At 30.1% G+C, this 68,064-nt stretch overlaps 4 protein-coding genes and 2 pseudogenes across 4 annotated transcripts; 2 read left to right on the top strand and 4 right to left on the bottom strand.

The window, feature by feature from the left end:
• The first annotated feature begins 14,133 nt into the window (after nt 1–14,133).
• LOC149880465 (uncharacterized) lies at nt 14,134–16,540 on the top strand (annotated as a pseudogene).
• Nucleotides 16,541–25,448: 8,908 nt separating this feature from the next.
• Nucleotides 25,449–28,475, bottom strand: LOC149880464 (uncharacterized). Its single transcript, XM_090070059.1, has 3 exons — nt 27,949–28,475; nt 27,387–27,686; nt 25,449–25,454 (listed from the first exon to the last, which is right to left on the bottom strand). Exons 1-3 carry the CDS (start codon nt 28,411–28,413, stop codon nt 25,449–25,451), a joined length of 771 nt encoding a protein of 256 aa, XP_089926185.1. The 5' UTR covers nt 28,414–28,475.
• A 3,761-nt stretch (nt 28,476–32,236) lies between these two features.
• Nucleotides 32,237–33,853, bottom strand: LOC149880463 (uncharacterized). Its single transcript, XM_090070057.1, has 3 exons — nt 33,826–33,853; nt 33,500–33,754; nt 32,237–32,955 (listed from the first exon to the last, which is right to left on the bottom strand). The coding sequence occupies exons 1-3, from the start codon at nt 33,851–33,853 to the stop codon at nt 32,237–32,239; spliced, it is 1,002 nt and encodes a 333-aa protein (XP_089926183.1).
• A 5,515-nt stretch (nt 33,854–39,368) lies between these two features.
• Nucleotides 39,369–47,879, top strand: LOC149880462 (uncharacterized). Its single transcript, XM_090070462.1, has 5 exons — nt 39,369–39,468; nt 39,972–40,824; nt 43,689–43,978; nt 46,378–46,450; nt 47,549–47,879. Exons 2-5 carry the CDS (start codon nt 40,773–40,775, stop codon nt 47,638–47,640), a joined length of 507 nt encoding a protein of 168 aa, XP_089926588.1. The 5' UTR covers nt 39,369–39,468; nt 39,972–40,772; the 3' UTR covers nt 47,641–47,879.
• Nucleotides 47,880–54,242: 6,363 nt separating this feature from the next.
• On the bottom strand, nt 54,243–55,752 carry LOC149880461 (uncharacterized; the record flags this gene model as incomplete). The annotated part of the gene is given in 2 exon segments (XM_090070056.1): nt 54,243–55,050; nt 55,052–55,752. Coding segments are annotated over 2 exon segments (1,509 nt in total), but the record flags the coding sequence as incomplete, so codon positions are not given.
• Nucleotides 55,753–55,758: 6 nt separating this feature from the next.
• On the bottom strand, nt 55,759–56,596 carry LOC145194043 (uncharacterized; annotated as a pseudogene).
• Between the last annotated feature and the right edge of the window lie 11,468 nt (nt 56,597–68,064).

Genomic DNA, 68,064 nt, shown 5'->3' with positions numbered 1-68,064 from the left:
GAAAATATATGAAGTTTTGGTATCAAAAGTTAACTTTTTAAACACACTAGTTGTCTTATAAGACAACTAAGCTTAGTCATCACAGAATGACTAAGCTTAGTCATCACAGAAGTAAAACACTAGCAAGTATAGGAGTTTTACCTAAGGACTTTAATCTAACAATGACTACAAATAAACATTTAAGGTTTGTAGATATACTGATTAGGAGACTGTTTTCATGAGCTTCTTAGCAAGAAATAAAGTGGAAGAATTCTAAACTAAGTTTTATAAAATCGTTTTTGAGAAATTCTTTGTCTTCTTCTATGTCCATGATGTTAATTGCCTCTTCAGATAGTTGCTGGCCAAGAATGTTAAACTTGGTTTTAGAGTTCTCTTCGACAATTTAGCGAGGTGAGACTTTGTTCAAGGTGCTTACTAGTTTTTTCACTCAAGTATTTGAAAGGCCAGTGTTGAGTTGCACATGAACCAAGTCTGAAGCTTTGAGGCAAGAGAAGGGTATTGATAATCTAAGCGACTTTGATGATACCGCAATATTAGAAAAGGAATGTTTGAATTTTAGAGAAAAATTCTTTTTCATCAAATTTATTAAATACATTGAAAGTGAATAAGTTCAAATCTAATTCTATAAACCAATAAATTTTTCACATTTTCCCAGCTTTTTCTTGCCGTAAAAGTATTGTGCAAAAGAAATAGTTTATCGAAAAATATTAATAGTTGTCAAAATCTGTTTTCATTGTTTCAATAATATTTCATTAACATTTTGGATCTAATAATTGCATATTGTACGCTTTAAATTAAAACTTGCAATTGGCATTGCTTTCTAATTCATTATATGGTGTTTCAAAACTTTTAGAATATAAAAGCTAATACCTGGCAAAATTTGTAGCTTCTGGAGAAGTGGAGAAGTTGTCCCGGTTGAGTTTTGAAAAAGTGGGTGAGCTTGATTTCCTTTGATTCTGGCGACTTTGCAAATCAGACACTCACAAATACTAGATGCCCTTGTCAAGACTGTTGGTGAAATTGACATAACTCATAAAAGTCATAAAGCTTTGAAAGAGTTGTTTTTTCGCCATTAGCACACCTCTCTATTGACTTACTAAATGCATCACAGAGTCCTAAGGGACTGTAGAGCCATCAAAGTTCAAGTTGACTTCTAAAATTTTATTTCCTCTTACTTTTTGAAAATCAGTCAAATTAGCAAGTGGCCTTTTTCATGCGCAGAAAACAAACACTTCTCCTGTTGCCCTCATGTGACATTACATGGTCAGGCATTTTAAAGAACAGGTCAACAGTTTTTCAATCTTGCAAATGACATAACTTTTTAAGTGATTTTCGTTTCTGAAATTTTAAATTACGGCTTTTACGCGCAAACTACCAAAAAAAAAACAATTGTGCACTTGAAACCAAAATCTGAGGTGGGCTATCGTAGAATAAATATTTTTTACACTTTCAATGCCATAAACCCTGCAACTAAAAAACTCTTATATGGCTAAGTTTTCTGGTTCCTTTGAATTATTTTTTTAAAATGTCTTCAGCTTTCTCTCCTTCTGCTGCCCCATATGATAAATCTAACACTGCATAGTTTTCCTTTAAACAATGATTTTTAAATGCATTTTTCTTCTGCGGACGCAAAACTTGATTTTAAAAATTTCATTTTTGTAATGCCCAAGGTATGCACTTTCATGTCTCTAAAGGTTTTCTTTAGGAGAGGACTTCCTCTCAAATGTTTTTAATGGAGAGGGGTGATATAACCAGTAATTGTGAACTCACACATGTAAGGTGATAAGTGTAAGGTGTAAAACAGAAATTTATAATGATCAACCTTCATGTAAGTTTCTTTGTCTTTAATAACACAGAAATATTTAGAAATAAAAATGTCATAAAATATCTGCAGCAAACTCTAACATCTTTTCCTGAGGTTCAGTGCAATTTTTAATAACAGCTTTGTCTTTAATAACACAGAAATATTTAGAAATAAAAATGCAGTTTACATAGAAAAAAAAAATCGTAGTATAACATTATCAGAACTTTTTGCAAAAGATTTATAGAAATGTTTCTATTTAATTTTCACAAAAACTAATATTAAAAAGTTTAACAAAAAGAAAACGCGTCTGCTTTCAATATGAAGTAGCAAGATAACAACCATTTAATAAGTGGTTGCTTATTATGATAAACGCCTTCATTATTTTTATCTAGTGAAGATGCGGTACAAATTTTATAATTACTATTTTCAAGGAGTTATCCGACACCTATCCCACTGTCCTATAAATAACAGTAGCAATATTATATATATTAATTTTTGATAGTTCTTATTCCGAATATTAGTAAACAAATGAAGTTTGCCAAAATTTCTCAAATATATTTTTGTTTTTACCGTTAAAGCGGTTAAATTTGAAATCCAACAACAAAAAAAAAAAAATCAAAACTACAAAAAAAAAAAAAAAAAATTTTTGTCCCTGTCTGCATTTGTGTGGTTCCCTTGTCGGCTACTGTATCCAAGGATAAAAGTCTTGAATGGATTCATCTTGGTGCAGATCTCTCCTATTTTGCAATATATTTTTTGTAAAAGGAATTAGTGTACCACAGTGACCTTGCCGTCAAATGAGCAATAGTTCCCGGAAAGGAAAGAGCAGTCCATAAGGCAATCACTAGCGGACTCTAAACCCTAAATAACTGAAATAAGAAATAACGATTTCCTACAATTTTTTATTAAATTCAAACATAGAGCCGGTTTCCGAAACCGTTATTGAGTTATTTTGGCCTTAAAATATAAGTAAAACTATTAGAAAATGGTCTTAAAAGAGAAACACACTACTCTTGTTATATTAATCTAAATAACTAAAAATGTATTAAATCTTCAGAAGCTATGAATAATTAAAGTTAATTTAACAAAATATCTTATAAAAAACAATAACAATTTGAAGTTGTGTAATAACAGGGAAGAAATATCGTTGCATTATTATGAAGAGGTTTGTTTTATTGTCAAATTATCCCCACTCCTACCTTTAAAAAAATGATTTTAAGTTAATGTTTAAAGCAAAAAAAAAAAAAGCAGCACTTTGGAGAAAGGATCCAGCGTCACCAGTAAATAGATGTTAATGACTTACCAATGAACACACGGTATCAAGGGTTAATAAAAAAAAAAACATTTATTATATAATCTATTTCACTATATATTATATTAAATTGCACAAACAAAAGGACTAAATAAAACACAAACAAACATGCTTTAAACGCTGAAGTAATGCAAATAGTAAAAAAAAAAATACTTCAGAAATTTTACAAATAAACCCATGTTTCTAATTGAAGTTCCTCATTCTCTGAGCTCTATAACCAACAAGAGATTCAAATGAACTCTTTTGACAGGCTCGGGCTCAAAAACGATGTCTCAGCACTCTGGATTTCAACTTGTTACATGCTTGAAAAAATTCTGTACTTGAAGTCTGTAATTGCTACCACACTGCTCAATCGTCCTTTCAGTGGCATTATGCAGGGCTGGAACCTGCATGAAAGGTAGTAAACATCTTAGCAATATTCGTAGAAGCCACCAAATTACTCAGTGGAAAGGATGCTTGCATCAGTGCATGTATTCCGATATGACAACTGTCATGAAGTCATTTCACGTTCCCTTGGATGACTAAGAAAATTAGGCATGAAAAATGCTTTGAAGAATGCATTTGAAGCACGTTTTTTGGTTTAGAAACCATAGATCATTTTGAAATAGTAACATTTCTTGATCCCAGATTCAAACAGCACTTCTTTAGGTCGCAAGAAGCTTTTCAAGTTGCTAAAAAACAAGTTTTTTCGGAAATTTACAGTTTGTATTTGAGCCAGTTATCAGTTTGTCAGCTGTCATAATTTCATCTTCATGTTGCTCAATTTTTATTTTACTGAATCTTATTATTTACACTTTTGCTTTTATAGCTCGTTTTTAGCTTTGAGTTCCAATTAGGATGTCTTTTTTATTTATTGAGTAAAGGAACATATAATTGTTTTTTTTAGTTTCATTCGAAAGTTTAAAAAGTTTAAAAACAGAACTGTAAACAAATAATTGCAAGATATCAAACTGATTCGAATTGATCCCTCTCTGTGAAGATCCGAATCAATCTATTACTTAATTTTTAGGTCCATTCCCATCATTAATATTAATATGGTGAAATATTTTAAAAAAGAAAAAAAAAAAAAAAAGGACTTAGCTGCAAAAACGTTCGAATGCAATTCGAATTTGGTTTTTCAACTTACTTTGTTTTAAAATAAAATTCCTGTTCAAAATTCATTTTTTGTGACAAAAATTTTTAATTTGAACAGAAAGAACGATTTATACCAGGCTCCATATATGTTAAAAATTTAGGCTTTTTGACGATATTTTTTCATATTTTTGCCGCACCTTTAAAACTTCATTAATATTATAAAAGAAAAAAACTTTTAAACCATTAAAAAGCAAATTCAAAGAACTTTTTACTGAACTTTAAATTTCACTGTGAGGGAAAATATTAAATGAAAATCCGTGTAAATTGTTCTGACCCAGTTCTCTTGGATCATACTTTGACCAAAAACTTTTTTACTTTGGACGTAAATTTCTCAAGAATGATCCTCAATTTCTGATACTATAACATATCCAGTTTGAATGTGTTGGGTTTTGAAACTCTTGAATAGAAACCAAACGAAAAAAATTTTTTTTCAAACTTTGTCAACCCTGCGTACCACTGTAAAAAGATAGCCTGTCCCTCTCGCGTCTACAGCTAAATCCACAACTGTTCTCCGCCCATCATTGAATGACGTGGAAAGACGTGGAATGACATGGAATAACATGGAATGACATGGAATGACATGGAATGACATGGAATGACATGGAATGACATGGAATGACATGGAATGACATGGAATGACATGGAATGACATGGAATGACATGGAATGACATGGAATGACATGGAATGACATGGAATGACATGGAATGACATGGAATGACATGGAATGACATGGAATGACATGGAATGACATGGAATGACATGGAATGACATGGAATGACATGGAATGACATGGAATGACATGGAATGACATGGAATGACATGGAATGACATGGAATGACATGGAATGACATGGAATGACATGGAATGACATGGAATGACATGGAATGACATGGAATGACATGGAATGACATGGAATGACATGGAATGACATGGAATGACATGGAATGACATGGAATGACATGGAATGACATGGAATGACATGGAATGACATGGAATGACATGGAATGACATGGAATGACATGGAATGACATGGAATGACATGGTATGACATGGAATGACATGGAATGACATGGAATGACATGGAATGACATGGAATGACATGGAATGACATGGAATGACATGGAATGACATGGAATGACATGGAATGACATGGAATGACATGGAATGACATGGAATGACATGGAATGACATGGAATGACATGGAATGACATGGAATGACATGGAATGACATGGAATGACATGGAATGACATGGAATGACATGGAATGACATGGAATGACATGGAATGACATGGAATGACATGGAATGACATGGAATGACATGGAATGACATGGAATGACATGGAATGACATGGAATGACATGGAATGACATGGAATGACATGGAATGACATGGAATGACATGGAATGACATGGAATGACATGGAATGATATGGAATGACATGGAATGACATGAAAGACGTGGTATTCTAAGAGTTTTACTTTAACAGGTAATAGATTTTAGTAGATAAATTTACCTTTACTACATTTTACTTTTTTCTAATATTTTCATAAGCAGGTTCTTTTTCCCGGAAGCAACAAGGTTTGGTTTCCCTTCAAACTATGCTGACCTTGATATGCTGCATTTATCATTTCAATAATATGTAAGTAGCACGCAATAAATTTTGAAAAAAAAAGGAATTTTCGTTCTTCATTTGTCTACTAATTCAACCAGGAGAGTAATTTTAGATAATTGATAAAGTTGATAAGAGATCTAAGATTATTGGGGAGTTAATTATATTACCAAACTCTTCAACATTAACTGTAATAGTCCCAAATTTAATATATTTATTAAAGGGCATAGGGTCCCAAATATGTAGGTATAGTTTCCACGTAAATGATCAGTATAGGCGTGGATGCATAGAAAAAGCAGCTTGCTTTTAGCGTTTTTAATTAGCTAAAGTGTCCGATATATAAAAAAAATATTAAATTATATACAACACTTGCAGCATTTTGCGGATATTGTTAAAATATACATCCAATTTATGAAAACACAAAAAGAATAATAATTGTCTGTTTTGGCGATTATTTTGACTTTTTTTTTAACTTTCTCTTTTTTAATGACTTCTGCAATTAGATTTTTTTACATTTAAATTCTCATTTTCAAATTCTTTCAGCAATTTCGTTGAGACTCCTTCTTCATAACTGTCTTTAGTTTTTCCATCTGTTTTTGCGTTAATGGTTTTTCTATGAATATTTTTAAATAAACCAATTTCTTATTTCAATTACTTAAAAAAACAAACCAAGTTTGCATTGAAAACCAATCCAATACTACAAATAAGAAATTGTTATTAGCAGCATTTTGATGGTGATTTCCAAGCTTAGTAAAAATTTCCAGGTTGACAACTAGCCAACATCGTCTCTCCAACAAAGTAGGCTAGATTGTGCTCACGATATAATCAGCTAAAACATGGAGCTTGTAACCGGGATCCTTTAAAAAGCAAATTAATGGAGTGGTTTTAATCTTTTTAAATTTTTGATTTTATATTTAAGATCAAAATTTCATAAAATCCGAAAAGTACTGCTGTAGCAAGCAATCCTTTCTTATATCGCCAATATTCAAGTTATATTAAAACGTTTTTAAATGGAAATTATTATGAAAATTATTTAATAAAATAAGGTAATGGTAACTCAACCTGTTTGGTGGAGGAGGAAACTATTAATGTTGCAAGTAAAATTTTTAAGGTTGCAAGGGTAACAAAAGTTGCAGGCAAACACGCAACCAATTTGAAATATCATTATGATAAAGATTATGAAGATTTAAAATAGTACTTTGATAAAGATGACAAAGATTCAAAGTATCTCTGTTGTAAAGTTGACAAAAATTTAAAATTTGGTTCTTTGGAACTTTGGTTCTCACTTCATAAATACTACTTCCACACTGCAAAAAATCTTTAAACAGGAATTTCAAAGGAATGCAAAATTTTCAGAGTTTTCCTTTAAAAGATTATTGAACTCTTGTACGCATCAAAATAATAGAGAATCGTTTAATACTATGAGAAAAGCTACCTCACACACCAATCCAAAAATGGTCCCAACCTAAATTTTGAGGACCAAAAAAACGACCAATGTGGCATTAATCTGCAAGGTCTCAGATATCACCAGATACAAAAATTAAAATCTAATCTCTATAGGCAAAGGAGAAAAACACAGTTAAAGTTATATAGCATTTTGCGCTGCTGATCGCATTTGGAGCACCGTTGTAAATCTATTTTATTGGTTTTTATCACTTTTGGGGTTTTAAAAATATGAAAACATTTTAAAAATTATCAAAAGCTCTTTACATATATGTGTTGGCTATAACGTACAGGGACCTAAAGTATGGGGTTAGGCAACTAAAGCCTATTTAAAAATAGACAACGGATGCTTTACTTTTTTATTCTAACCTTATTATTGACTATGGAAGTTTCAAATTTTAGCAGATGAAACCTTGTATCTTTCAGGCAAAATAATAGAAGCAAGATAACTTTTATCTGTGCTTTTAAAGATATAGTTCTTAAAGTAGGAATCTCGCCTTTGAAAAAACGGCCAAAATATAGGAGATTGTTGTGGTTTTTATGCTTTTTAAAGATTCAAAGTTACACCAAATAACTAATTTAGTAACAATATCATATGACTAGTGGGTATGGGATTCTATGGCTGTAAGACTTCACAATACATTTTGTGTGTGTATTAATATTAGTATCAATTTTTTTTATATAAATCAAATATGTGTAACTTTGCTGTGCTTTTATCTTTATATTGAAGTATCTCCTAAAATCTTTTAGTGCTTGGACCAAGTTTGTTCTACTATTTTAAAATGTGAAAACGAATGTTTCTTGTTTTCCGGGAAAAGCCATAACATCAAAGTAACTACATTCAAGCAGTCAACAGTCTAAACAACTAAAAAGATTTTTTAACAACACAACCTTATACTGAAGTTATTTTTCAAAGATCAGTTTTCTTACCACTGAAATACCATATAAAAGAAATACTCATTAAGGTTGTCGGCAATCTGTATGCTTCTTTTGTTTATTAAAATGTAACAGACATATCACTGATTTCATCAACAGAAGAATACTAGGTATTTTTTCTGGAAACTCCATTGATTTTAAGGATGATGGAGTTTTATCGGACATATGCAATTCCTGCAGAGCAATTGCACAAAAGCAAGTTCCCAAGCTACTTGAATATAACAAATTGATTATTTGACCACATACCAGGGGATTTGATTCTTAGTTGTTTAATTTGCTAGTTTGGCCAACTAAAAGTACATTTTACAAAGCTCACTTTTTCAACCGATCAAGCTTTAAATGAATAATCAAGAAGCCTTAATGAACTATTCTCAAACTGTCTCAGTGAAGTCAAAAGAGGAATAACATTTGATTATTCACTAGCCACCAAGTTTGAAAACTTAAAGAAAATAATAGCTACTGATTCCGGAACTGCTGAAAAAAATTCTTCCTCTGTAATAACTCAAAAGGTATCCTCCCCACAGGGCACAATTAGGTTGAGCAGAGAAAGTGGTAAAGCTTTAACTATCAATACAGGTCCCTTCAGAGTGCATATCAAGAACTTCTCTAACAACTTCGGATATGGTTCAAGTTCAAATCAATACTGGTCTTTCAAATAAAAAAACGCAAGAACTGGCTGTGACATTAACCAAGATTACAAATTCAAAAACTGTTGAAACAAAAATTAGGGAAAATTTTACAAAGAACAGGGAACTCCAAGAAACTTCAATTCCATTAGGATGCAATGTAAAGCATTCATTAAGAAAGAGAACGGAAAAATGTGCGCAAAGGAATATCATAATGTTGTTCATGCAGTGTTTAACCAGTGTTTTAGTATTCTTTCCTTGATGAAATCAGTAATATGTATGCTACATTTTGAAAAACAAAAGAAGCATACAGATTGCCGATAACCTTGATGAGGTTTTCTTTTATATGGTATTTCAGTGGTAAGAAAAGTGATCTTTGAAAAATAACTTCAATACAAGGTTGTGTTGTTGAAAAATCTTTTTAGTTGTTTAGACTGTTGACTGCTTAAATGTAATTACTTTGATGTTATGGCTTTTCCCAGAAAACAAGAAACTTTTGTTTTCACATTTTTAAATGCTAGACTAAACTTAGTCCAAGCAATAAAAGATTTTATGAGAAACTTCAATATAAAGATAAAAGCACAGCAAGGTTATACATATTTGGTTTATATAAAAAAACATGATACTAATATTAATTTTGAAGTTAATTTACAAATTCCCAAACAAATTTGAACTTAGAATTCTAAAGTAATTTTTGCAATACGTAAAAAAGTTGTTGGTATATCCAATTTAGGTATTTGCGTTTTATTAGTAAATCACTATTTACAATGGCCTGTATTTTTTGTAACACCCTTAACACGAAATATATTGAATTGAATTGAATTGAATATCAATCATTTAAAACAAAAACAATAAAGCAAATCTGTGGGTTTAAGAACTATAACATAAAGACGTTTTTATGTGTTTAAAATTCAAAACAACTATAAAAAAGCCTCAAACCATGTGTTTTCTCCCCCGTTTTTTATACAAGCCTAGACAAATAAAGCACCCTTTTTGTAAACAAAATACACACAAATGTAAAGTCTTCCAACCATAGAATCCCATATCCACTAGTCATATGATATTGTTACTAAATTAGTTATTTGGTGTAACTTTGAATCTTTAAAAAGCATAAAAACCACAAAAATCTCCTATATTTTGGCCGTTTTTTCATAGGCAAGATTCCTACTTTAAGAACTATATCTTTAAAAGCACAGATAAAAGTTATCTTGCTTCTATTATTTTGCCTGAAAGATAAAAGGCTTCATTTTGTTAAAATTTGAAACTTCCATAGTCAATAATAAGGTTAGAATAAAAACGTAAAGCATCCGTTAGTTCTTTTTAAATAGACTTTAATTGCCATACCCAATACTTTAGGTCCCTGTTCATAAACCACAAGTGTTGAATAGCCGGTTTTTTCTCAAGTTATAGCCAGCACATATGTGTAAAGAGTTTTTGATCATTTTTAAAATGTTTTCATATTTTTAAAACCCCAAAAGTGATAAAAACCAATAAAATAGATTTACAACGGTGCTCCAAATGCGATCAGCAGCGCAAAATGCTATATAACTTTAACTGTGTTTTTCTCCTTTGGCTATAGAGATTAGATTTTAATTTTTGTATCTGGTGATATCTGAGACCTTGCAGATTAATGCCCCATCGGTCCGATTTTGGATAGGTGTCTCTCAATGGAACAATTGTCAGAGCGCATAATAAGCTGAAATTTATTTTACAGAATTTTAAAAGTTTAGCAAAAAAGATAATGGTAATAAAAAAAAAAGAAGATCTTGGATGCAAGTGCCTACCTTTGTGTATGTAAGCATCATATGGACATTATAGGCAACTAACTAAACGAATACACTAACTGAAGATAGAAAAGTGATGAAACTGCAATACGTTTTAAACTGCAAAGATTTTTCATCAATAAAGTCATTGGAGGATTTTTTTACTCTATAAATGACCATCATCATTTTTTATTTTTCTTGCAACTATTTGTCATTAGGCTGTTGACCTCTGAAATATTCTTTAGATAAAAATGCTAAAAGCACGAGGCATCATCATTGTACATAAGTGATAAACGATATCATAGCTGTTACTAAAGCAGCCACTCGCTTTTTCTTAGTTTATTATTGTTATTCCTTAGCTTGAAAATATTGCTGTATTGTAGGGCATATAACCGGTTTTTTGAAACCGGCTTTAAACGTTTTTTTTTACTTCAGAAAAAAAAACGTCATTGGTTTGTTGTTAGCGGTTTTGCGGTTTTTTTAAATTAATATAATGAAAAACTTAAATATGCTTCTGCTGCATTTTTATTGAAACAAATAATTAATTGTATATTTTAAATGGATTTTGGCAATCCTTTGGTTTCCGTTTATTTTATATTTGCGGTGCTGCATCATGAAATTGAAGTATGATTTGAAGTCTAAAACATTTTTCCGAACTGGTTTAAAAATGGTCTTCACGGAAGAAATAAAGATTACCTCGTTTGGAAGCACTTTTTACACTGCAAAGAATTGGAGCAGGCCAAGTGCAAGAAATGTGACAAAGAGATGAAGAGCAAAGGAGGATCTACTTGTGAAATAAGAGCTCATTTGAAGACAAAGCATCACATTGACTTGCCTACGATTAAAATCTCGACGAAAAAAACGAAAAAACTCTCTAAAATTTAAAATTTCTTCAACGCAGAAAAAAATTTCCTTTCAGTGGCTATCCTAGAGCTAGAAGCTTGGGATGGAATTCCAGTTTGAGTCCTGTCAAAAAGTCAGAGATACAAGGTTCCAGCTGATGCAAATGCAGTTTGAGCCATTTTAATGAAGCAAGGAGTAGAAATCAAAACTATCCTCAAGAAACAATTTCAGGATCTAAGAAATTTGAATCATCTTTTTAGCTTAACTCTAGATGGATACATTTGTATGCGAAATGTACGTTATATGAATATCAACGTTCATGTTGAGGATCGTCATTGGAATCTTATCTTGGTGAGAACCTTTGGATTTATGCCAGCCGAAAAAGCAGTAGCTGTCGTGAAGAAAAAGCTTGATTAGTTTGGAATTGATGTTGATTCAGATGTTGTGGCTGCAACCACTGATGGAGCTTCAGTGATGATGGCAAATCCATTCTTCTAATTCACCAACTATGCCATACACATGGCATACGTTTGGCCATTTTTGAAGTCCTATATAAGGTTTCTAACCATTTGGAACTAATAGCAAATGACTTAATAATTGGTGGTGAGACTATATCCGATGGTGAACTAAGTGATAATGATGATAATTATCATAATATTGGGACTTAACTGGTAAATATAAATTTCAGGGGGCAATTAAACATAACACAGTCCTTTTTATCCTAACCCTAACTAAAGTATTCAGGTAAACAATGAAGATGCCAAACTTCCTGAGGTTCGACGAAACATTCCAAATCTTATTTCCAAAGTGAGGAGCTGTGTTCGACTGTTTCGTAAAAGTCCAGTTAAAAATGATGATGTACTACAGAAACACTTAAAAGCTATATTTATAAGAGAATATATGCTAATTCTTGATTCCAAAAAAAGAATGGAACAATTAAGTAGACATGATAAAACGCTTTGCTAAACTTAAAAAGTCAATCAAAAAAACTTTGATTTAAATATCAAGTGATATTCACTTCTCTGATTAAGAATTCACTGAGTTAGCTAGAATTACTTGCTGGCCTGGAACCTATGAAAATTAGAACTGATGGCCTTTGCAGACGAGATGCAACCTTGATAAGTGCAGGTGATGAAACAAAATTCATTTATAAGCATTTGAATAAGCAAAGATCTTCTATCAGCAAAGAGCTTATAGCATCATTTATTAAGCCTATGAAATAGAGAAGAAACTTGGAAGTTATGACTTTATTGTTATGTTTAATTAATCCTGATGATTGAAAACTAAAGTCCTGATGTATTTGGAATTCCACAAGTCAATCGGGCGTATCTGGCCGAAATAGGTGCTTATATTTTTTGCTGATTGTTTGAAAAAAATTGCAATTCTAAAGAGAACAATCAAGATTTACCCGATAATGGAATTTAAATATGTTATTTAATGCTTTAAAAGGTTAATGTGTCACCAGCGTAAAAGCAGAACGTTCATTTTAAGCAAGTGGTTTGTTTGTGATTAAACTTAGGACAAGCTTAAATGATGATACACTTGATATATTTTGTATGATGAGAGCATATTATTAGTTAAAAATAGGCAAAAAATATCAGTTTCTTTGGTTATTATAGTATTGAGATTATCAATGTTAGATAAATATAAATAAAGCTTTTTTTGCTTGCGTTTTAACCTTAAAAATTAAATAGTAAAAAACCGGTTTTTACCAGGATTTTTTCTCTAAAACCGCGGCTTTTTGGTAACCGGTTTTTTTGAAAGATAAACTAATTAATATCCCGTACTGCATTCCTTGCTTTAACGGGTAATTCCATGTCAAAACAACAAGGCGAGATAACCCACCATCTCAGAAATACTTGATTTTTGGCACAAACGCAGTTAATACCGTCGTTAGGAATAATCAAAAATAATTTGGAGCCAATTTCATTACTTTGAGAGTTATGGGTCTTTGAAGTTTGAGATTTTTTACATTTTTTTATTCTCCGCGCTCTTAGCAACGTCTATAGCAACACTTAAATGTTAAAGTATGCACAGTTACATTAACCATACGTTTACAAAATTTAATAGATATAGAAACTTTTGAAGAAAGAAATCAAAAGTCATTACCTAAAGTTATTAGATCTTATATTTGAATAAAAACTTTAAGATGAAAACCGGGTTTTTAACAATAATTTTTCAGTAAACATGTCTAGTTTAAGATTAATTGCAGAAAAGGTATGGATCTATTCATTCTAAATCTTTACAATAATGGTTTATATATAAATACCTGTAAGAGGCAAAAATTATTTCACTGTTTTTTAATGCACATCTATTTTTTTATTGTTTTATTTTTGCAATTTTATTTTTGCAATTTTATTTTTGCATTTTTATTTACCGTTTTGGTTATAACCTCCATATAGAGATTATAACTAAAACAAATTCTCACAATAAAATTATAATTTCTCACATAAGTATTATTATATATAATATTCAAATATTAGAACCATTTGCTCCATTTAGTTAATTAAACAAGAAACCAGAAATTCATTTTTATTTTGAAAATAAATAAGTGTAATAGCTATAATTACACTTATTTATTTTAAAATAAAGTTTTGATTATAATACTCATCTTAAAAATTATTATTTATTTAATGTTGGTTTTAGAAAAATAAAATATTGAAATTAAATATTTTTATAATGGCTGGAGCATCACAATGCTCCATTGGATTGATTTTAAAATCAAATTGTCACAAGTTAACATTTACAAACCACATTGGAGTAAAATTTTTTAAAGATTTAGCTCCAGATGAGCAACATTTAGTTGCGCTGAGGTCTGGTGTTTCTCATGTTTTGATTATTAACATATGTTTTCATCATCAAAAGTTCTATCTTGAGAAGTTCCCTGTGTTTCAGAATAAATGCTGTGATCCACTGTTAGTTCACAAAAGACCGTGCAAAGGTTAGTGAAGCTTGTCATAAAGTTTTTTATAAGTGTTACTTTGTCATAATTTTAAGATCTTTATGTTTGTTAATACTAGGCACATTTTATTTTATTACGTTATATTTTTTAATTTAGCATCTCTCAGAGAAGTCACGTTAAGAACTATAGCTTTAAACAACAGGTTCAATATTGTACCTGGTCATAAAATGTGTACAAATTGCTTAGTCCAATTAAAAGCTTCCACTGAAATTAATACTGATAACATTGATATTTCTGATGATTACGCAAATGAAAGTGTAAATAAAGAAAATGTATTTAACGTTCAACAAGAAGCTGATATAAATAAAAATAGACAAGAACTTTCGGATTGTCTCAGTATAATTGGCGTGTCACCAGTCAAGCTTCATGGAAAGCCATTTGCGAATCGTATGAGTATTGGGAAAAAAAAAGTTAAAACTATTACAACAGTTTTCAAAGAAAATTTATCAAGTTCTTTAAAAATTCCATTGACAGAAGTTGAAGTTTTTGATAATGAATATATTCTTGATTTAAAAAAAAAAGTTGTTCAGTTCGAAAAAATGTTAGTTTTGATGAAAGATAAACTTGAAAAATGCTGTTCATTTAGGGACAAAATTCAAATATTGACTTTGTGCCCACAAGAATGGTCAATCGAAGCAGCTAGTGAGTATTTTGGTGTTTCAAAATATCTAATTATAAAATCTAGATCTTTAGCAAAGAAGGAAGGAGTTCTTACAGTTCCACAATCTAAGCGAGGTAAAATGCTCCCTGATCAAATAAATACTTTAGTAAAAAACTTTTATGAAGATGATGAAAACTCTCGCCAGATGCCTGGTCAAAAGGATTTTGCAAGTGTTTGTTGGAAAGTCCATATGCAAAAGCGACTACTTTTATCAAGCTTAAAAGAGTTATTTGCTTCATTTAAAATTCGATATCCACATGTAAAGTTAGGTTTTTCCAAGTTTTGTGTTTTAAGACCTAAATGGTGTGTTTTGCCAAACTCATCAGGAACCCATTCTGTGTGCGTTTGTATCTACCATCAAAACATGAAGTTAATTCTCCTACCCATTAAAATTGATTACCATGAATTTATTTATTGTTTGTGATATGCAAAACAAAGAATGCATGTTACATCGATGTACACAATGTCCAAAAAATACATCTAAATTAGAAGAAAAGCTATTCGAACTAATAAGACAGTTTGAGGAAGAAGATACTATCGAATTTAACCAATGGGTTACTACTGATAGATCAGATTTAGTTATACAGCTTGCAAGCATACCAGATTATGTAAATATGGTGATGGAAAAACTAGTGAAGCTAACAGCGCATTCATATATTTCTAAATGCCAATCTAAATATTTAAAAAATCTTAAAGAAAAACTGCCATCAAATAGTGCAATAATTCTGGGAGATTTTGCAGAAAACTATAGTTTTGTTGTGCAGGATGAAGTACAAGGTTTTCATTGGAATTATCTTCCGTGCACGCTTCATCCAGTAGTTGTGCACTATAAAGAAAATCAAGTGTTGCATTCCACTTCATATTGGATTATATCAGATGATAAAAATCATGATGTACCAATGGTTTACGAGGTACAAAAATCAATTATCAATAATCTAAAGCAAAAGATACCCTGCATTGTAAATGTGATCTACTTTTCTGATGGCTGTTCATCTCAATATAAAAACTGCAAAAATATTTTTAATCTATGTCAGCATAAATCAGACTTTGGAATAGATGCAAAATAGGTTTTCTTTGCAACCAGCCATGGTAAGCAACCTTGTGATGGTATAGGAGGAACAGTTAAACGGCTTGTTGATAATGCTAGTTTTCAGAGAGTTTCTACAAATCAATCATTAAACTCGCGTGATATGTTTACATATTGCACTAACAACATCAAAGGTATAAACTTTATTTATATTTCAAGTGAAAGTTTGATAGAAACTAGATTATTACAATCTGAACGATTTAAAAATGTAAAAACAATACCAGGAACAAGAGACTTTCATGAATTTATTCCTGTATGTCAAAATGAAGATAAGATGAAATACTGCAGTGATGACACTATCCCTACCTTGACTTACAAGTTTAAAAATTGTGAGATGCAAAGTGATGTGCAAAGTTGATGTGGGATTTTAATTTATGCACCAACATGGCCCTTGAATCTTAAAAAACATTTGGTTGCTTCCTTTTATAAATTATTTCTTAGAATTGACAGTTTGTGTATGTCTATGATATGTATATGACAATATTTTTGCATTTGTTAAAAAATATCTCCTAACTTTGTTTTGTTTTACAGTCCAAAGAAAAACAAAGGAATATGTGAAGAAGTTCACTAATTTGTATAAAAATTTGTCAATTCATAAAAACATGGAATTCAAAGAATTAATGTGTTTTGATATTTAAAATTGAGTTTATTTATGGACATGGATACTATTTATGGACATGGATAGGTCATTAATATTGCATTTTTATACCTAAGTGAAAATACCTCTTATTTTTGACTAGCTCTGAGTGAAAATACCTGTTTTTAATATTTAAATATTTTTAATTGAGTTTATTAAATATGCATATTGTAGTTTTACACAAAAATAAGAACTCTTACTTTCTGGTTGTGCTTAAGCATAAATACCTATCAATTTTCTGTCTCAATCTCAATATTCTTTCAATCAAAAATAAAAATTAAATTTTTTAGATTTGTAAGTCAAAAAACAACTCAGTTTTTTGTTGTTTTTTTTATCTATTTATATATACTTTAAGAATATGAAGTTTGGAAATATATAGATAATAACCTTTTCTGTAATTCCTCTTATAGTAAGACTGTTTACTTTTAAATTTTATTAAAAACGCCAATTTTCTCTTTTTGATTTATTAATAAATAAAAAAAAGTATTATTTCTTAGTATAATTTTATGGTTTAGCATCTAATAATATGTGGAAAATTTCAAATTATGAAATAATATAGATAAGGTAACAACGTATGTATTGACATTTACTTGTTACTAAGGACGTTGCTTGAGGAGAGCATGATAAGTAAAAATGTTGCAAAGTTTTGAATTTTAAACGAGTATAACTTCTAAAATATTCCGATTTGTTTAAAACAACTTTGTGGAATTCTTTTTAGCCTAGTTAAGTATCTTTGTTACAAAAATTAAGTCAAGAGATAGTGGGTTATTTTTTTGAAATTTTGTTGTTGTTTTGACACAGAATTACCCTAACATGATTTTTTTAAGTATTTTAAAAATGTTTTTACAAATGTTTTTAAGGTTGCTGACAAAAACTTGTTCACCAACTTTTTTTAAGTTCTTTTTTGCTAACAATGAAAAGGAAGTCTAAAAAACATTGGTAAACAAGTTTGCATGAAAATTAAAAAATAGTTTTCACGCTGATTACAAATGATTAAAGTCCTGCATTATCTCTAACATAACTAAACGAATGTAACGGTACGTAATCATTAAAATTACGTTAATTGTACGAACGTATCGAAACGTAATTAAATTTTAGTTTTGTTAATTTTGTCCGCGAACGTAACTAAACGTAATTGACGTAACTAACAAAACTAAGAGAGGAGAGGTTGAGTGATTTTTCTACAAACAAATATTCACAGATATAAAGATAAATTTTTCAATAAACAAATATTCACAGATATAAATGTTAAACTTTGTTTACTTCAGAGATAAAAATGTGCTGTGATTTAAACTTTTAATTTGCAAATTTCTCACTCCTTCAAAATGAACAAAGGACCGAAAAACAAGAGAAATGTGGTCCTCTGGGACCACTTTGAAATATACAGTGCTGACAGTGACGGTATTCCAAGAGTGAAATCTAAGCACTGCCCAAATGCAATTTGCAGAAAAAAAAAAGGTTTTACAGCTGCCATGAGGACTCATCTACGAACTCAGCATCACAGCAAGTTTACAGAAATGATAAAACAACAGACTCAACGAAAAATGGAAGAACTAAACGACGAAGCTGATTTATGTGAAACCACTAAAGAAGCTGAAAATTTAGAAGCAGAAAATTCAACGTCAAAAAATTCTACAACCTCTTTACAAAGTGAAGGATTTCTTCCACCTGATCCAAAAAAGCCAAAATTTCCCAAAAGCCTTAATAAGTTTCATCCTGTCCCATGCCACTCAAGCATGAATTTTTTTCGCTCTAAGTATTCCTTGTTTGACCAGAGACAACTAGAGTTTGACTTGAACCTAATGAAGCTGTAGGTAGAATGTGATCTTCCATTCACATTTGTTCAGTCTAAGGGTTTCCAATCCTTTTGTTCAAAGTATCTTCCACGTCATCAACTGAAATCAGCATTAACCTTTTCAAGACAGAAACTCCCACTACTCTATGAAGAAGTGAAGAAGCATCTTTCATCTCAACTTGCTAACATTTTACCAACAACTTCTGGAGTATCCTTTACAACAGACTTGTGGACATCTAGAAATAATGAAGCCTACATCAGCATTTCACTTCATTTCATTGATGAGAATTTTGAGCTCCAGAGGATCATTTTAGCTTGTAAGCGATTTCCATCTCCTCATACTGGACAAGCTATTGGTAAAAAGCTCAATGATTCAATCACTGAACTTGCACTTTCACAAGACTGCTTGCGTGTAGTGGTACATGACTGTGCTGCCAACATGAAATCAGGATCATCAAAAGCAGATCAAATCAACGAATCATTACTTTGCATTGACCACATGTTAAATCTTGTATTATCTAAACCAGTCGATTCACTCAAAACTACCAAAGAACTCATCAAATGTGCAATCAATCTGTCATCTTTTGTTCATCAGTCTACAAAAACAAATGAGGTAATCTCCAAAGCAATTAAGCAGCTTGATGTTACTTACCGAAAAATAATTCCACCAGTTGTCACTAGATGGAACTCTAATTGTCTCATGTTGGATTCAATCCTGCAGTTGAAAACACCACTTCTCCATCTCAAGAATTCTAAGGCTGATTTTTCAGAATAAATTCCGAATGAACAGGAACTTGAGCTAATGGCTGATGTTTAACTTTTGTTAAACATGTTCCTTGAAGCATCTAAAAAGTTTGAGTCAGACAAAGTTCTTACCATTCACGAAGTTCTTGTACAAATTTTCATTATTCGAGAGAGGCTAATTAAGATAAAGACAGAAAAAGAATTAAAAGGTCGAAAATTTTTGTCAGAAGCCTGCAAACTTGCTACTGCTTTGCTTGAACAGCTAGAAAAGAAAATTCCTTCTGGTGGAACAGATAACAAACTATATTGCTTGGCTCATCTTTTGGATCCCGACTACAAAGGAGCAATTTTTAAAAAGTTGAAGACTTTTGATCAAACAGTGAAAAATACAACTGAATTATTCTCCGAGGAAACAAATATCAGTACAGATAAAGCAAAAGAACTTCCACCAAATTTTGATGAAACGAATGAAGCCCAGCAGCTTGTTTTTTAGATCTCTTCTGATATCCACAACGCAACTAAAAAATGCAGTGATGTGTCACAGGAGATTGAAAAATTCTTGGCTATGCCATTGACAGATGCTTGTGAGAAAGAACCTTTGAAATGGTGGAAAAAAAAAGGAATACATTTTCCTCATCTTAGCAAGCTTGTGCGTAAAATCTACCACATCCCTGCTACATCTACAACTTCAGAACGTGTTTTTTCAGTCTCTGGAAGAATTATCAGTGACAGAAAATCTAACCTCGATTCAGAAAATGTTCACATGATTGTGTTCATTAGAGCAAATTTGGACAAATTGAAACAGATCAAAGTTCTTGAGGCTGAAGAAGAGCAAAGCTTAAGAATGGCTGCAGAATAGTGACCTTAAAATATGTCAATTTTAAGCATTTTTTTCACATTGTATATTTTTTCTAAACTTTTGGTATTTTTCTAGTATTTTCAAAATCTTTCAAAAAATAAGTCTTAAAATATGGCATTGATGTAGCCTATAGTTATCAGGAATACTGACAATGAGTCACCTACGCTAGTAAAGACTTTATTTTGGGTCAAATTTAATATCTCATTTTTTTGGAATTTCACACAGACCCTTAATGCTAGAGTTGACCTAAATACATTGTTACATAACTCAACAGTTCAGTTTGGCACCCTATCATTTTTTTGACAATAGTTTTGTCAACAGAATCATTTTGTTTATAAACAGATAAAGGATTCATTTTGTTGACATTCTTTTACTTAAAGTAACTTAACCTAACCTTAAGAGTTGCCAGTGGAGTTCAGTGAATTTTTAGATTAAATTTGGTCTGGTTAGGTTAGTAAAAGATTGTAGACATATTGCCTTTTTATTTGTTGATGAAATGATGTGTTACGTTATATGATATGTCAACTAAATAATAGTTTTATATCTTTATGTTGACAAAGTAATAGTTTAATTTTTATGTCAAAGAAAGTATAGTTTTACTTTTATGTTGACTTAACCATAGTTCCGTTTATTGTTGACAAAACGAATGTTGATAAAATGAAAGGAAGTCTTCAATTTCATTACAACGTGTCAGAATCACAAGTAGGATATTTCATGTTTTACTAATTTTTGGTTATCAAAGTATTCCTTCAGTGTTTTTGTGTAATAAAAAATTAATAGTTAAATTTCCAATGTGTGCCTTCTTTTGTAATAAATAATGCAAAATATTTCTTTTAAGCAAGTTTCATTTTGTTTAGTTTTAATAGATTATATTTGGGAACTTATTATGTTACATTTTTGGATAAAATATGTTTGGGCATAAAATTTTTATCTGCTTGCATTACTAAAATAATAATGCCAAAATAATTATATTGATGATGAATTGTAAGGTTTATTTACTTGGTATTGCAATACTGCAAGACGAACTGAGTTTTGTTATTTATATTAGTTATGTTTAATTAGATTCTATAATGAAATTAACAAAATAAATACTTAATTTCATTACAGTCAAAAGAAGAGATTAATGTAATTTCATTACCATTATTTTTATAGCACTGGGGATGATACAAATCCTTATCCAAATATTATTTCAATCATTACTTAATTAACAGAATTGAGCAACCATAATGCAGTATTTTATGTAATAATCTTATATTTTAATAAATTCTTTACAATTCCGTTAATTTTGTTTAATTACGTACGAAACGTAACTTGTAAAATTCCGTTTAATTTTTTATCAAAATAAACGTAAGGCTGAGTTCATTTTGTTCGTCAATTATGTTAATTACGTTTACCGTAATTGACGTAATCAGACGTAATTGAACGAACGTAATGCAGGACTTTATCACTTATGCTGTGTAAACTATAAGTGTTGTTCAAGTAATTTTCAAAAATAATAATCATCTGTTATCAATAGTTTTTATTAGCAACATAAAATAGTATATGGTACAAGTTTAAAATTTTTTAAGTGTTATTAGTACGTAAATTAGCAAATGTTTTTGAATGGTAAATCTTTTTTGGAAAACTGTATTGCCCCCTGTTGCTGAGGTTTGGCTGGCACAATATAAACACTACATCGCCTTTATCGATGACAGAGATGTCATCTTTCTCTGGAAACGTGAAAAATTCCTGGCCAGATCTTCTCAAAAAATTTATGACAAACTCATTTCTATCTAGAACTAAGGCTTGAATTAACCCAACATAGCATTTGACAATTTTTTTGGAAGTTTGAAACTTCACAACTACAAAGTCATTCATTTTAATAGACAAGCTCTCCTCCTCACTATCGCCGTAAACACTGTGATAACTTAGTCTTGTCTTTTTATTTTTACATTTACTTGGGCCTTGGTTTTCTTGTGCCAAACCTTTGGATATTGTTCCTTCAGGAAGTGCTTTCTTTCTTTTCAAGGATCGTTGACCTGGTAAATATGTTAAGGAATTTCTTAAAACAGAAGCAAATATAATTATTTAAAAAAAAAATTACAAAATTAAATAACAGTTAAATAAGGTTTTTGATGCACAACTTATTTCAATATTTTATGAAAATACAAGGCTCGCTGAAAAACTAAATATTAATGTTCAAACATTCTTGATGGCTAAGTACCTAGAACATTTAAGCAATGCAAAAGTTTGCAATATTCAATATGAGCCAATTTAAAATTATACATTAAAAGGATATGAGGATGAAGATCTGTCAAAGATTCAGTAGGAATTAGTACTTCTCCAATACTATAGTGATTGCATCTTGTACCATTGTCACATTCAGTGCATGTCAGCCTTCTCATATACAACGTTTCTTTTTTAGTGGAACTCCAAAACACCTCATGAACTTGTAAAGTCCCCTTGAAAGTTGTTAGGTTTTTGGGTACACATTTCTCATAGAGATTGAAATCTGTGTTTTTAATAGTATAAATGGTTATACTTGGACACTTTTTTTTTATTTCTTCAACCAAACAATTAATATCAGGAATGTCTTTCCCTTGTCCTATAATTCTCTTTGCCGTTCTTTTGATACATCCCCCTATTCCATCAGGGGCACCTTTTCCGTGCCCCTTTTCTGTGAAATGCCATCTCATTGTTTCAGCTCCAAACTCTTTTCGAAAAAAAGTACCAAGCAAATAGAACATGGACTTGTTTTGGTACTGTTGAGAAGTACTATCGCTAAGAAAATGAACTGTTTTAATGATAGGCAGCTTTTCTTTCAAGTCATTAATAACAGGCTTTAAATGTGCACAGATCCCAACAAAGTCGTGTTGCCTGTTATCTGAAAATGTACAGTAAGATTTGACCTTTATTTTGTTTTCAGAAATACTGTAATAGTACGCCACAACTGTATGGATTGATACTTGGTTTCTTGATCCACCAAAATGGAGCGATTGAATTTCTTTTGAGTATTTGCAATTGTAATTTTCTAAAAAATCATAATGAATGAAAATATCCCTAGGCCCCAAGTTATTTTTTATTTCTGATGTAGCTTTGTACTGGTGTTTTATATTGCATACATGCCTCAAAAACTTTTCCAACATATTATTAATAAAATGTAAAAACAGCTGTTTTTTAGTTAATGTTAATTCTTCTTTTACAGTTTTGAATCATGTCTTCATTTTACCTTTTACCAAAACTTCAACTCTTTTTTTAGACCATTGTGGAAAAATTGCTTGTTCATTTTCAAATTCTTTACAAACTATTTTTTTGTTTAAACAGCATACTCCACATTTTCTAGGCACAATTCTCTCAGCTCGCCATCACATGTTATACTTTTTAGCAAGTCAGTGGGATATTTATATGCCAACATCTTTAAAAGAGGGTAAGGTTGCTAATATTGTACCGATGCCTATATTGTACTTTTAACATAACTCGTTATTTTTACAACCCACAAGAAATTTTTTAATTTATTTTTTATTTTTGCTGAATGAAATTAAGTAGTCAACTGTTTTTTTTTGTCATCCAACTGTATTAAGGCCAGAGTAAGGTCTTGTTGGTTTGTTGTTGGAGATTTCTTATTTTAGGTTTTCATGGCTAAGCGTATTTCACTTAAGAAAATAGAAGATATGATTTGTTTGGTGTATTTATGTTAAAGCATAATTTATCAAAATTCAAAATAAATACCTAGAATTTAAAATACCTTATTTTTAGTTGTCAAGTTTTTTAATTAACTGAATGTCAGATTAGTTGCGTAAATTGTACCTCAAGGCATATCCTTAATTGTACCGACGCAACCATTCTGACCGCTAAAAAATGCGTGTAAAGTTTAAATTCCTTTTAGTGCAGCTGGCTATCATAAAAACATTTCACTTCTGGACACCAGCGTGTAACTTTGCATAGTGATAGTGGACGGTATGAGCAACAAAAAAATAGCGAGACACAAACTTGTTATGCATCTGGAATCGTTTTACAGATGAATTATTCAAAATGGCCAATGGCGGCCATTTTGAATATATTTAAATGGTCATAACTGTAGAACCAGTAGTGATATCCACTTCAAAAAAACATCGATTTGTTCTAAGAGAAAAGTTACATAAAACTGACTGAAATCAATGTTTTGAAATTTCAAGATGGCTGCCATCGGCCATCTTGAAAGTTTTTAAATGGTCATAACTTTAGAACTAGTAGTGACATCCACTTAAAATAAACGCCGTCTTGTTCGATGATATAACAAGAAACTCATATTTATATATTTACATACATTTACGTATTTACATATTTACAATACACTTTTGGATAACTATTCGTCATGGAAGGAGATCTGGAGAACATGGTCGAATTATGGGTCTTCTTCAACTTCTTGCTCTTCATATGAATCGCCATTTGTTTCTTTGTAACAATAGCTGTTACATGTACACAGCTTAGTGCATGGTAAACCATGTCGTTTACATGAACAGTTTTTACACTCAGTTTTGCACGAACAACGAATCAGTTCCTGGCAATGTCGAGAAATCTCCGGCAGAGTGCACCAAAGTGGTGTATAGCACTCATCAGCAGTATCATTTTGGTTTCTCTTAATGATTCTCTGCAGTTTCTGAGAGTCGTACTTGTTTCGGCAAAGATTGTGGTACTTTGCCTTATTACCAATTAATGCGTCCAATAACTCCTTTCCATCACTTATTTTATCCAAGCGAATAGTTGGTGGCAAAGCTTCATGATTATCGAACTCGGTCAAGTTTTCACTTAGAGTTTTATAACCTGCTTCTTTGGGAATTATAAGAGGTTCCGGTGAAACACGCTGACGCAAAATGCACAATTCCCAATTGATATCACGCACAGGAACAAGTACCTCAGGAAATTGTGTGACATCAACAAGCTCTACTTTTCTTCTTTTACTGGTAGACATGATTGTTACTAAAACTGAAAGAAATGAAAAGCGCATCACGAAATAATCATACAGAGTAATACAACATACAGAGCATACAAGTAAATACCTTAAAAAAATAATTTACATATATACAATTAATCTTGGTAATATTAATAATTATATTACTAATAGTAATAATAATAATAGTAATACAGTAATTATAATAAATAAAATAAATCAATATTACGTTCTATACAATAATCATTTATACATACATAGTTACAGTTACAAACAGTAAAAAATTGACAAAACGTAACAACTAACGATGACATAAAAACGATTACTGCTAAAAAAATTATATAGATTTAGTAAATATATTAATCATAATTGTTAAAATATGAAAACCATAATATATTGTACATATAATAACACAATAAATAAATAAAAAAAAACAAAGCAGAAAAACACTGTGAAAAACAAAAACAAAAAAAAGGAATAAACATTACAAACAAAATTACTGCTAAAAAAGTACTAAGCATAATAATGTAATCAAGTAAACTAGTAACAATAAATTATTCATAAAACATAGAAAGAAAAAAAAACACTTTATAAAACTAACATGATAGAGTAAATAATTAGCAAATGATTTTAATGATTAGCAACAAATAATAAGTAAAACTATATGCACTACATATACTAAAAACTAAAGAAAAGAAAATACCATTACATAGCGGAAAATATCATTGCATAGCTAAATAAAACTACCTTAAAATAAATCATAATATGAAATGAATAACTAACGAAATATGAAAAAAGTAAAAACAATATAAAATCTTTTCCCAAATTTTCGAATGTTTTCTTTCCTTTTTCATTCATTTTTAAACTTTTTTTTGTTTACTTTTATTTTCGTTTCTTTTGTAGTTTATTTTATATCCTTTCAAATAGTTCGTTCTTTTTTCTTCTTTTTAGATATTTCGTTTTTTCTTTATAATTGATTTTATTTTTGAAAAACTAAAGGAAAATTTCTCCTGATTTATTGATTTTTCTTTTTCTTTTTTCACTCTTTAAAAAATTATTTATAGTCCTTAATAAAAAGTGTCCACCGTTTGCGATGTAATGGCAAAGTTCAATCATTAACAACCTGCCATGTTTGTATTTATTCGTCCGTTATTCGTCCGAATTTGGTTATTACTACGACCGTGACGTAATATAATGGCGTCAACAAGACACAAATCTTTGTAATCTTTAAAGACCAATTTAACAAATTTTATTCCCTTAACGGTTTGTGTCTCGATTGTTTTACATACAGGAATATATAAACTTTAGTTGTGCAAAAGGATTTGTTGGTGTCCGGGAGTGAAATATTGTTACGTAAAAAAGCATCAACCGACTGCACTATTTTGAGATTCCAATTAGAGAAATATCCATACTTACAAAACGAACTTCACCACTTAAACGAAAAAAGAAAAATTTCAGTATTACTCTTGTATTGACAAGCAGTCCTTAAAAAGATGTACTCTCTAGTTCAGTTTTACCAATATGTCAAGGCTGGTGTCATGTTGACTGTGCAGGTCTTAATCAAAAACAGACACAATATATCTGAAACTTTTGCCAAAAATAATATTTTTATGTATTTTATTTTACAATATTTAGTGTGGTTGTTTTTAAAACAGATATAGTATATATTGTTTTACATTATTTAGTATAACTATCTTTAATACCTACCTTCCTCCACTATTCTAATCTTAGCTAACCCATTGGTAAACATACAATTTAAATAAAAGTTACACCATATGTGGTGATACCTGTTTTCGGCATTTTCCAGAAGAAAAAAAAATTCAAGTTGCATAGAGTTTATTAAATAAAAAACTTCACTTCATTATATTATGGGGAGTTAGGTGTTATGTTATGTTATATCAGAATATTTCCAATTGCTGATTTTATAAAAACCATTCCTTTTCATCAGTTCTTTAAATCCCTTAAATCTAAAATCATAAAATATTTGTAAAGCTGTAAAGTAATTGAAATCAAGAAAGTGGTACAATATTGGATTACAACGGTACAATTAAGGATCTAGTTTCCGTAATTGTACTCTTGGCGCTATTTTTTTAGTTTGATTCTTCAAGACATAACGCTTTTTAAATTTTGAGCTTTTTAAACATCTTTACAACAAACAATCCCTAAATTATGAAACCCAATTGAAAATTCAGGTTTCTACTCAGTAGATTGTCTACATTTTTTAATTTTATCTTAGGGGGTACAACATTGGCAACCTTACCCTATACAACTTTTCAAAAACCAAAGCAAAACTCTCATGGTCAATACAAAGACAATTATCTCGTTTACGGAAGTCTGGTTGAACTACCCAAAAAGGTCTCAATTTACAAAATGTGCTATAAGATATTGATTTGAACTCGTTTGTTTGTTTAAAGTCATTATACAAGTTTAACATTGAATCATTCAATAGTCTTTTCTGTTTTTTCAGTTTGTTTCTTGTTATTGTTTCTTTTTTCCCAGCAGTAAGCCTACTAGAACTAACTTTTTCTAAAAACTTTTGTACTTCCATCTTAAGTTTTCGCTGTTTCAGTATATTTGAGAGTTGTTATGTATGGTATGGATTGCATGGTAAGATATATCTAGAAGTACGCTTATTAAGGCTTCTTTGAAGTCTGTACTTCTTTATTATCTTTCCGCTTAATACCCTGGCAAAAGCCTTTTCTTTGGTAATACATCTCTCAGTAGAAAAATTTGATTGTATTTGTGTCTAACACTTTGGTAAAAAGCAAGCTTTTCTTTACTTCCTTTGAGCATTTTGTACCACTAGTCATTATTTTAACCACCTTCCGAGGAGTATTATCTTTTGCAGACTGCAGTCTGTAGAATTTTTGTTTGTATTTATCAACTCTTTGCTTTAACAATTTGTTTTTTTCTTCTAAATTTTGGATTTTTTTCTTTAACCCATCTCTATACTTTCTACGAGTTTTTAGCCCGCTGCTATTTCTGGAACTAGAATCTTGACTGGGACCAGGAAGTACATTGAAGTCTAGTTCATTGTCGATAGAAATATTTACAATTGGACTTTCAGGTGGTGTTGACAAATATTCAATTAGTTGTTGTCTTTTCTTTTTCATTTCTCGACTACTTTTGGTCCTTTCCTTCCAACCTTTTCTTACTGATCTTTTATCACTTTCTGAAAGTTCATGAATTTTCTTCCGTGTTGCTTTTTTTCTTTCTCTGTCTTTTTGTTTTTGTTCTTCATACTTTTCTGGGTTTTCAGCTTTGATCTTCTCCCTCGCCTTTCTCATACTTAGTTTTTTCAATTCTCTAGTTGTTTTCTATCTTTCCCATCTTTGTAATCTATCAGGCTAGAAACATTTTATCTTTTCTCTAATGATTAATTGGCTAAATGAGCAAATATTTAAAATATTAAAAATAGCATAAATAGACATTAAAAAATCCATATACAAGTAAAATTGTTATTTGTTGTCACGTCAGTTCCACTGGTGTCACGTCTGTTGCTTCCTGTATTCCACAGATGTGATATCCACAGACGTGACAAATTAAAGGAAAAAGCCTGAAAGGGGTGCTATGTTTTGAGGCTAGGACTCTATTACCCTTGGAGTAAACATATCCAGGTAATAGCTAGTAATTAGAATTATTGCTTATAAAAACGAAGATTTATATACTCTATAAACGCTTACCACAGTTGTGACACTCACACTAACGAATTCAACTTTTAAAGCTTCAACGCTTATTAACACAGAACAACTCCACCAAACCTTCCTTCAATTTTACTCATTAAAAAAAATGTCTGGTATTTCAGCTAGGACAGCAACAGAGAGCACTACTGCTTCATCCTACAGCATTTTTTTGATGTTAACAACTATATATACAGACGTGATACTTGAGCTGGTGACACGAGCTTCAATCACATAAAAGTTACTTTAAAAATATGTTTTGGGGAAAATAATATGTCAACTCAAATTTTAATGTATTTTTAATTATATAATATGCATTAAAAAAAAGGAAAGTACTTCTATCAAGGATTAAACTACTTGGGATTAGCAAAAATCTGGGTGGTGACATTCCAAGGACATGACTTATCACAGTCTGTGGAACAAAATTTATTCACTGAAAATACTATTTTGGATTGGGTTAGATTAGTTTAACATTTTATGAGCTGTAAAGTTATTATTTGTACCCGTTAAAAATAAAAATAGTATTAACTTGAAAGAGAAAATTAGTGGTGATAGCTACCTTTCTGGAGGATCACCCTAGAGTGAAATAAAAACATACGAAATCAAACTACCAAAAAAAAAACCTCAAACCTAAAAAATAACCTGATGTAAACTAAATTAAGAAACATTTAAAAAACGTTTTCCATTTATTCTCATTTCCATTCCTAAAAAGGTCTGAATAATTACGTTTTGAAACCAATGTTGAGGGATGATTGATTCCTAAAATATCAGTTCGCATCTTCTCAACGTCAAAATAAAGTTCTAGAGCCTCATTATATTTCCCAAGTTTAACCAAACAGATTGCAATTTTATGTTTTGCATCCAATATGGATGGGTGCACGATACCTAAAACATCAGTTCGCAAATTTGCAACTTGATAATAAATTTCTAAAGCTTCATTACATTTTCCCATGTTATACAAACAGCCTGCTAAACAACTTTTTGTAGTCAACATTGATGGATGATTGATTCCTAAAACGTCCGTTTCTACTTTTTCAACTTGATAATAAATTTGTAAAGCTTCATTATGTTTTCCCATGACATCCAAACATCTCGCTACACAACTTTTTATAGTCAAGGTTGATGGATGATTGCTTCCTAAAACGTCCGTTTTTACTTTTTCAATTTGATAAAAAGTTTCTAAAGATTCATTAAATTTTCCCATTTCTTCGAAACAGCTTGCTACATTATGGTTCAAAGCCAATGTTGATGGATGATTGGTTCCTAAAATATCCGTTTGTAAATTTTCAACTTGATAATGAATTTCTAAAGCTTCATTACATTTTCCCATCTTATACAGACACATTTCGAGATTATGTTTTGTAACCAAAGTTGATGGATAATTGATTCCAAAAATCTCCGTTTCTACTTTTTCAACCTGGTAATAAATTTCTAAAGCTTCATTATATTTTCCCACGTAATCCAAACAGATTGCCATATTATGGATCGTAGTCAATATTGATAAATGATTGATTCCTAAAATGCTCGTTTGTACTTTTCCAACTTCATAATAAATTTATAAAGCTTCATTATATTTACCATGTTATCAAAACAGCTAGCAGTACAACGTTTTGTAGTCGAGATTAAGAAATGAATGATTCCTAAAATGTCCGTTTCTACTTTTCCAATTTGACAATAAATTACTAAAGCTTAATTAAATTTTCCCATTTTTTCCAAACAGCTTGCTATATTTTGGTTTGCAGTCAAAAATGATGGATGATTGATTCCTAAAATATCCGTTTGTACTTATTCAATATGATAATAAATTTATAAAGCTTCATTATAATATCCCATCTTATCTAAGCAACTCGCTATACAACTTTTTGTGGTCAACGTTGATGGATGATTGATTCCTAAATTGTCCGTTTCTACATTTTCAATTTGACAATAAATTTCTAAAGCTTCATTATATTTTCCCATCTTATTTAAGCAACTCGCTATACAACTTTTTGTGATCAAGGTTGATGGATGATTAATTCCTAAAATATCCGTTTCTACTTTTTCAACTTGATAATAAATTTTTACAGCTTCATCATATTTTCCCATCTTATCCAAACAGGTCGCTATATATCTTTTTGTAGACAAGGTTGATGGATGATTGATTCCGAAAATGTCCGATTGTACTTTTTCAACCTGATAATAAATTTCTAAAGCTTCGTTATATTTTCCCATTTTGTCCAAACAGCATGCTATACAACTTTTTGTAAGCAATATTGATGGATGATTGATTTTTAAAATGTCCTTTTGTACATTTTCAACCTGATAATAAATTTCTAAAGCTTCATTTTATCTTCCCATGTTATCCAAACAGCTTGCTTTACATCTTTTGTTATCAATGTTGATGGATGCTTGATTCCTAAAATCTCCGTTTGTGCTTTTTCAACTTGATAATAAATTTTTAAAGCTTCATTACATTTTCCCATGTTATTCAAACAGTTTGCTATACAATTTTTTGATGTCAATGTTGATTGATGATTGATTCCTAAAATGTCCGTTTCTACTTTTTCAACCTGGTAATAAATTTCTAAAGCTTCATTATATTTTCCCATTTTATCCAAACAGCTTGCTTTATATCTTTTTGTAGACAATGTTGATGGATGACTGATTCCTAAAATGTCCGTTTGTACTTTTTCAACCTGATAATAAGTTTCTAAAGCTTCATTATATCTTCCCATGTTACTTAAACAGCTTGCTTTACATCTTTTTGTTGTCAATGTTGATGGATGATTGATTCCAAATATATCTGTTAGGTCGTTTTTAACTTGATAAAAAGTTTCTAAAGCTTCATTATATTTTTCTAATTCGAAAAAACATTTTGCTTTAATATGTTTTACGCTTAATGTCATTTTATTTTTTGCCCCATAGGTTTTTGTGTTATAACTTTGAATTGCATTAAGTATGTTAATTGCCTCATGAACATGTCCTTTCTTTGATAAGAAACTTTCGATTTTTTCGCTCAGTTCATTGAAAGCTCTGCACATTTTCGATTTATTAGTACGAAACATATGGATAAAATGGTTATAGAAGTGAGTGCCATCATCAAAGTGTTCTTTTACGTCTTTTAACTGTAGTTTTAGGAAATCCACTATGTTTTCTTTGCATTTTTTTGTTATACTTTTGCGTTTTTGATAATATTTACACGTTAAAATTGTCATTTCGTGCATCGAATACCTATCATTTTCACCGTCGAATCGATCAAGCAACGAATAACTAATTAATAATGATACAATGCGGTATATCAAATAATCTTCGTTTATGTTTAGGTATTTTGAAAGGTTCTGAATAAATTGCTTTGTTATATTTTGACATTCGCAAAGTGATAAATGATTTAAAATTTCTAGCGATTTTTCCTGAATGGTTTCGATTTTATTTAACACTAAGTTGATTGATGTTAGTGCATAACTTCTTCGAGTAGTTCAACGGGATAGGATTGAAGAAGATCTAAATATTCCTGCAATGTAATGCAGTTGTTTTTTATATAAAGAATCGCTTGATTAATGGCGAGGGGATGATATTGAAGTGTTTCGGTTATTTGTTTCACTCGTTCGTCATCGTTTGTGTTAATGTTTGTTTTCATAAAGGTAATCGCGTCTTGATGCGAGAAAGGATTAATTTGGATTTGATGAGCATTGTCAGACCATGTTTTCCATTGCGACGTTACCAAGGTGAATGCGTTTGGTTTATGAGACACGTATTTTTCAAAATTTTTAACGCTTTCATGATCGACGTTGTCAAAAATGTTCAGCGTTTTTTCACTTTTGAAGTAGTTATGAGCTTTTTCAGTAACAACTCTAATGTCGAAGGCATCGCCATGAGAATCTTCTACGATCAACCCTAGTTTGTGGCAGAGATTAATCATGGAGCTTTGTAATTTGTCTTGTGATGAATCCAACCACACTACTCTATCAAAGCGTGTGTTGTTATTTGCTGCATATTTTCTAGCGAGCTGAGTTCTTCCTACACCAGACATTCCAGTTAAAACGGTAATTAACTTACCCGCGTTGTTTTTTTCGTAAAGTTGTTTATGAATTCGATCAAGTTCATCGTCACGTGAAATGACCGTATTTTTCGGCGGTTGGACGCCAAATACTGAGTTTCTGGGTAATATTTCTAATCCAAAAAATATTTTCCTTTTTAAACAACGCTTATAACTTTGAAGAGGAGGGTTTTAAAACTACTTTTTGAACACTCCTCATATGACTGATATCGGTTATTATCATTAATAGCACAAAAGCCTAGAATTATAACGATGGTTCAATTATTCTTATCGACTTGCATTTTACGTTTTATCTTTTTTGATTTATATTTAAATATTTCATAATGACTTAATTATTTGAACACTTTATTTATTAGTATAATGAAATATTTTTTCTATAATGTTTACATTCAGGAAATCATAAACTTCAAGTTGAATTTAAAAAGTTTTATTGATTATGAAATAACTTTTCGTAATGGAAAGCGATCTTTACGACAAGCATTTTTAACATAAAAATTTTTTAGTGAACTTTTTTCAGCTCTTCGTCTTGAGAAAATGAATTTCTTTCGAATTAAGCAAAATTAAAATAAAGCAATAAAAAAACAGTATATAAAAGCAAAAAAAGAACAAGCAAACATCAAAAAAGATTCTCCCAACTTTTCTGTTAAAAATGCTTACTTCGTTCACATTCTTCGACTAAATCGTTTCGCTTGCAAAAGTATAACCCATTTTTAATATCTCGCCATATTTTGGTTGGATTTTCCTTTCGCCATTGATTTAGTACTTGAAAAGTTTGTTCTGCTGTTGTTTTATATTCTTCTTTTACATTATCGATTGTGGTGTCATCTACCAACAGATATCGAGCAAGTTTTTTCCAATCGTAAGTTAACAAATCTGCGAGCGTCCTAAAGACATCTCGTGGAAGTTTTTCAACTAAAAACAAGATTTGTTTTAGATTACCGAATGAACTTCACAAATTAGATAAGTGAAGAATGTGAAATTACCTTTCACATCGTCGAACTCGTTCTCCATGACTACTTGATCTTTTAATTTTAGTTGACAAACAACAAGGTCGTTATTTGTAAAGATTACTTAAACTGATACTTTCTTTCCATCCCATGAAAAAGCTCTAACTTCTTTCTTAATTAGGACCCTAAAGCAAATTTCAAAAAAGAGTTTTGCATTATCATAGCGTAAAAATGAGAAGTGCAAAATTAAAGTGCGTTTTATATATATATAGATACATATATATATAAATATAAATATATATATATAAATATAAATATATATATATATATATACATATATATATATATATATATATATATATATATATATATATATATATATATATATATATATATATATATATATATATATATATATATATATATGTATGTATATATATATATGTATATAGATATATTTATACATATAAAACTCATTTAAAAATCTTTTGTAAAAATGAATAGCAGCATCATGCGGAATCTGTCATAACCCAAATTAATTTTATTTGGTAAACATATTTGAAATATGCTTTTTTGCACAGAGGATAAAGTCATATAATTACATTTTTTAAGTGTTTAATAAGCCTTTGTTCATGCAATATTAACTAGCTATTGCTATTTTACATGCCGTTTAATCAAATAATAGGATTGAAATTCTTTAAGTGAACTTATTCGCCATGCGATAGCTTTTAAGCTTTTGTGTGAAACGGAGTTCTTTTGCGATTACTTTGTTAACTCATAATTAAGTATCGACGTTTGGTGTTCCACTCTTAATGAAAAGTTATATTCGTATTCAAATTTTTTATAAGTCTTTCGAACAAATCTTGTTTTCTGAAGTTTCTTAAAACAGTACTCTTTATTTTTTAAAAAGAACAATGTTTCAGGTGACAAACATTGCATTCATACAAAAGTATATTATTTAGCAATTGTTATAAAAAATAGTTACCTGCAATTTAATAGAATAACATTTCTGCGCAGAGATTGGGTGGGTTGAAGCAAAACAACTTGATGTATTTGAATTTTTGCAATATGCATCTGGAACCTGATAGATTTCTATTTCTAAATATGTAAATTCTTTTAAATTCAGCTACATTGTTTGTTACTAATGGTTAAAATCCAAAAATACCAAATGCCTTATTATTATGCAGATTGCGTCATAAAAAATAACTTTTTACTTGAATATTTTTTTTTACTAGAATAAAGCAGATGTTCCGGTTATTATAATTTTGTTTGTTTGTTTACTATGAAAGACCTATAAAAATGAGCGAGAAATAGTTTTATGGCTTCATATAAACTTATTTCTGATAATCAAATCCAAACATAAAAAGGTACTTGCTTTACCCCAAAGCTAATGTGGAAGTTGAAACAACGCTTGGCCATATTTACAATTAAAGAAAAAGGTATTAAGGAGAGTCCGCTAAAGCCAGATTAAAAGGAACACCATGAGGCCAATGAAAAAGATAGCAAAAGTGAGAAATGAATGAAGTCACAGTGAGAAGAGTTTTTAAAAAGAGCGGTGCTTTTTTGTTCTAGGCCAGAAAAAAACTTCTCTTTTTACAGACCGTCTGAGGGGTGTTCTTCTGGAACGTTCTAACAAGCTCCATGAAACGTTCTAACAAGCTAATTAAAATTAAACAGTAACGTGCCTAATGTTTAAGTTTATATTCATGAAAAAGGTTGCCATTTTTGAAAAGTAAGTTAAACGGATTTAATGAAATAGCGTCATTAGGAAATATCTAGGAAAGTTATGTAAACTGAAATAAAAGGTAGAAAAGAGACAAATGTTCTTTTAATTTTGTTGAACGGGGGTTTTCGATAAAGGACGAGCGTTATTCAAATATTTAGATAAGCAACAACGTTTTGAAAAATCTGAAACATGTCAACAATAAAGAAATATATTTGGTTGTTTTCTGAGTTCTACGAAAATTTCTAGAAAACGTATTTATTTTTCTTTATTTCATTTTACATTAAATGAATTTGAGAGAAAAAAAAAAGAAAGAATAAGCTTTGCAATCACTTCTGAGCCTCTTTCACTTTCAGATATATAGTGGATTTCCAGTCAATGTTCTGTGTTAAAATTTTACTTTCTCGCTTTAGGTTATAAATAAAAAATGCTTAAACTTGATTATGCTGTTTATGGTCTAGATACTTCTTTTCTAAGAGGGTCCAGCTAAGCCTTGACTAGATTTTCTTTGTTTTCTCTAATTTCAGCGATGCTGAAATCCTATTGGTCCTTGCAATGCGGATGGCTGAACATTTGGGCACTTTTGACAAACCTGCTTCATCATATTTAAATAATGGCCACGTAATGAAAGCGCTAACAAAGTGGCATATTTTTAATTAAAAAAAGATTACGTTTTGAAATTTTCAGGATATTAACATCAGGAAGCGATTAGTATAAAGTAGAACTTGTTGAAAACATTTTCAAATAAATTGCTCCGATAATATTCTTGAAGGTTTATAAACACACTTGTTTGCAAAATGATTTAAACCAGCAGAGAAGTTGCTAGTTATGAAATATTTTTTGTTTTTAAATATAAATATATTTAAACCTATCTAAATGATTTTTTAAATTACTATTATAAAAAGATTTGCATATGAACAATTATTTTACGCATTTTTTTTGGTTCAAAGACTGTTTAGATGAACAAATAATGTTCATCTGAACAGTCTTTGAACTAAAAATTGGATTTGCTATACTTTCAATATTGTGTGGTGTTAATCTATGCAAATAAAAATCAAAATTAAAGCAAAATGCCAAGAAAGAGTTATCTTTTTTCAATGCGCTTTAAAACAAAGAATTTTGAATTTTGATGAATCTTGGTACAAGTATGAAAAAGATATTACAATTGTAGTTTCTAAAGCAAACGTGGCTTGTACTTCGCCTACTAGTTCGATAGGGCCCTGCTTGCAAATACTAAAATGTTTAAGAACTGCATGAGCAATGAATTAAAAAAAAAAAAAGTAACTTATTGTTAAAACAATCGCATTATTGTATCAAAATAACCACAAAATTATTTTGGTTTGTCGATGCGCCAAGCCCTGTACTGGCTTTTTTAAAAGGCATACTTCATAATGAAATGGGTGACGTTTCTCCCAGATCATCATGAAAAATATAAAATACAATTTGTATAAGTGAATTACTGGCACGCTGAAAATGCTACTTCGGACTCCAAACTTGTTGGCCGAATGGGCAATGAAAAACCTAGAGGTTTGAAAATGATCTTTTTATTTTGGAGAGTCAATGTATTTAAACGATTACAAAATACATGAGTACCAAAGCTGCTCCACAAACAGAATATATCACAAAAAAGAGGTCTGTGGAGAGCACGCATCAATAAACTAACCATTAGCAATAATAACAAAAATCAGGTTAGAAGTGCCACATTTAACAAAAACCCACTTACGATAATTAAATACTAAATGTCATTTTTAACATGTTCCTTTAACATCTGATGACTAAAAAATGAGACAAAATTTAAATTAGTTTATGTATGGTTTTTATAATCACGCAATTGAATTAAATTAGTATATTTATAGGGAATTTAATTCTCTAATAAAATGATATTATAGTTTTAAAATATTAGTTAAAATGGCTCAGTATAAAACAAGTTTGCAAGAAGGCCTAAGAAAACTCATTTGCCATTGTAGAGATTCACATCTGGAAAAGCCAAAAATCTTCACAGTAAAACACTTTCTAGATGAAGGAGCATCGAAAGCGACCATATATGGTGTTCTAGAACGTGTAGACCAGGGGTTCTCAACCTTTTTTAGTCCAGCACTCCCTTAAAGATTTAACAGAAAACAGTGACCCCCTTAGCAAATATTGAATATATTTTCCCAAAAAACATTAAAAGTACTGCTTTTCAATTTAAAAAAATTATAATTTATTTTATTTATACATTAGATTAGTGTGATGGTTGTTGTTGCTTTTTAGCACACAGTTTTTCTATTCTTGGTTTTGTCTTTGATTTTGCTAGCCTAATATCATAATCAATGTTCAATACACTTGTTTATTTTATCTTTAACTTAAGCATTGTGGAAAATCCACATTCACACCTGTAAGTTGATGCAAATGGCAATAGCACTGGCATTACCATTTCAGATAACATTCGGTAACTGGCACTATTTTTAGACCAGAATGCAACTAAGTTCTCCTTTTCGATCATCAATCATGCAGATGCATTTTCCTGCAACTGCATTAACTGTGTCTGTGCAGCATATTTTTTATCTGGAATGCATGTCACGGGAGCATTTAATGGATCTTTGACCAATATATCTATTTCATTTCACAGCTCTGGAAAATGGTTAACGAATTCAGATGCCAACTGCTTCAAATGTTCAGTAATCATTCCTTGAATTTCTGAAGATAGCATCACATCACCATTGTCCAATATATCTGAACATTTTGAAAACATGGCAACATATATTAACTTTACCTTTCAGTGCCGATTTGCCAATTTTCTGATGAAAGCTTAAACTGTGTCTCTAAAATCAATGATATTGGTTTCTCTGCCCTGCAGTTGCAAATAAGGATGATTCAGTTCAGAAAATATGTCAGTTAAATATCTAAGTTTCGATCAAAATAATAAACACTCATGACATTCAACACCAGACCAATCAGTAAAGAAACAAATTCATGTGATGTGTATGCTTCTTATTACGGATTGATCAGGTTTCACAATAATCTTAAGTTCAACACTTTATTTTTTGATAAACTATAACGCATATTTAAAAGTTATATCAAATGCAAAAAGTAAATGACCCCCTTATGGATAAAATGGAATACTTCCATGACCCTCCCAGAAACGCTATATGACCCCCTTGGGGGTCACGACCCCCAGATTGAGAACCCCTGGTGTAGACAATAATTTAGGATATCAATGAAAAAAGGAAGCGGTCCAAAGGCGAAAAAAATATACAAAAAGTACATAGACCAATTGAAAAAGGTATTTGATCATCATCACGGTGTTTCACAGCGTCAAGTAGCTCAAAGATTCGATTGTGACCAATGGTATAAATCTAAAATTCCTAAAAACAAGACAAATGTTAGATATTACAAGAAGAAAAAGATTCCACATCGAAGCGAAAGCCAACTAGCTCGAATCAAACCTTTGTGTTGGCATATATATTGCAATTTTAGGAATTTTGATTTTGTCTTGGATGACGGATCTTATTTCACATATGCGAATACAACATTGACTGGCAACGATGGGTTCTATTCTAGCGACGTGTTACCTACAACTAGCGACGTCAAACTCAAAAGAAAGAATAAGTACGTGGAAAAGCTGCTAGTCTCTTTGATTATATCGCCCAAAGGGACTTCAAAAACAATGTTTTTTGAATGTAGCCAGGCAATCAACAAATAAGCATACATCAGATGTATTCGTAAGTAGTTAATACTCTTTGTTGATGAACATTATAAAAAAATAACAGTACACTTAACCACAAAAATAAGAGCTACACTTAACCACAAAATTAACGCACCACTTATACATTTCGATTTATTTTATTTGTCGTTAACACTATCATATTTTGACAAACTGATTAAGAATGGAGCACATAAACACAGTTATTTCGATGATAATAAAATTGGCTTTGAGAATGGTGAAAAGAAAAAACTAAAAGCAAAAACAAATGGTTGGTTTAAAAAAAAGTAACAGTTTCTTAATGCGAAAACGATTACTAACTTGAATAACTGTAAAAAAAGTTTATTTTTTTAATAATGCATTTTGAAAACTTCGTCAGCTTATACCGTAATAAAGAATTTTTGAGAATCACGCATCTATTTTGTCGAATAAGAGCTATAGGGTTTCATCAAATTTGTTGTTGTTGTAAGGATTTAACTTTCTCAGTTTAAAATGTAAAAATTCCTATCATTTTTTGAAATAGTAACTATACGTCTTTTTTGTTACTTATGTTTTGTAATTAAAATGATGATATTATTTATATAAACTTTTGTTTTTATTGTCAATTGTTAATTAAAACTTTTATTATCAAATTCTTATAAAATAAAAAAAAAACATAGCACCCTTAAAAATCGACCAATAACCAATTAATTCTAGTCCTCTAAGGGTACTTTTTATATTATAAATCAATTTATTAGTTACAAGCAATTGTTTTTTTTTCTTTTTTTTTTTTAGATTTTAGCCAGTTATTTTGGATTTGGACACACTGCGTGACGGGACTGTGTGCTTGATTTTAAATTCCTATATCTTAAAATGAAGCGAGCTGCGCTATTTCTATCCCTTTATCAACTTCTAAAAGTTTATATCTTTTTTAAAATCACTCATGCGTGCATACTTTTGTTCTATTTTAATGTCTTACTACACTCTCAAGCTTTTTTTTTTAAAAGCAAAAAAGTAATATTATTTTTAGACCGCTTCAATATTGCTTTAACCGAATGAGTTATACGGTGTAATAGTGTAATAGTGAGTTTAGAACGCATCTACAAAGTGAAAATAGCGGTTGTTTTTTTTTTTTTGTTTTATATTTGAGTATGTACCAGGCTTAAAAAATGTCTTGAAATTTCAAAAGCTCTTGTAATTCAAATATGATTTCAGGTCAAGTTTTCTTCTAGCATACCGTTAAAATTACACTACAGTTTAGAAATCTGATTTATATTTCAAGTCCGATTCGGAAAATATTTCTCAAGTCTGATTTGAATTTAGACTTGAAATCCGATAAAAATTTTTACCGGTTTTCAAGAAAGACGAGTTAAATTTCGCTTAATGCATGAAGCTCAAGTTACACTTCAGTTTTGAAGTTCATTCTTGCATTCCACATTTACTTTACGACTGTTTTAAACAAACAGATACAACACCTAAAAGCGTAAATGTACATTAAAATCTTCTTCGTAGAGGTTAACTTTTTTCATTTTGAATAATTGATTTGCCGCGTCAGGAGATATTTTATCGTTTAGAAGTTGTTTAGAAGAAGAAATCATGGGTTTAAACCTATTTCATTTTGCTACATTTGTTTTATATGGATCATCAGGTAATTTTTATTTTGCTCATCATCTGCACAAAAGTTGATTCAGAATTAAAATAATGATGAATATTGAAAATACCTAATGTCAACTCCATTTTATTTTACACTTCAAAATCCCTTATCAAATAACTTTTCAAACAGCTTTCAAATTAGGAATTTTCTGTAGTTATTTAGTCCTATCAAAATATTTAATTACACACATTTATTTTCTGTTTTTTTGAGAATTAGTTTGCATTATTCTCAAGCTTTGTAATTTTTTACTGAATACTATAAGGAGATAGAGCCGACTACTTTAAATAAAGCAGTACAATTCCTCAGAGCGTAAAATGTTATTTAAAATCTTCTTTGTTGAGGTTTACTGTTGAGCAATCAAAGTTAACACAAAATTAAGTCCTCCAAATTAATTTAAGCTACACAGTCACAGTCACATTCCAAGACAACTTTTTTCTCTTTTTTTTAAATAAAATCCACTTTGTAACCGCCAAGTTAAAATTTGATGCATAAAAAAAAAGTTAATAATAATATGGTAGTATTAGATAATTCATAAACTATTACATTAATGCATAAATTTAAAATACGTTGAGCATATGCAAAAGAAGCAGATGTGTCTATTGAAAAACTTAGAGAATGGAGCAGCAGATATAGACGCTGAAGTACGAGGAGTGAGTATGGCTCTGTAATGGAAACTGACAAAAAATGACTTTTTTTACGGATTTCGTGATGGTGTTCCAGTGGGTTTCTGATACCTTCAATCGAAATAAAGATTGAGTTCAAAAGTAATGCGTGAAATGTTAATTCGAAGAAGACTTAATGTGCTGCAACAATTGATAGAAGGATACAATATTAATACTGAAGTAAAACTCGTTCCTTGGGAAGATAACTTAGCTGACGAGCTAACAAGAGTTCGCAGCAGATGGCTGCGAACTCTTGTTAATATACATCAATGAGCTAGACAATTAGGGGTGGATTGAGCGTTAAACGTTGTTTTCAGAGCAATTCCCTCTGCCACCGAAAACTACGTTCGGAACAAGATCAAATATTGCGAACCATGTCAGTCGATAGATCTAGCGCCTTTGCGATGGGTGAAAGGAAAATGGAGTGTTAAAGAACACTGGGAGAGATTGGCCTTGGGTATCACACACTGTGTTACCGTAAAGTTTCTGAGCCTAATTGATTGCGGAGCTTTAGAATATGCATTGTGGCGACAACTATCAAACTCATACGGAAGTGTTGGAGTAGTTCAAATACTCCGTTTGATCAATTGTGAATCGTATGAAATAATGACGGGTAACGAGCTGACGTTGTCCGTCAATATTTCACGCAGAGCTCCTCGAGATATAGAGATACGAAATTTTCTTGGTAATTGGGAAGTGCGCATTAGATTTCGAGCCGTGTATCATCCTGAAGGAAATGGAATTTTGGAAAGAAAACACCTTAAAATAAAAAGAATAGCAAAATGTTCAAAATTGTCAATATCAGAAGTGGTATATTGGTATAATATTTCCGCTAAGAAAAATGGTGCAAGCCTGATAGACGAAATATCCAGCTGTTCTATTACTGTTAAAGAATTGAGCAAGGAGAACCTTCCGTTAAAAAATGACACGAACGAAAGATTTAAAAGTTGCGACAATCTTTTGGTGAAACCACCAAACGCGAAGTGCCATATCAAGTGACAGCTAGATATAATAACACGAGGTATTTCGAACAATACCGTAGAAGTGAACAGCATTTCGCGTCATTTAAAACATATTAGAAAGGATACTTAGTTGCTAAGTATTATCCCTGACGTTGGAATAGGAAAGAGTGCTAGCCATTGTCAAGATAACGCGAAAAACCAAGAACAGCAAATTTAAGAAATTTAAGTCTAGAAGCGAGTGATAAAAGTATTGAAGCATAAAATAGAACCCAACAAATCGACTTTCGCCTTTGCGACGGAGTGTTCGGGCTTGGCGCATGCCTTCAAAGTACCTCGATTGCTGTTTGCATGGTCCGTGAGGATCAAGGAGTAGGCTAATACTGTTGAGAAAATGGGTAGAACGTTTAATAATGTTACAAAATTAGCAATTTCGATTATTGTTAAAAAAAATAGTAACTGTGATTATGTGTTAATTTTAAAAACGTGTTGGATTTTCTGAGGTTTTTTGAAGAATGTTGTCTGGTAGCAGTATTAAAAGTTTGTATTTTCTACTTTTGACAGTTCAGGAGGAGAAAGTTTGTAAATAACGGTTTTTGAGAGAATATTGTTGTCATCTCATTGATGAGTTGCAAGAAAACTACACTAAGTTAAGCCTAATATCAAAATCTCAAAATTGTCTAACTTTTATTAGAAAATATCCATTTACTTGAAAATTTCTATTTACTTATTTTCTTTAGTTCTTTTCGAAATCTCTTTGCTCTTTTTATCAAAACTCTCATTTTTAAAGTCCCACAATAATTCTCCTAAAAATCATCCTATTGATTGTCCAAGTTATCCTCCCGAGAACCCTGCTTGATTTTCTCAACTGTTCTTTTTCTGTGTGTCCGTAGATGTTTCATAAATCAGGTGCTGTTCTAGTATAGACAATGGATTTTGTCTTTAAGTTCGTTTAATGTTTTTGCCTAGACATCTTTAGTCATGGTTCTCTAAAACAGGTTTTACCAGTTATCTTTTGATTAACATTTGCCTATGGTCTCGACTTGTTTGTAAAAGTCATAAAAAAGTTACAGAGTTGTCGTTTGCCATACTCATAGAAAAAGTGTCATTTTATCGCTGTGCGTTACAAATTGAGTTTCTGGTCGTTTTTGCAAAAACACTAGGTAAACACTACGTAAACGTGTGTTTACGTGGTGTTTCGATAATAACTGACTGAACTGCCATTTTGTGTATTTAGTTATTTTCTGCGACAATTGTTATAAAAAAGTTACAAATTCGTCCGGCTTGCTGTTCCGATGCGACATAAAAATTATTGATTTGCAAGTAAAAGTTGAAATTAGTATTGAACCATGTGAAAACAAATTAATCGAAATTCGTTTAATAATACCAAAGACTGGTTTTGATCAGAAAATAAAAATCAATAGTTTAGATGATGTTCAAATACCTGGATTAGCAATAGGTCAAGCAGCTGGTCTATATGTGCACGTGAGCTTCTATAAACAGAACGATAACCAAATGAAATTTAAGGTAGTATTTTTCAAAGTGTCCAAAAATTTGTAAACAGTGTCTCTTTTTATTATTTGATAATAATAATAATTGGGCATAAACTAACATAAATTTGTTATAATTAGCAACTTTGTTATTATATGTCAATTATTCCAAAAATCATTAGCAAAGAAAGAAATAACAAACAAAAATGGCCAATAAATTCGTTTTTTAAACTTCTAGGCCTTTTTTTTTTTTTGTAAATATTTCAAATTAAAACTTTTTTACTTTTAATCTATTTATCTCACTTACCACTCCAAATTTTAATCATGATAACTTTCACCAATCAGGTTTTATATACAGTGTCTCAAAAAATTATCCGACCAAACAAGTTTTTCCCAAAAAAAGAAATGTTTACGCTCTAAATTATACTAAAAACAATGAATAGCGATACTTACTTTATCTGTCATTTTAATTCTATTGGGAATAGTATGCTATTTAGCGTTCATATTTTTTGATTCATGCTTCAGTTGGTTTATTATTTGTCCTAAGAGAGACTTAGTATTGAATAGGCTTGTAAAAAAATTATCCGACCAAGCGATATTTAGGTAAGTTTAATTAATTTTATGTGAAATTTGTTGAAATATTTTAGCAAATTTTTATACAATTAATGAAATTGCATAACAAAAAACTGTTTTTTTGTAGTAAAAAAAATTATGTATAAAAAGAAGGTTTCATGTTTTTTTAAGTAAAATGGTGGGAGGTAAACGTCACTGGACTGTTTCTCAGAGAAATTTAGCTGTTGATCTAGTCAATCAGGGTAAAACCTATCGTCAGGTGCAGCAAGAGACTGGAATTCCTCATAATACAGTATCCAACATAATAAAGAAGTATAATTTGATTGGAACAACAGCCACAAAAGAAGGGCAGGGTCGCAAAAAAAAGACTTCTAAAAGTTTTGATAGAAACTTAATTATACAAGTCAGGAAAAATCGCTTCGTTTCTGCTCGAAAACTGGCTGAGCAAGCTGAAGAGAATTATGGAATCAAATTATCCCATCAGACAATCAGAAATCGTATCCGAGACCAGGGGTTTCAAGGACGACTTGTGCGTAATAAACCATATTTGAGTAAGAAACACATGAAAAGAAGATTGGAGTTTGCTAAGAAGTTCAAAAACATGCAGTTAAGTTTCTGGAAAAAGATCCTGTGGAGCGACGAATCGAAATTCAACTTAAAGTCATCTGATGGAGCCCAAAAAGTTTGGAGAAAAGCCGGAGAAGCCTACAAATTAAGCTGCGTGAGAGGAACTGTCAAGTATGGGGGCGGTAACATGATGGTATGAGGTTCAATGGCTAGGATCTGATTTTACATTTCAGCAAGATAACGATCCCAAGCATAGTGCCACTAAAACCAAGGAGTGGTTTGCTGAAAATAATGTTGAGGTCTTGGAATGCCCGCACAATCACCGGACCTTAATCTCATTGAACATTTGTGGGAAATTTTAGACGGAAAAATTGGAGATCGGTCATTTTCCAAAAAAGATAACCTCAAAGTAGCAATTGAAGAAGCCTGGGAAAAGATTCAACCAGAAGAAACAAAATCTTTAGTTGAATCAATACCTAGACGTCTAGAAGCTGTAATCCAAGCAAAGGGAGCCCACTAAGTATTAAAATAATTGTTTTGTTGTATAATACTTTGTTATAAAACAAATAATGTGTTTGGTCGAATATTTTTTTGACAATAAAAAAACGACCTAAGTTCCTTTATTTTAAGACTGAAAACCTTGTGATTCATATTTTACATTAAAATAAATAAAATCTATTTAAAACATATTCTTTTATTTTCATTAATCTTGAGTTTACCAAAAAAGTCTAAATTTATGAAAATACAGCACTTTCTTTAGGAAAAATATTTTAAAAAATGTTTGGTCGGATAATTTTTTGAGACACTGTATTATAACTTCCACCAATCATATTTGAATGAAATTTCTACCATTTGATGTTTAACAGGTAATAACAATTTACATGGACCAAATTTTACAAAGAGAGCATTTTTAAAATATTTGAAATAGCTTTTAAGCTATTTTGTAAAGTTGTAGGCTATAAATATTTTTAAGATGTGAAAAAAATATAAATATTATTTGAAAACATCTGAATCAAGTTGATTTATTTGCTTAGCTCTTGTTATTCCTTTGTAAAAATGATGATGACTTCTGAAAAATTAAAACTTCGACAAGTTTATATGATGGGTTTTTTTTTTTTTTTACTAAGTTTTACGCGGCTTGTTTTTTTCGAACTCAGCAACTATTGTAAAACGTTTTAAATAGTGCTTATCTTATCACTTTGATAAATTAAAATAAAAAAAAATAAACATTAGTGAGTTGCTTTTTTGAAGTTATTTTTATCTATAAATGACCATGTTAAAAAATTTTACTTTTAGCTCTCGCTATCCGTAAAAGTTCTGGTCAAAATAGCGACAGTAACTTTGATTGATGAATCGATCCCCTGCAGTGGTATGTGTGATAAATTTTGTTCGTTTTGGGTTTTTTTAGATGTTAGTTTTTCTTAATAACGTAGTTCTACAGTTAAAATGCTGTGACGATCGTGTATGCTACAAATTGAGTGCTTCAAAGTTTCTAATTGCATTCATAGAAGCTTGTGCGACGAAACTGAAAAGTGTATAAACGTCTACTTTAAAATATTCAAATTCTGTTTGCCAGGAATAAACTTTGGATTTTTGTTTTATGAGTTTATCTTGTGGCGCAACAAATAAATTTCCCTTTTTCTTCAAATTTTTTAAAATGTTACATCCATTGCATTCAAATAGAGTCATGCTAATATAATGTGACTTGGCATTTGAAACAAATGGCGAGTCATATTAGTTTTCGAAAGACTGTGAAATTTATAAGGAAGGGTCCTTTAGAAGATTGAGAGCATCTCCGGAACGAATGAGTTTGATGTTGAATAAGCCACAAACTTGCGCCGCTGTAGAAAGTCTTAACTCTTTATGTCTTTTTTTGCAGGGAAGATAGATCCCTGATCCTCTCCCTACTACTGGTCTCCCTAGAGACTTTTTAGTGTTTGACCATATGAGTTTGAAAAGTCGGAGACTTAAATCTTAAAAATTAATTTTTTTTTTTGGAAGTAATTAAGGATGGGATTATTTAACAAATTCTTAAGTACCTGAAATTGCTAAAATTGGATTCAGAATGGGAATCCATCTTTAGCAGTTTCAGGTACTAAAGTAATCTTTTTCATAGCTAAGAGTCGGTTTTCTTTTCTTTGTCTATGAAAAAAATACATACATGAAAAAAAAAGTACTTATTACACATTTTCAGTTACCTGCAGATACAATATTTAAGTAAGAACGTAATAAATCTGGTGTATTTATAAATGTAATGCGGTCTCAGCATTTAAATGGAAGTGCATGGCCATGTTTTTCATACATAAAATACATATATAAAATGAAAAAAACAGCTTGTCGCAGATTTTCTGTTGAAGTTTGAAAACTGCGATAAATGTTGATACGCGGTAAGTTTGGAAACAACCCTTATCTTTTTTTTTTTTTTTTTTTTTTTTTTTATTTTATTTCTTATTTTATGTTTTCATAGAATTATGGAGTTCTGCCGCAAAATCCCAAATCGATTTGCACTACAGTTGCATCATTGCTTCGATGGTTATCGCTGCTTTACAAATGTTTTGAAACTTAAGACATGAAATCAATTAAAGTAGTCATTTAGGCTTTATACTCTAGTTTTCTAAACAAGCTTTTCTTTTATGAAGCAAAATCTAAAAACTCATTGAAAAAGCTCTTTATTTGTATTGTATGATTTTTAGTTTTCACGTGAGGTCGTGGGCGATTTGCTCAATTGTTAAATAAAAAGTAAGAAAAAGATTGAAATCTAGAAGTTGTTTAAACTAAATTTGTGTTTGTTAGTTTGTATTTGCATTACAGCTTAACTTCTGTTTTGTATTTCAATTCAAACCTGAAAATAAAATTTTATTTCCTTTTAGGTTGGCTTACAAATTGACTACCCAGCCTCTAACCTCCTTGTAACAAATAGTAATAGTTTTTCCAAATCCTTACCCCTTTCCTAAAAGTACTTTACAAATTCTCAAAAACCTAACCTTAAAAAATTTCCCTTTAAAACGTATGACACATTTGCAACTTTATTTAAATTAAGCTGTATTAAATTTTAACAACACGAGGCACTAAATGGTATTTTATTCATTACATATGTTTGATTAGCACAAACAATAAAAAGAACCTTTTGAAAACGAGGACAACCATTTACACTCAGAATGACAACTGGATTAATAAATGAACCTCTTTAATTAAGATCGAGCAATTTAATAAAATTACTTTCAATTTTCACTTGAAGTTAAAAGAAAAAATGTCCTATTCAAAAGAGTTCTAAAACATTTTTTAGAAAACGTTTTATAATTATATAAATTTTTAGAAATATCTAAAAGTTTTATAAATATATAAAATTGCCTCAAATATATTCTGATATAAATTCAAATTCACTTCTTTAGTTTTTCTTTGACACATTTAAAAGAAAAAGAAAAAGCAAAACACCAAAAATAAATATTACTTTGAATTTAGGACTACAATTAGCTTCTTGACTAAATGAAGAAAAATTCAAAGAACTATTTTTAAACTTTTTTTGGTAAAATTACTAATGCAAAAAAATTTATTTTGACAGAAAATCCATCAACTCCATATATAAACTGAAATACCTTAAAGACTGATGCTGCAACTATAAATTTTTAATCTTGTTAACACAACTCTGGTTGTAAAAATTACAATTTTTTATTACAGCGTCATTCAAAATCAAACAAATATCAATTGTGTAAATGTTATCCTTAATTATGTACTGAGTTCTTGGAATGATGCCCATAATTGTCATTGATGCAGTGTCGTTAATGACGTTGTCAATGTCCGTAGACAGTTTAGCTTTAGCTTATATACCTATCAACAACTGGCTGTTATTGAGCCCAATGTTCTCAAGCTTTTAGAGTTTTCAAATTTTTTTAAAATTTGAAATGAGATCGTTTATTATTTGGCAGGATTATTTGATTCATATAGTGGAAAGAAGGCAAGAGCAGGACAAATACTGGATTTGTCCCACTACATTTTTGCTGCAGGAAGTAACCTGCAGCAAAAATGTTGTATTTACACGAGAAACAGGCAGGGCTTTTCTTTTTCATTAGACTTTTTTTTCATTGTCAACTTTTAAATTATTAAACAGTAAATTATTAAACTGTTACTTGCTGTTTCGCTGAAACTGATCATGACTGGCCCATGATAAATCCTTAGACCAAAACGATTTTTCGCTCGCGTTAGCAGCTGCAAGTATTACAAAGATCCAACCTTTACTGGGCCTGCCCTTGCTGACTGGATTCAATGTTAATATCTTTTTAAAATCGTACACCAGAAAAAAAAAATTAGGAAGTGTAAAACTTCACACGGAATATTGAGTTTTTTAATTTTGTTTGTTTTAATAAGTTGTTATAAATGCTTTATTTAGAAAAATATTTAATAAATCATAAAATATTCAAAATGGCCATTAAAGCTAAAATTGAATCGCATAATATATCTTGAACGAACATTATGAACAGAGGCAAGATTTAAATCATAAATCAAATTTTAAAAATAAAAAATAATCAATACAAAATCAGTAAATAGAAAGGGAAGATCATAGAAAAGATGTTCTAATTTTTCAGATCAAATTGACATAGTTTGAGTCGGTAATTTGTAAAAGTATAACATTCTAAGGTTGTAAATTTCCTCTCTCTCCCATCTTATTTTCTTGTGCACCATTTACTTGTGTTAAGCAGCATAAAATTTGATTTGAAATCATAGATGCTAACGAAATATTATTAGGAAATGTAAATGGGGGGAAGAGTAAGCATGCTAACTCCTCACACTTATGCGTTAAAATGAATACAGCTAAATTAATCAATTGTTAATAATTAATTAAAACGCAAAAAGTTTTTTAAAGGCAGACATTTGCTCAGTCTTTTGGAAATGTATTTGTTTTGCTTGGTTAGGGTAGGGTGTTAGGGTATTTATGATTGATTTTTTAGGTTGCGCTCATTGCTGTAAGCATGGTTTGATTATGATTCGGGTATGGTTCGTGTATAATTACAGCAACTTTCGACACTTCGACTTTAGGCCTATGTAAAGCTTGTTAACAAAATCTCAGTACAGTTAATAACAATGCAATAACTACTCATTCAAAGCGTAAATAAAATGTTAGTATATCCTAAAAAATAAACTTAAGTATATTCTTTTAATATTTTCAAATTCATATAATATGCATTCAAAAGTCACTTAAAATTATTTACTTACCAATTTTAGGCCAAAGCTCATGGCCAAAGTGTCTACCCATGTTAGAATGTTCTTGTTTTAAAAATTTCTCTTTCCTTGAAAATATCTGTTAACTTCTTTTTCTTTAGCTTTTCACTCAAAATCTCTTTCTCTTTTTCTCAAAACTCTCTTTTTGGGATTGGAGGACTTTTAAGTGAAATTTTCTCCGAAAATATCTTCAAAAAATCCTTCAATCACTTTTTCCACATTCATGTCAATAGGATTGGTCACTGCACCCAAAAGTAACTTAAAGCATATAAAGCTCCTAAGTGAAGTAACAGTAATCTTAGCCATTGTAACTATAATAACTTTTTTTTTGTTATGTAATCATATCACTTTATTACTTAGTAATTTACTGAGCATTTCTTTGTTTGTTACTTTTTCTTTAAATCTAACGGAAGCCAGTAAAATGTTTTATTGCAATATAGAAAATGTTTTACAAAACGTTTTTTAACAACTAAAATAAAACAGAACAAAAAGAATTTACATGTTTTTGAATAATGTCATTCTTTATTTTTACATTTTAAAGTTTTATTCCGCAAAACAGAAAAATGACCTTAATTTTGTAATAATTTTAATTAATCCAACTGTTTGATATTACGAACAGCAATGCATCAGAATAAGTATCAATATCTCAAAATATTTTGTTTAAATGTAACAAAATACAAGTTCGTTGAAAACGGTTATTGGCCAATAAAAAGCCTTGAGCTATGTAAGATAAATAAAATACAAAAAGAGCATTAAAATAATATAATTATATAAAAAAACGTAGTTTCAAAAAATTCGAATAATTTATCGTTAAACGCACATTTAAAAAGAAGTAATAAATTGGTAAAATAATATAACGCATCCACATACTAACATATATATATATATATATATATATATATATATATATATATATATATATATATATATATATATATATATATATATATATACAGTTGTGGACAAAATAATACTAGTGTGATTAAAATTAAGGAATTAATATTATTATCTTTCAACAGTTACTGAAAATGAAATTGTAATACTGGATTATTAATTAAATAGGTGTGAGATGATAAACTAATTAGTAGAAAATTTTAAATTTTTGCTTTTATTTATAATATTTATATAAGTATAAAAAACAGGTTGGACATAATAATAGTAGTATTAATTTATTTAATGTTATATTGCAAATAATTTATTTTATTAACAAAAAAATGATGTAAATTTAATTAAACAATGGTAAAAAACAAAAATTTAATCGCATGCCCCCGGTTTTTTATCACAGCTTTGCATCTATTTGGCATTGAGTTAATCAAATTTTGACAACGTTCTAAAGGAATGTTGTTCCAAGCATTCTGGACAACTTGCCATAACTCCTGCTGATTTTTTGGTTTTTGACAATAAACTGCCTCTTTTACATCTGTCCAAAGGTTTTCAATCGGATTGAGATCCGGTGACTGTGCAGGCCAATCCATAACTGCAACCCTATTCTCGATGAAGCAACTTTTTACCCTGCGACTGGTATGCTTTGGGTCGTTGTCCTGCATATAAACCCATCTTAGGGGCATATCTTCTTCTGCAAAGGGCAACATGGTATTTTGTAATATTTAAAGGTATATGTCTTGGTCCAAAACATCATCAATCTTATAGATTGGCCCTACGCCATGATAAGAAAAACAACCCCAAATATTTATTTATGCGTCCACTTGACCCAAATAAAACAATTTTGCTTTCATCAGACCACAAAATATTACGCCATTTTGAAACAGGCCAATCTGCATGCGTTTTTGCAAAATGTAATCTTGCTACCACATGCCTTTTTTTCAAAAGGGGAACTTTTCTTGGGCTTCTGGCGACTAACTTACTTTGTACTAACCGCCTACGTACTGTTCTCGAAGAAACGCTTAAATTTAAATCTTCTTTAATATGGCTGGAAGTTACAAAAGGATCGGCAACAGCAGCACGTTTTATCAATCTGTCTTCATGTTCAGTCGTTTTTTGTTTTCGACCCCTTGTTTCGCCTACATTTTTCCATTTTAGAGCATTTCTAATCATCATAGGAGAACAACTTAATGTCTCTTGAATAAATTTGTATGTTTTCCCTTCTTGTTTTAATTTAATAATTAGTTGTCTCTTTTCTGCACTACAATGCTTTGCACGACCCATAATTTCTATTTATAAAATTAATTTATACAATTATTTTATATACTTCATTAAATTAACACTAAAATTAATCTTACTTTTAATTAGTCTTATTAAAACCAAATAAACAAAAAGCTAATATAAATAAATTGATGGGAAACAACAGAAATGCTATTTTAACCTACAAATCTAGATATGTTCGTATATAAAATTCGGGACTTCCCTAAAGTAATTTGAACACTGTTACCAACATTTTTTACTCCCATTTCATTATTCAGTGTTTGTATTTCTGTTATGCCTAAATTTATTAATTCATATTTAAATTTACATAAAAATATTATCACAAATCATTGTTTTACTAGCCACTACTATTATTTTGTCCACAACTGTAAGTATATATATATATATATATATATATATATATATCTTTTATAAACAGTATTGGACAAAACATTTGCAACCAACATCGAACAATGCTAAAAAGTGTTCCTAATTTTACATGTCTTAAAAACGAAACGAACTATACTACTGCAGCAAACAGTTCAGGAGTCCGAAGTCATAGCATGCCATGACATGAGCAATCAGCTGACAGGTGACAGCACACAGGCAGAATTTCGTTGACAAGTGCCATTTTGCAGCGGACAAAACAAGTGCAACTTTTTTGGTTTGTTTCATTTTCTTAAGTCTGGTCCGTGTCAATGTCACGGAAGTTTTTTAATAATTAAAGGAGGTATCCAGAAGTTTCCAGAAGTTTCCAGAAGCATGTAGAAGCTTCCAGAAGTTTCCAGAAGTATTTTTCGCCACGAAATATTGATAGCGAAATCAATATTTCGTGGCGAAAAAAACTTCTGGAAACTTCTGGAAGCTTCTACATGCTTCTGGACAAAACAAGTTGCACTTGTTTTGTCCAGAAGCATGTAGAAGCAACTTGTTTTGAAATTTCTGGAAGCTTCTACATGATTCTGGACAAAACAAGTGCAACTCGACAAAATGTTGACAGCTTGGTCAACATTTTGTTGAGTTGCACTTGTTTTGTTCAGAAGGAAATCAACTTTTTTTTAATACTTTTGATTAATTTATTAATTTTTGTGTACAAATAATGAACTTTGTGATGAATAAAACTTGAAGACTTTGTCTCTAAACAGTTACATAGTTATTTCTCTAAATTGAAAAAATGCAGCACTTTTATATAAAGAAACTAAATTAGCATTATTTGTTGCAATTGTTTTGTCCAAAACTGTATATATATATATATATATATATATATATATATATATATATATATATATATATATATATATATATATATATATATATATATATATATTAGGGGTATTCAAAAAAAGTAAATTTTTAAATCTAAAAAACCATACCCCTTAAATTTGGGGCAAATGTATAAAAAGTGAGCCTCACAAAGTTTGAGCGCTATCAGATCACTTTTGACCTCCCCTCAAGCTAATAATTTTGGGGGAAAAATGACCGAAAAGTGGTCATTTTCGGGTTTCTTGAGGGAGGGGCTATTTTTTTTTTTTAAATTTTTTGTTTTCCTGCTATATGTATATAGGCCCTGTGTGTATATATATAAATACACCCAAGACATGCTGGAGGGGGCAAGCAACTTCACTTTGCCAGAAAGAATGAACAGTGGTTGGTTGTGACCTCAGCTATATCGTTTATCTATATTGAAAAAACTACTATTTACCTATTTTGAAAAATCAAAATGAGCAAGAATAAATGAAAAAATAAATTTAAATTCAAGTTTTATAACAGAAAAACATTTGAAAATCTAATAATAATCAAGTTTAAATCTTTATCTTTTTCCGCATCACACCAAGCCCATCATTAAACTTAGTCTTTGAAATTGTACCGAATTTTTGTTCTGGTGATCGGAATACAGATCGAACTTTGTCCACAGTGAGCAATCTGTTGTGCTTTTCAGTTTCATCAGAATATCTATGAATATACTGCCCCATCGTACCTATTGACCGTTCTGAATGGTTATTTACAAAAATCAAAGTTCCAGCATATTTTTGAAAACATTTTAAGCATGACTGAGTATGCCAATAGTTTGGTGGAAGTGAAAGCCAGTCTTGAACTCGTTGCTTATCAAACCCAATCATGTCAAAAATCTGGTAAGAAAAGACATCAACCAAGGCAGACAAGGATGGTGGTTTTTTCCCAATCTTTGTATTCATTTTACAAATTTCCTTGATATCTTGGTTTACTTTATTCTCAGGTTTATAATAGTCAGAGCTAGGCATATCAAATGACAGAATTGCTGATGCAATTTTTGCCTTCTCATCTGATGCTAACTCGTCATCTAGCAAAGCTAGAGGTATCATTGTTGAATCCAAATACCAGCAATGTTTATACTGAGACTCTAATACAGCATTGACAGCTAATGGGTTTGCACATACCTTTTTGTACAGATGCATTTGATGTATGGCTGTAATGTCAAGAAAAGGAGCTTTGATGACATCCTCAGATTGTAGATACCATTTTGCATAAAAGCAAACAATAAGTTCTGTAATAAGCTTAATTTCAATTTTCAGTTTATCATTTTCCTGAACAAATGTAAGTTGATTGGATCAAAGCTGAAGCTTTAGATAAAATTGCTTTTCCTAAAAATCTTGCATGATGATTAGCACCAGTTTTTCTTACTTTATATGTTATAGGGGATAAGTAAGTGACAACTAATTCTCCAAGCTCACTTCTATCATCTCTTATAATACCTGGTTTACCAACGTATGGTTTGCAAAATCTTAATGACTTCATAGCTGCCTTCTTTAAAAGACTGCTTTTAACCTTATTCCAATTAAACCGTAACAGCAGAACTGAATTATAGTTAAAATTAGGTTCTTCAAAAATATTTTTTAGCTTTTTGAAAAGAGGATTATCAGATCCATTAGTTTCTTCATTGGTCACTAATTTCCAAAAGTGAAGCATTCTTAATTCAGTCACATGATGCCTACATGCTATTTGGAGGAGATATTTATCCAGTTCTTTAGATATTCTGGAAACTGATCTTTTATTCGTGCCAGTGTTGGATGATGTTGTATCAAAGCATATTCCTATTGTTTTTGACGTAAGTTGATACTCCTTAATTAAGTCCATTACACCTAAGAACTGATCTTCCCCAGTGGATGACGCAAGTGGAGGTACTCCAAGTAGGTAAGTCTCTCCGTTAATGTAAACTAAAACAGCCATTCTATCCCTCTTTAATATTTTTCCTTTGTTTAGCTCAAACAAGGTCTTGACATCAAAATGAATTATACATGGATATGGAGATGAGTCTATGGCTGCTTTAACACATACTTTTCATAGAATTGTGTTTATAAGTTCAACGTTGGGTACATCATCTCTCAAACTCTTAGGCTGTGTACGATTTTTCTTCCTGATGCTTTCTTTTGCCTAATTTACATAAAAATTGTAGTTTTAGTTTTTAATTTTAGAATTAGTGGAAAAGAGAATTAATGGAAGTTGAACCAGAGATAAAGAAGTTAATTAAAAGCAATGAATACCGTTTTTCTATACTTAATATCCTCTGAACCAATAACAAACCTTCTTTCACCTTCCTGATCTTCAAGAAATTTTAGATCTTCAATCTTGTCTTTTAGTGATCTTTTTTTATCTTTACTGATCATGTTTTTGAGATTAGAATTTCCCGCCCAAAAAAGTTTTTTTATTTCTATCTCAAAATCGTTTTGTTTAGCCAAATCACCACTAGTTCCCCTTTTTGCATTTTTTTTTCAAGTTGGAATGGGACTTATGCAAATTAACAAGTTTTTTAACTAAACTTAAATCAGTTAACACATCAAATCCAGCTTTAATCCAGGGTCTATTGATTTTAGACAAAATACATTCACAACAATCTGAACATCTAGAAAATTTTTTTTTAGGGGGACAAGCAATAATATTCGATATTGGTGCAGATCGACATTGTTGGTTATATATTAAATGTTGAAGAATATCCAAGCCTATTGGAAGTTGTAAATCTAAATAGAAAAATTTAGGCATTCTTTAATAAATATTTTAGCGACTGATGACTCATTATAAATCCAGTATTAAAAAAATTGTTTCTACTTGATATAGCTGGTTTTGCCTCTTTTATAATAAAAAGTTCCTTTTTCATCGACCTAAGCTGTGTTTCACTCATTTTTAATGTTTATTGTATGTACTAATCTGTATTTATTAGAAAAATTTAAAGTTAAAAACTATCAAAATTTGCACAAAAGTATAAGTATATAATCATTATTAATTATTAATTATTATTAATTATTAATTAATTATTACATATGATTATTAGGCGCAACAGAAAATACATTTAAAAAATACCAATTTTCATGATTTTCAATACCACCAAACTTAGATTTTTGAGCGGTACGAAAAAAACCATATATTTTTAAACAAAAATATAGCCCTATATATATGTAGCAGCAAAAAAAAATTGCCCCTCCCTCAAGACTCCCAAAAATAACCACATTTCGGTCATTTTTTCCCTAAATTATTAGTTTGAGGGGGGGTCAAAAGTGATCCAATAACGCTCAAACTTTTTGAGACTAATTTTTTATACATTTGCCCCAAATTTAGGGGGTATGGTTTTTTAGATTTGAAAGTTTACTTTTTTTGAATACCCCTAATATATATATATATATATATATATATATATATATATATATATATATATATATATATATAATCTTTTTCGTTAGTTGAAAAATTTCCACGTGATGTCTCTTCGACGCTTGCAGATTTGTTAACATACGATAGAAAAAGTTTGATGGATTTCTTTTGTTTGATGACAAAACAATCTATCAAGAAGAAGAAAAGTTTAACTCAACGCGAAAACAAACTTTTCAAATGTTTACTCAAAGGCGTGAGGAAAATCCTTCAAAATAAAATGATGGATGAAAAGTTAAATAACCTATTAACAATATCATCTATTGATGCTTCTTCTTCATCGCTACTTTTATCAACATTCGAGCTCATGTTTTTCGCGTCATAAGTACACGCCTTTTCCACTTGACTGTTTACATCGGCCATGTCAAACAGTTCGTCTGATGGCATATTTTCATTAAATTTGATATTGCTTTTAAAAAAGTTTTTTTAATAAATAAAATCCTCATCGATATCTGATGCGCCATCTCATAAGTTTAGTGATTGTTTAACCCACAATTTTAATCTATGATTTAAAACAAGATTTAAATTTTGGCAAACGCATGCCCATCGCCTTTTTAACACCTTCAGCGTTGTTTGTTGTTATTGATATAATATTTGTAACAATTTCAAGTTTAATAATCTCTTTTTAGACGAATGCTGTAAGTCTATTACTTAATTAATGGTATTTAATCTTTCTTGTTGCTTTTATATATGTCTATATATATACAGTGGCGGGCAAAATAATAGGAGGGAACTAAAAAATTAACAAATACGAGAATATCTTTGAAACAAATAAAATAAAAATTTCAATTTTTATTAGAACTTTTATTTTATACATAAATAAACAGAAATTAATAAAAATTAAGTTATTAAATGTATATAATATACTTTAATTTTAAAAAAATAAATTCCACACCGAGCAAAATAATAGGTGTAAAATAAAAAATGAAGATGGAAGTCAATAGGGTTGCAAATTATTAATATTTTGTTGCATACCCTTTATTTTTTAATACTTCCTTGCATCTTGACGGCATTGAATCCACTAGTTTTCTTCAAACTTCTACAGTAATGCTGTACCAAGCCTCCTGGAGCATCATCCACAGTTCATTTCTAATTTTTGAATTTTGTCCAGAAATTTTAAGTTTTAACTTCCTCCAAAAATTTTCAATAGGATTTAGATCCGGTGACTGAGGTGGCCATTCTAAAACTTTTACATTATTGGTCGTAAATCACTCTTTCGCAGCTTTGGATGTATGTTTTGGGTCGCAGTTCTGTTGGAAATGCCAAATCATCGGCATAATTTCTTCGGCAAATGGCAACATGACATTATTTAGTATGTCTACGTATGTATATTGGGTCATAATATCTTTGATCCAAAAAAGTGGCCCCACACCGTACCAGGAAAAGCAACCCCACACCATTATATTTCCTCCGCCGTGTTTCACTGTTTTCGCAGTGAAGCGAGGTGAAAGTTCTTGCTTTGATGGTCTTCTTACATACTGTTTTCCATCAGAATTAAATAAATTAATCTTAGTTTCATCACTCCACAAAATATTACGCCATTTTTTGGTCATATCTGGTCCCCGCCAACCAATATGATTTTTTGCAAAAATTTTTCTTTTCATTATGTTCTTTCTACCAGGTAATGGTACTTTCCTCGGAGTTCGAGCTGGCAACTTACTTTCTAAAAGCCTTCTCCTAACTGTCCAAACACTAATATTTTCATTAATTTCATTAAAAATTTTTGTTGCTGGCTTGAATAAGTCTTTTTTTGAAATAATTGTAATGTGATCATCCGTACGCTGACACGTTTTGCATGGTCTTCCTCTATTCTCACGTGATTTTTCTGGTTTTAAGGCATTTGTAACTTTATTTTGAGAACATCCCATCGTAACTTAAATTTCCTTGTAAGTTTTTCCTTGTTTTCTTAAGTTTCTAATAAGTTTTCTTTCTATCGCTGTACAATGTTTTCCTCGTCCCATTTTATATCTAATTCTAATTCAATACAAATATGATATGTTATTATTTAATATAAGTTGCATAAATATTGACCTTACCTTTATATCAACAACAAACAAAAATAATAAAATGTTTTTAATCCTACAGCAAACAGGTTAAAATAAACACACACCTATTATTTTGCTCCACCAAATTTGTAGGCTAAATATATAAATAGGGTATTCCCCTCATAAATTTGTAAGAAATTGGAAATATACTGCTCTCTGTTATAATAAAATAAGCATAGTTTGTGTAGCAATCAGTTCCTAGATGTCACTTTATAAAATATACTGTAAAATGTCAATTTAAGTGAAATTTATTATTTACACCTATTATTTTGCTCGCCACTGTATATATATATATATATATATATATATATATATATATATATATATATATATATATATATATATATATATATATATATATATATATATATATATACATAAACAGTCTTCAATTTTAAAATTATAATTCTGTTACGGAGAGTTTCTGATTTGATACTTTTCATAGTTTTTACTGATTTGATACTTTTCATAATTTTTAACTCTGAAATTTGTAAACATGAAGAAGAGGTATTTTATGAGGATTTTTGAGAGATAATTTTAGTTCTGCAATAGAACCAAGTTGTACGGGAAATTGGGTTTGGGAACTGATAGGATTAATAATTTTCGGATAACAATAATTTAAATTCAAAATATAAATTATTGGTACCCGAAAATTATTAATCCTCTCGGTTATGAAAAATTTCAACAACCGGAATATATTGGCGTTATCGTGTAATATCCGTTGGGGTAATCGGAGTCTAATAAAGTTATTTTTAGCTTTTATCGGTGTCCGAACCTCTTCATGTCTAGTCTCGTTCGGTTCCTGTCGGGACCCCGACATTCTCCAATGCTGACATAGGCACAAATTATCGAAGTTAATAAAAGAAGAAAAAAAAAAAAAAATTTGTCGAATGAAGTAAAACTTATTTTAAAAAATTTTCTGTTAAATAAAGTTTATACGTTACTTAAAATGCGATTTTTTAAAAAGCGATAAACTTAAATAATGTAAATACTATTCTACTTTATCATTTTAATCATTATTTATTTATTTTAATCTTTATTTAGAATATTTCTTGAAAGCTATTTTCTTTTTTTAAAAAAATGAAACTAAACGTTTAGAATGAAGTTTACCATAAGAATTCTAAAAGCGACCGATAAATATGTGATATAGAGTTTAGCATTTCGGCATACTTATTTTTGATAACTCTCTGTTCCTATAGAAGCTCAGCTATGTAAGTCTGAAAAAGCGGTCAACTGGTCCCGTGTAAACGACGCAACTTCCTCTTCGCTCGCATCCACGTGTTTTCAATATGTTAGGTGAACACAGATGGGTCAAAGGGGTTGACAAACTTTCTTTAGAGAACAATGAAATCATGTATACAAATACCATTCGAAATTTGTAGAATATTGCATAAGTTGTCCAACCATCAGAGATTACTCAACTTCCGGGTAAAATCCATTGTTGTATTAAAGGCAGCAGTGTTTCTCTCTCTCTTTTAGACTAATAGTTAGACTAACTTTTTTGTCTAACTAAAAGTTTTTTTAGTTAGACAAAAAAGTTAGTCGGCTAATATTAGTTAGACTAAATAGTTAGTCGACTAAATTTAGTTTGATTAAAAAGTTAGTTGACTAAATTTAGTAAGACTAATAAGTTAGTCGACTAAGTTAAGTTAGACTGAAAATGACCTTAACTCCCACCCCTATTAAAAACTCCTTGATATTAATAATTTATGTTAACTCATTTATAGGTTTGTGTATTTCTGGGATTTGATTGTAATGCTCTGACTGAAAATCATAGCAATATTTAATACTAATATAACCTTCAATAAAACGTGATAAGCTCAACTTGTGAACTGTAAATCTGAGGGGTTTTTTTTAGCATCGAAAGTGAGGAATAAAATTTTAAACTGTTTTGACTTTACAAGTGGTTTATAAATTTTGGAATATCGACAAAGGATAATGAAGAAAAAAAACATAACGAAGACCAAATCAGCATGAGACGACATAGTGAACCAGTAAAAAAAAAAACAAGAGCAAATCTGATTTAAACACAGCCCATTTCAATTTAAACACAGTAATTACGATTATATATATGCTTGGGAAGTCATATATAAAGCAAAGAAAAACAAAATGCTGCAAACCAAATTAACATTGCATGGAGCATTTCCTTCGATAAAACATGTGGAGAGGCTCTTGTCTTCATCATAAGGAAGACAAACACCTCTCCATATGTTTTATCATTTTCCTTAAGAGTGAAAAAAATAAGTAAAAATAAGAACTTTTACTTATAATCCAATTTTTTTTTTTTAATCTTTTTTTATTATGATAAGCAAAAATATATAATTAATGTTATATGCTTTAGTTGTTTAACTTTCTAAGTTTAAGTTATGTAACTGAAATAAAGAAAGCTCGTCAGTTTAAATCAAAATTTTTGTACGAAACTGGAATGAAAGTTTCAAACAAGAAAGCTCATCAGTTTAAGACATTTCAAAAACAATTTGATTTTAAAGAAGAGTTATGAAAAGTTAACCCCTTTTTCAAAAACAATTGATACAATGATTTACTTTGTTATATAATTGTACATTGTTTACATTCTTAAACAAAATTCAATCTTATTTGATTTTTAATTTGCTTTAAAAGAGTCAAAATTTTAGTTGTACTTTGTTTTAGAAAACTGACTTGATCTTTGTTTGTTGGACTTTTCATTGAGTTCGAGTATATTGCTCGGGATTTTACAATCATTTTCTAAATTTCAAATTAATATTCCGCTTGGTTGTTGCTAACAGTGCAACGTGGTTGTTTTTAATAACCATGATTACCAAAAAGAAATGTAATTGGGTGCATAAACCTTTACAAGAAATTCTACCGGCCTCCCATGCCCCGAACGGAAATTATTTTAATAAAAAAATTTATACTTCATAAATGGTTTTCTGCAAACTTTGTGAACGGCCTATGTCCCACCCTAAACATGTTTGATGATGGGTTGAAGGAATTATGAATTATGTTTACGGACATCAGAGCTGATTAACGACTTTAATTGATTTTTTTCCAATAGCTAAAGCTTTCTCAAAAATTGGATAATACTTTTCCTAAAAAGCTTTTATCTTTTGCAGCAGATTTGCTTTAGTTAAACGATATGCTAAGGAGATTTTTTTACTTGTTCAAATTACAATGCAGTATGATACTTTTACTACCTCGATAAAAATCTTACTGAAAAATTTTGTTCACCAGTAAAACTCCCGTAATAAATATTTACTACCATTATGAGATTTTTATTCCCCGCATAAAAATTTACTTTTTTGAAAAATGTATTTTGCACTAATTAATCTTCAACTTGCTTCAGAACGTAAAAATAAACGTTGAATTTTTCTGACGATAAGAAGCGAAAGTGTCTGCACCCCGTTTTGCTGCCGATGCCAATTGGCAAGTGGAAACCTCTAGAGTCAATCATTAAATCTTCTTGCATACAAAGTACTTTGCCGCCGGAAGGGATTATCAACGCTGATGCGTTATATTGGCATAAAAAACAATGTTTGATCAAAAAGCACAATATAAAGGAAAGTTTCGAAAAACCGCGCATCGACGGAAAAGTGACGTAGTCAAGGAATAGCATGAACGGGAAACAACCCAACATTTTGAGTAAACTTGCCTCCAATCACAAATATCATCCACAAAAATGGCCCGCATAAAACCAGGATTATTCCTGAGAGTATAATCCAGAATTACCCAGAAGCAGGCAGTTTTTCGAAATGCTCCACTTTTCTTTGAGTATATTAAAACAACACATAATTACTTTGCTATTTAAGTAACAAAAGAAAACAAAATAACTTACTTGTTACTTACTAATTGAGTAAAGTATATTATTTAAAAGGTAAAAATTTCTTTTTACTTGTAATGGTAACTAGTTTTTTTTCAAATTACTTTTATAAAAGTTGCATATGTTAGTTTTTTATACTTTTACATATAAAAGTAATTTCATATTACAATGCAGTATTCTTTTACTTTGTAAAGTAAATATGACTTTTTTAAAGTCTCATATTTAAGTAAGATTTTATTTAAAAATAATTTACTTTTTTATTTAAAAAGCCAATTGCTTTTCTATGCAATCTGAAATTCGAATTTACTCTTTGAGGTAAATTACTTTCGCATTGCTTCATTTACAAAGTAATTTACAAATGGTAATCCACTCTTTTAGGTTAATCTCTTTTTCTTGTAAAAGTAACTACCATTTTTGCATCAAACTAAGCAAAATTTCCCCTTCCCGAGGCCTTGGTTTTATATTGAAAAACATCGCTTTATGGGTTGGCTTCTCATCAAGAAATATTGTTATTATGCTTTATTTTCCGAGAAAAGCCGAATAGCTTTAGAGAACTTATTTTTTTCCCTTAAACTTCCTATTTTTCCTATAAATACAATTACTTTGTTTTTAAAGTAAACAACTCCTTGTCCTTCTGCTGATTACACATTCAATATATAACCATATTTCACAGAGAAAGTTAAAACACCAAAAAACTAAGGTCCCATTTGGGAATGCTTCGAGGAAGTTGATAGTATTTGAAGGAAAGATTGCAGACTTGAAGCAGCCAATTGAAACTTGTACTGATGATGAAGATCTAGGTGTTGAGGATAAAATGGCTGGGAGCAATTAAGGTGAGCCTCTTGTTGCAGCCACATGCTGGTATTAGCAACCTTCAATCGTAATCAATAAATTTCGAAGTTTGCAAAGTGAAAATTGCAAGTTGAAAATGGGTAAAGACAAATAAGGGTCAATCTTAAAACCATGACATTTATTGTAATTAATGTCTTCAAAAATGATTTTTGAAACTTTGTTAATTTAAAATGTAAGCAGCAGAGTTATGAGAATTAATCATTATTCAGTATTTGACATGAGCTTCGCATCTAAAACTATGTTAACCTTTTATTAAAACCATCTTACAATCTTCAAAATTATAAGTAACCACCCATTCGATATTTTTTTTCTCTTGGTGTTATTTTGTATATTTCAAAAGAATTAATTCATATTTTTGTTGCAGGATGTTTAGTGAAGTGCAAAACGTTTCTGAAGACATCAAAAGATGCTCAGCACATTCCTCTAGAATCCATTAGTCACAACAGAGTAAAAAAAGAATAAGAAAAGAAATCCAGTGGCTTATTGAGAATGAAGGTCAACAAGAAAGTAATTACAGGAAATTTATTACTCCCTTTAACACTTGATAGATTTCAAGTGTTACTCTATCCTGATTTCATTGCGAAAGCCTTTGAAATCAATATTGAGCTCTCCAGGATGTAATCCAAACAAGCTTGCTGAAGTTATTACATATGAAGAAGTGAAGAAGACATTGCCATTTTTAAGAAGTTTTGCCAACCCTGATATCTTTTTCAGTAGTCTCAAAGATTCTTCTGCTGACAAATTTGTCGCCATTCACAAGGTTTTGAAAGAGGTATCTGGCACAATCTTTGAAAGATGCCATCAACTGCAATTATTCATTATCTCTTTCTCGTTTTTGAAATAAAAGGCTTTTGGACCAAACGTATAAGCTTTTTATGGTGGCAATCATAAGTTTGTTGCTGTTTCTAATAAGTTCCACCCTTTTATCGAAGACTAATAAAAGGAGTTTTGCAACAAATTTATCAAATAGCTTATAAAAAGCAAATCAACAATTCTGAATTTGATTAAACTTGACTTGACAAAAAAATAAATTTTTAAGCAGATAGCAATAATGAAGATTACAACTTCCTGCAGCTAAGTTAAAAAAGGGATTGGCAATCGTATTGCTGCAGACCTGACAGAAGCTTCAGCCTTTGAAAAAGAAATTGAAAATTTTTATATAAAGTGGTGTGCAAAATAATAGGCAATAATAAGGATAATGCGTTTATTACATCATATTTATGAATATACTTGACATAAACGCGGGAATGCCAAATACATTTTTAATCTTACTTTCTTATGTATATTGTGTTGTTTGCTGGTGATGTATAAAGAAGTTTGTGCGTGTATTTATTTGATTTTTTATGAACATTTTAATTTAAGTTGTGTAAAATAATAAGTAATGTGTATGTAAAATTAAAATTGTTTACAATAATATTTTAATTTATTTAGTTAAAAGATGAGTTTTGTTAACAGTTATTGTGAAACTTGTTAAATTAAAATGAAAATATTCATTTTTTTAGAAAAAATAAACGAAAATGGGATAAAAAGTAAATGAAAATTGGGACTTAACGTAAATTGTTCGGAAGATAAAAGAAATTTAATCAAAATTTTACGGAACCGGAGTAAAGCTTTGAAAGAAATTTCAAGTTTAACGGACTGTTCAATTATTTGTTATGCAATTTATTTTTAAAAAAAATACCCCCGAAACACGTGGTCGAAAGCGGAAAACATCTAAAAGAGATGACAAAAATATTGCTCTTTATTCCGAAAGAAATCCTTTTGCAACTTCAATAGAAATTGAAACTATTCTTGGCCTGCAAATTGATGCTTCGACAGTTAGAAAAAGGCTTACTCAACAATATGTTAAAGCCAAAGTACCTAAGAAGTGCCCATTTTTATCACCAGATAATATTAAAAACAGAAAAGATTTTGCTAGGTAACAAGTGGGCTAGCCATCTTCAAAATGGCGAAATATTCTTTGGTCAGATGATACCAAAATTAACTTGTTCGGGTCAGATGCTCTGAAAAAATTTGTCAGAAGACCAAAAAGAAAAGAATATGATCCTAGATATACCGTCAAAACGGTCAAACATGATGGTGGAAATATTAAAACATGGGGTTGCTTTTCATATTTTGGAGTAGGTCCCCTTTTTTGGATCAAAGAAAATATGAACAAAGAAATTTATTTAAATATACAGCAGGATGTTATGCTACCCTCCGCAGAAGAAAACCTACTCCGCAAAAAAAACTGAAATCTTGGCCATGAAAAATTTGACGAAGCTCCTTATCAAGACACTTAATCTCTTAACTATCAATCTTCTCTGATCATCAAAAAGTAACTATTAGGGCTATTTGTAAAATTATTGCATTAATAAAACCTCTTTTCAAACATCGTTTTTTTTTTTAAACTGTTTCTAACATTTTGTTTAATTTTGCAATCTCATTACTTTTTTTAAAATGTTTGCTGTGCAAATTCCTCTCTGAAAAATTTAAATATTTTAAAAATACTTTGAATATGCTTTGAAAATAATAAAAACAAAAAATTTTTTAAATTTAAAAAAACATTTTTGAAAAAGCTATTAGTTAAAAAAAAAAAACTTATAAAATATACTTTTTATCGAAATATGAAAGCAAAATGACAAAAAAATACTGTATATAATAAAATAGCATTATTTTATATCGGAATAGTACCACAATAATACTAAATAAAATATATTAAATACAAATTAATAAATAAATCGCTATTTATTTATTTTAAAATTTATCTTTTTCATTTTTATATCCTTTTAAATTTATTCAAACTTGAAAAGTTAACCAGACCAACTTAAGGAACTAAATTATAATTTGCAAACAACTCGTTAACAGTGCTTTACTTGTACCACTTTATCGTATATATACATATATATATATACATATATATATATATATATATATATATATATATATATATATATATATATATATATATATATATATAAATACATTCATACATACATACATACATAGATACATACACACATACATACATACATACATACATACATACATACATACATATATACATACATACATACATACATACATACATACATACATACATACATACATACATACATACATACATACATACATACATACATACATACATACATACATACATACATACATACATACATACATACATACATACATACATACAAACATACATACATTCATGCATACATACATACATACATACATACATACATACATACATACATACATACATACATACATACATACATACATACATACATACATACATACATACATACATATATACATGGATACATGGATACATACATACATACATACATACATACATACATACATACATACATACATACATACATACATACATACATACATACATACATACATACACGTGACAGAATTAGGAAGACTCACTCAAAATCTACATATTTTTAGTTAAGCTTAAACCATCTCGTACACGTGTTTGATCAAGATTTAAGTTCTATACTGAAACCTCATTTAATATGTGCTTGAAACCTTACGAGACACGCATATAAAACCTCAATAAACACGTGTTTGGAACTTTATAAAAAACGTGTCAAACTCCAAAACAAATTCCCGTGAAATCTGCCTGTTCTTGGTTTACGGCTGGATTGTGAAGGATATAAATATGTGTCTATAAGGTTTTAATTCCGAAAAAGAAACTAAATGTGCCGACTGGGTAGTTTCAGTTTGACTAATAGAAATCTTTGCCAGCTTATTCTTTTTCAATCCAAGATCTGGGGACTTTTATCTTAAAAATGAATTTATTTAAAAATGAGTTTTTACGAGTTACAAAAAGTACACTGCCACTCATAAAGGTTTTATTTCTCTTTTTTCGTCAGATATGATCTGGATTATCTATAAACCAACAGTATAACAATTTCTTCTTTCAAAAATTCTTTAAAAAACAACAAAAAATAAATTTTGACCTATATTAGTATTTTGCTTTTTAGGATTTTGAAGTAAAAACAAAATAATTTTTTTCAGATTTTATCAGATTACAGTCTCTATTTCCCAATGCTATAACTTTTAGCTCTGCATTGTGAAGAGCCTGAAGAATATCAGAGACCTGTTTTGTTTCTTCTTCTTTTAAAATCAAATCAGTTCTGAATATATTCACAAGAGCTTTTCCAATAACACTTTTTATTTCTAAGAATAGTTTTAACATGCTGATTAGAGAATTCCATTTTGTTTAAATATCCAGAACAAGCTTAA

The sequence above is a fragment of the Hydra viridissima genome, unplaced genomic scaffold (genome assembly GCF_058129835.1).
Source record: "Hydra viridissima isolate aposymbiotic clone 2 unplaced genomic scaffold, HvirCarnegie_v1 scaffold_13, whole genome shotgun sequence".
NCBI lineage: Eukaryota > Metazoa > Cnidaria > Hydrozoa > Anthoathecata > Hydridae > Hydra > Hydra viridissima.
This window is presented reverse-complemented; position numbering and strand designations above follow the sequence as displayed.

Excerpts from the sequence above, each read along its gene's own strand:
- LOC149880464 (XM_090070059.1), bottom strand. The coding sequence starts at position 28,413 with ATGAGAAAGGCGAGGGAGAAGATCAAAGCTGAAAACCCAGAAAAGTAT. Across the intron at positions 27,687-27,948 it reads AAGATAATACTCCTCGGAAG|CGAAAACTTAAGATGGAAGT; the intron begins GTGGTTAAAATA and ends ATACTGAAACAG.
- LOC149880462 (XM_090070462.1), top strand. The coding sequence starts at position 40,773 with ATGGGTTTAAACCTATTTCATTTTGCTACATTTGTTTTATATGGATCA. Across the intron at positions 40,825-43,688 it reads TGTTTTATATGGATCATCAG|TTATTTTCTGCGACAATTGT; the intron begins GTAATTTTTATT and ends TTGTGTATTTAG. Across the intron at positions 43,979-46,377 it reads ATAACCAAATGAAATTTAAG|CTCTCGCTATCCGTAAAAGT; the intron begins GTAGTATTTTTC and ends TTTTACTTTTAG.
- LOC149880463 (XM_090070057.1), bottom strand. The coding sequence starts at position 33,853 with ATGGAGAACGAGTTCGACGATGTGAAAG. Across the intron at positions 33,755-33,825 it reads CGAGTTCGACGATGTGAAAG|TTGAAAAACTTCCACGAGAT; the intron begins GTAATTTCACAT and ends TCTTGTTTTTAG. Across the intron at positions 32,956-33,499 it reads AGTCGAAGAATGTGAACGAA|AAATATTACCCAGAAACTCA; the intron begins GTAAGCATTTTT and ends TTTTTGGATTAG.